This window comes from Zea mays, chromosome 1 (assembly GCF_902167145.1).
Source record: "Zea mays cultivar B73 chromosome 1, Zm-B73-REFERENCE-NAM-5.0, whole genome shotgun sequence".
Taxonomy (NCBI): Eukaryota; Viridiplantae; Streptophyta; class Magnoliopsida; order Poales; family Poaceae; genus Zea; species Zea mays.
This window is the reverse complement of record NC_050096.1, coordinates 250,733,216-250,805,130: the sequence shown is the minus strand read 5'-3', so window position 1 is coordinate 250,805,130 and position 71,915 is coordinate 250,733,216. Positions and strand designations below refer to the sequence as shown.

The 71,915-nt window shown below is 49.7% G+C and overlaps 2 protein-coding genes across 2 annotated transcripts; one reads left to right on the top strand and one right to left on the bottom strand.

Moving 5' to 3' along the window:
- The first annotated feature begins 23,451 nt into the window (after positions 1-23,451).
- Positions 23,452-28,427, top strand: LOC103643605 (protein FATTY ACID EXPORT 5). The gene is made up of 3 exons (XM_008666768.3): positions 23,452-23,917; positions 27,908-27,995; positions 28,118-28,427. Exons 1-3 carry the CDS (start codon positions 23,494-23,496, stop codon positions 28,188-28,190), a joined length of 585 nt encoding a protein of 194 aa, XP_008664990.1. The 5' UTR covers positions 23,452-23,493; the 3' UTR covers positions 28,191-28,427.
- Positions 28,428-32,401: 3,974 nt separating this feature from the next.
- On the bottom strand, positions 32,402-34,115 carry LOC103643604 (molybdate transporter 1). Its single transcript, XM_008666767.3, has one exon. The coding sequence runs from the start codon at positions 33,999-34,001 to the stop codon at positions 32,571-32,573; it is 1,431 nt and encodes a 476-aa protein (XP_008664989.1). The 5' UTR covers positions 34,002-34,115; the 3' UTR covers positions 32,402-32,570.
- Between the last annotated feature and the right edge of the window lie 37,800 nt (positions 34,116-71,915).

The window sequence follows — 71,915 nt, the reverse complement described above, 5'->3', positions numbered from 1 at the left end:
ACAGAAGCTCCAACGGTCGGAATCCAACGGCATTGGTGACGTGGCTGGCGCACCGGACTGTCCGGTGCACCATACGACAGTCAGCCTCCACCAACGGTCAAGTTTGGTGGATGGGGCTATAAATAACCCAACCAACCCCACATTCAATGCATCCAAGTTTTCCAGCTTCCAACCACTATACAAGAGCTAGCATTCATTGCAAAGCACACCAAAAGAGATCAAATCCTCTCCCAACTCCACACAAAGCATTAGTGACTAGTGAGAGTGATTTGTAGTGTTCATTTGAGCTCTTGCGCTTGGATCGCTTCTTTTCTTTGCCATTCTTTCTTGTGATCAAACACTCACTTGTAATTGAGGCAAGAGACACCAATTGTGTGGTGGTCCTTGCGGGAAGTTTGATTCCCAAGTGATTTGAGAAGAGAAGCTCACTCGGTCCGAGGGACCGTTTGAGAGAGGGAAGGGTTGAAAGAGACCCGGCCTTTGTGGCCTCCTCAACGGGGAGTAGGTTTGCAAGAACCGAACCTCGGTAAAACAAATCCACGTGTCACACTCTTCATTTGCTTGCGATTTGTTTTCCACCCTCTCTCGCGGACTCGTTTCTTTATTTCTAACGCTAACCCGGCTTGTAGTTGTGTTTATATTTGTAAATTTCAGTTTCGCCCTATTCACCCCCCCTCTAGGCGACTATCAATTGGTATCAGAGCCCGGTGCTTCATTAGAGCCTAACCGCTCGAAGTGATGTCTGGAGATCACGCCAAGAAGGAGATGGAGACCGGCGAAAAGCCCACTACAAGCCACGGGAGCGCTTCATCGGAAGAGTCCCGCACCAAGAGAAAGGAGAAGAAAGACTCCTTAAAAGGGAAGGAGAAGAAGAAGGACTCCTCCAAAGGAAAGGAGAAGAAATCTTCTTCACACAAAGAGAAGAAGGAGAAGTCTTCCTCCAACAAGCCGCAACGGAGTGGGGACAAGAAAAAGAGGATGAGGAAAGTGGTCTACTACGAGACCGATTCTTCATCGACATCCACCTCTGGCTCTGACGCGGCGTCCGTCACTTCCAAACGCCAAGAGCGTAAGAAGTATAGTAAGATTCCCCTATGCTACCCTCGCATTTCTAAACATACACCTTTACTTTCCGTCCCATTAGGCAAACCACCAACTTTTGATGGTGAAGATTATGCTAGGTGGAGTGATTTAATGCGATTTCATCTAACCTCACTCCACAAAAGTATATGGGATGTTGTTGAGTTTGGTGCACAGGTACCATCCGTAGGGGATGAAGATTATGATGAGGACGAGATTGCCCAAATCGAGCACTTCAACTCTCAAGCAACAACAATACTCCTCGCTTCTCTAAGTAGAGAGGAGTATAACAAAGTACAAGGGTTGAAGAGCGCCAAGGAGGTTTGGGATGTGCTCAAAACCGCACACGAAGGAGATGAGCTTACAAAGATAACCAAGCGGGAGACGATCGAGGGGGAGCTCGGTCGGTTCCGGCTTCGCAAAGGGGAGGAGCCACAAAATATGTACAACCGGCTCAAGACCTTGGTGAATCAAGTGCGCAACCTCGGGAGCAAGAAATGGGATGACCACGAAATGGTTAAGGTTATTTTAAGATCACTTATTTTTCTTAACCCTACTCAAGTTCAATTAATTCGTGGCAACCCTAGATATACACTAATGACTCCCGAGGAAGTAATCGGGAATTTTGTAAGTTTTGAGTGCATGATCGAAGGCTCGAGGAAGATCAACGAGCTTGATGATCCTTCCACGACCGAAGCTCAACCCGTCGCATTCAAGGCGATGGAGGAAAAGAAGGAGGAGCCTACTTCAAGTAGAACACCCATCGACGCCTCCAAGCTCGACAACGAGGAAATGGCGCTTGTCATCAAAAGCTTTCGCCAAATCGTCAAGCAACGGAAGGGGAAGGATTACAAATCTCGTTCCAAAAAGGTTTGCTACAAGTGTGGTAAGCCCAGTCACTTTATTGCTAAATGTCCATTATCAAGTGACAGTGACAGGGGTGACGACAAGAAGGGCAAGAGGAGAGAAAAGAGGAGGTACCACAAGAAGAGGGGCGGCGATGCCCACGTGTGTCGTGAGTGGGACTCCGACGAGAGCTCCACCGACTCCTCCGATGACGAGGATGCCGCCAACATCGCCGTCACCAAGGGACTCCTCTTCCCCAACGTCGGCCACAAGTGCCTCATGGCAAAGGACGACAAAAAGAAGGTTAAATCTAAATCCTCCACTAGATATGAATCCTCTAGTGATGATAATGCTAGTGATGAGGAAGATAATTTGCGTACCCTCTTTGCCAACCTTAACATGGAACAAAAAGAAAAATTAAATGAATTGATTAGTGCTATTCATGAAAAGGATGACCTTTTGGATTCCCAAGAATACTTCCTAATTAAGGAAAACAAGAAACATGTTAAGGTTAAAAATGCTTATGCTCTAGAAATTGAGAAATGTGAAAAATTGTCTAGTGAGCTAAGCACTTGCCATGAGACAATAAACAACCTTAGAAATGAAAATGCTAATTTGTTAGCTAAGGTTGATCCTCATGTTTGTAATGTCTCAACTTCCAATTCTAGAGATGATAATGTTGATTTACTTGCTAGGATTGATGAGTTGAATGTTTCTCTTGCTAGCCTTAAAATTGAAAATGAAAAATTGCTTGCTAAGGCTAAAGATTTTGATGTTTGCAATGCTACTATTTCCGACCTTAGAACTAAGAATGACATGTTACATGCTAAGGTCGTAGAATTAAAATCTTGCAAACCCTCTACATCTATCGTTGAGCATGTATCTATTTGTACTAGATGTAGAGATGTTGATATCAATGCTATTCATGATCACATGTTTTTAATTAAACAACAAAATGATCATATAGCAAAATTAGATGCTAAAATTGCCGAGCATAACTTAGAAAATGAAAATTTTAAATTTGCTAGAAGTATGCTCTATAGTGGGAGACGCCCTGGCATCAAGGATGGCATTGGCTTCCAAAGGGGAGACAATGTTAAACTTAATGCCCCTCCTAAACGATTGTCTAACTTTGTTAAGGGCAAGGCTCCCATGCCTCAGGATAACGAGGGTTACATTTTATACCCTGCCGGTTATCCTAAGGACAAAGTTAGGAGAATTCATTCTAGGAAGTCTCACTCTGGTCCTAACCATGCCTTTATGTATAAGGGTGAGACATCTAGCTCTAGGCAACCAACCCGTGCTAAGGTGCCTAAAAAGAAAACTCCTAGTGCATCAAATGAACATGATCTTTCATTTAAAACTTTTGATGCATCATATGTTTTAACTAACAAATCCGGCAAAGTAGTTGCCAAGTTTGTTGGGGGCAAACACAAGGGCTCCAAAACTTGTGTTTGGGTACCCAAAGTTCTTGTTTCTAATGCCAAAGGACCCAAAACCGTTTGGGTACCTAAAGTCAAGAACTAAAATTGTTTTGTAGGTTTATGCATCCGGGGCTCAAGTTGGATAATCGACAGCGGGTGCACAAACCACATGACAGGGGAGAAGAAGATGTTCTCCTCCTACGAGAAAAACGAAGATCCCCAACGAGCGATCACATTCGGGGATGGAAACCAAGGTTTGGTCAAAGGATTGGGTAAAATTGCTATAACTCATGACCATTCTATTTCCAATGTTTTTCTTGTAGATTCTTTAGATTACAATTTGCTTTCTGTATCTCAATTATGCAAAATGGGCTACAACTGTCTCTTTACTGATGTAGGTGTCACTGTCTTTAGAAGAAGTGATGATTCAATAGCATTTAAGGGTGTGTTAGAGGGTCAGCTATACTTAGTAGATTTTGATAGAGCTGAACTCGACACATGCTTAATTGCTAAGACTAACATAGGTTGGCTCTGGCACCGCCGACTAGCCCATGTTGGGATGAAGAATCTTCATAAGCTTCTAAAGGGAGAACACATTTTAGGACTAACAAATGTTCATTTTGAGAAAGACAGGATTTGTAGCGCATGCCAAGCAGGAAAGCAAGTTGGAGCCCATCATCCACACAAGAACATCATGACGACCGACAGGCCGCTTGAGCTACTCCACATGGATCTATTCGGCCCGATTGCTTACATAAGCATCGGCGGGAGTAAGTATTGTCTTGTAATAGTGGATGATTATTCTCGCTTCACTTGGGTGTTCTTTTTGCAAGAAAAATCTCAAACCCAAGAGACCTTAAAGGGATTCTTGAGATGAGCTCAAAATGAGTTCGGCTTAAGGATCAAGAAAATAAGAAGCGACAACGGGACGGAGTTCAAGAACTCTCAAATCGAAGGCTTCCTTGAGGAGGAGGGCATCAAGCATGAGTTCTCTTCTCCCTATACCCCTCAACAAAATGGTGTAGTGGAGAGGAAGAATCGAACTCTATTGGACATGGCTAGAACCATGCTTGATGAGTACAAGACTTCGGATCGGTTTTGGGCGGAGGCAGTCAACACCGCTTGCTACGCCATCAACCGGTTGTATCTACACCGAATCCTCAAGAAGACATCCTATGAACTCCTAACCGGTAAAAAGCCCAACATTTCATATTTTAGAGTCTTTGGTAGCAAATGTTTTATTCTTGTTAAAAGAGGTAGAAAATCTAAATTTGCTCCTAAGACTGTAGAAGGCTTTTTACTAGGATATGATTCAAACACAAGGGCATATAGAGTCTTTAACAAGTCCTCTGGACAAGTTGAAGTTTCTTGTGACGTTGTGTTTGATGAGACTAACGGCTCTCAAGTAGAGCAAGTTGATCTTGATGAGATAGGCAATGAAGAGGCTCCATGCATCGCGCTAAGGAACATGTCCATTGGGGATGTGTGTCCTAAGGAATCCGAAGAGCCTTCAAATGCACAAGGTCAACCTTCCTCCTCCACGCAAGCATCTCCACCGACTCAAAATGAGGATGAAGCTCAAGTTGATGAAGTAGAAGATCAAGCAAATGAGTCACCTCAAGATGATGGCAATGATCAAGGGGGAGATGCAAATGAGGAAGACAAGGAGGAAGAGGAACAAAGGCTGCCACACCCAAGAGTCCACCAAGCAATCCAACGAGATCACCCCGTCGACACCATCCTCGGCGACATTCATAAGGGGGTAACTACTAGATCTCGTATTGCACATTTTTGTGAGCATTACTCTTTTGTTTCCTCTATTGAGCCACACAGGGTAGAGGAAGCACTCCAAGATTCGGATTGGGTGGTGGCAATGCAAGAGGAGCTCAACAACTTCACTAGGAATGAGGTATGGCATTTAGTTCCACGTCCTAATCAAAATGTTGTAGGAACCAAATGGGTCTTCCGCAACAAGCAAGATGAGCATGGTGTGGTGACAAGGAACAAAGCTCGACTTGTGGCCAAAGGATACTCCCAAGTCGAAGGTTTGGATTTTGGTGAAACCTATGCACCCGTAGCTAGGCTTGAGTCAATTCGCATATTATTGGCCTATGCTACTTACCATGGCTTTAAGCTTTATCAAATGGACGTGAAAAGTGCCTTCCTCAATGGACCAATCAAGGAAGAGGTCTATGTTGAGCAACCTCCCGGCTTTGAAGATAGTGAGTACCCTAACCATGTTTATAAACTCTCTAAGGCGCTTTATGGGCTCAAGCAAGCCCCAAGAGCATGGTATGAATGCCTTAGGGATTTTCTTATCACTAATGGATTCAAAGTCGGAAAGGCCGATCCTACTCTATTCACTAAAACTCTTGATAATGACTTGTTTGTATGCCAAATTTATGTTGATGATATTATATTTGGGTCTACTAACAAGTCTACATGTGAAGAATTTAGTAGGATCATGACACAAAAGTTCGAGATGTCTATGATGAGGGAGTTGAAGTATTTTCTAGGATTTCAAGTGAAGCAACTCCAAGAGGGCACCTTCATTAGCCAAACGAAGTATACTCAAGACATTCTAAACAAGTTTGGGATGAAGGATGCCAAGCCCATCAAGACACCCATGGGAACTAATGGGCATCTCGACCTCGACACGGGAGGTAAGTCCGTGGATCAAAAGGTATACCGGTCGATGATAGGTTCCTTACTCTATTTATGTGCATCTCGACCGGATATTATGCTTTCCGTATGCATGTGTGCAAGATTCCAAGCCGACCCTAAGGAAGCTCACCTTACGGCCGTAAAACGAATCTTGAGATATTTGGCTTATACTCCTAAGTTTGGGCTTTGGTATCCTAGGGGATCCACATTTGATTTGATTGGTTATTCGGATGCCAATTGGGCGGGGTGTAAAATCAATAGGAAGAGCACATCGGGGACTTGCCAGTTCTTGGGAAGATCCTTGGTGTCTTGGGCTTCAAAGAAGCAAAATTCGGTCGCTCTTTCCACCGCCGAAGCCGAGTACATTGCCGCAGGTCATTGTTGCGCGCAATTGCTTTGGATGAGGCAAACCCTGCGGGACTACGGTTACAAATTAACCAAAGTCCCTTTGCTATGTGATAATGAGAGTGCAATCAAAATGGCGGATAATCCCGTCGAGCATAGCCGCACTAAACACATAGCCATTCGGTATCATTTTCTTAGGGATCACCAACAAAAGGGAGATATCGAGATTTCTTACATTAATACTAAAGATCAATTAGCCGATATCTTTACCAAGCCTCTTGATGAACAAACTTTTAACAAACTTAGGCATGAGCTAAATATTCTTGATTCGTGCAATTTCTTTTGTTGATTTGCACACATAGCTCATTTTATATACCTTTGATCATGTCTCTTTCATATGCTATGACTAATGTGTTTTTCAAGTTGATTTCAAACCAAGTCATAGGTGTCTTGAATGGGAATTGGAGTCTTCGGCAAAGACAAAGGCTTCCACTCCGTAACTCATCCTTCGCCGTCGCTCCGTGCCACTCTCCATCTTTGAGGGAGAGAGCAAAAGGACTTCATCTTTGGTATAATCTTAACTCATTTATTTATGACCAAAGGGGAAGAAAGTATGTCAAAGGGCTCTAATGATTCCGTTTTTGGCGATTCATGCCAAAGGGGGAGAGAGTATGAGCCCAAAGCAAAAGGACCGCACCACCACCAATTTCAAAAACTTAGTTTTTCAAAGAGTATTTTCTATTGGTATCTTATTATGTTCAAAAAGGGGGAGAAAATAGTATTTCAAAAAGGATATATCAAAACCCTCTTGAACACTAAGAGGTGGATCTCATTTAGGGGGAGTTTTGTTTAGTCAAAGGAAAAGCATTTGAAACAGGGGGAGAAAATTTCAAATCTTGAAAATGCTTTGCCAAATCTTATTCATTTACCTTTGACTATTTGCAAAAGAACTTTGAAAAGAATTTACAAAAGAATTTGCAAAAACAAAACATGTGGTGCAAGCGTGGTCCAAAACATTAAGAATGAAAGAAACGATCCATACATATCTTGTAAGTATTAATATTGGCTCAATTCCAAGCAACCTTTGCACTTACATTATGCAAACTAGTTCAATTATGCACTTCTATATTTGCTTTGGTTTGTGTTGGCATCAATCACCAAAAAGGGGGAGATTGAAAGGGAATTAGGCTTACACCTAGTTCCTAAATAATTTTGGTGGTTGAATTGCCCAACACAAATAATTGGAGTAACTAGTTTGCTCTAGTGTATAAGTTATACAGGTGTAAAAGGTTCACACTCAGCCAATAAAAAGATCAAATATTGGATTCAACAAAGGAGCAAAGGGACAACCGAAGGCACCTCTGGTCTGAGGCACCGGACTGTCCGGTGTACACCGGACAGTGTCCGGTGCACCAGAGGACTCCAACTCAAACTTGCCACCTTCGGGAATTTCCAGGGGCACTCGCGCTATAATTCACCGGACTGTCCGGTGTACACCGGACAGTGTCTGGTGCTCCATGAAAGAGTCGCCTCAGGAACTCGCCAGCCTCGGGAAAACGAAGCAGGTGCTCCGCTATAATTCACCGGACATGTCCGGTGTACACCGGACTGTCCGGTGCAACTTCGGAGCAACGGATACTTCGCGCCAACGGTCACCTGCAGGCGCATTCAATGTGCGCCAGAAGCGCGCAGAAGGCAGGCACACCCATACTGGCGCACCGGACATTGAACAGTACATGTCCGGTGTGCACCGGACACCCAGGCGGGCCTAGAAGACAGAAGCTCCAACGGTCGGAATCCAACGACATTGGTGACGTGGCTGGTGCACCGGACATGTCCGGTGTGCACCGGACTGTCCGGTGCACCATACGACAGTCAGCCTCCACAACGGTCAAGTTTGGTGGATGGGGCTATAAATACCCCAACCAACCCCACATTCAATGCATCCAAGTTTTCCAGCTTCCAACCACTATACAAGAGCTAGCATTCATTGCAAAGCACACCAAAAGAGATCAAATCCTCTCCCAACTCCACACAAAGCATTAGTGACTAGTGAGAGTGATTTGTAGTGTTCATTTGAGCTCTTGCGCTTGGATCGCTTCTTTTCTTTGCCATTCTTTCTTGTGATCAAACACTCACTTGTAATTGAGGCAAGAGACACCAATTGTGTGGTGGTCCTTGCGGGAAGTTTGATTCCCAAGTGATTTGAGAAGAGAAGCTCACTCGGTCCGAGGGACCGTTTGAGAGAGGGAAGGGTTGAAAGAGACCCGGCCTTTGTGGCCTCCTCAACGGGGAGTAGGTTTGCAAGAGCCAAACCTCGGTAAAACAAATCCACGTGTCACACTCTTCATTTGCTTGCGATTTGTTTTCCACCCTCTCTCGCGGACTCGTTTCTTTATTTCTAACGCTAACCCGGCTTGTAGTTGTGTTTATATTTGTAAATTTCAGTTTCGCCCTATTCACCCCCCCCCCCTCTAGGCGACTACCAAGATCCTAGGGGTTGTCTAGGCTCGGGCCGGCCGACCTAGACTCCTCTAATCGGCGTAGAGTCGAAGAGAGGCGAAGAATTTGGGGATTGAGAGGCTAAACCTAAACTAGACTAGAGCTACTCCTAGGATAAAATGCGAAATAGAAGTTGTATTGATTCGATTGATTGTTCCAAATCGGTCGTAGACCTCTCTTTTTATAGAGGAGGGGGGCTGGACCCTTTACACGACCGGATTCCGAGCTAAATCCGCGAATATAGCTAACAAACATAGCACAAAACTCGGAACCCTAATCTATTCTGCGCAGGCGCGGACCGTCCGGCCCACAGGCGCGGACTGTCCGTACCGCGGACCGTCCGGCTCCAGGGCCGGACCGTCCGCCTGGCTCTTTTTGGTGCCAAACACCATAGCTTTAAAAATATAGTTTTCAAGAATGTAACCAAGCATCTTATAGTGTAAAATACTATGGTTTTACTAAAAATCATGGTATTGCCTGACACTATAAACATACTCTACTTCCAGACATGACCTAGGGTTGTGTCGTTGTGTCCAGTGGGTACCGTAAAAGGTCCCGAACGCGTATTTTGGGTGACGCGGGCGCACTGTATATTCGACCACCAGGCATCAGTCGCGAACGTGTAAAAGGGGAGTGTGTGGTACGTAGATACGCTGCTACTCTCTCTCGTTGCGACCGCTCCCAAGCCGGCTTCTCCTCGGCTACCGTCGGCGGTGACCCTGGAGAACACCAACAGAACACGAAAGTGAGTGCCGGTAGCGAGCAAAGGTTTACGTTCGAGGCCCTAGTCGAGTTGTCATCGCCGCAAGAAGCGCAGCACGGCTTTGCCGAGGAGCAGCGGATCGACCTCTACAACCCCAACGGTTGCAAGGCACACCAACCCATTTTGACCGTAATAGGCTAGATCTCTCCATTTGCCATGTCCATCTGCCAGTTTTCGATGTATTCGAGTAGGTTTTGTAGAGATTAAAGTTCCTCTAAATCATGAAGGATACGCGAGGCTACCCACGAGTTCTCAGTTCGGTGGGCCTAGTTCATGGAAGTACGATTCGGTCCTCATGTCACGCTTTGATCTGAGGAGGTGTGATTGCCAGATCTGCCCTCCATACAGGGCCGCATGCGTGCATCTAGCTCCAAACATTTGGGTTTCATCCTACAACTTGTTCACACCCTTTGCAAGCCAACGATTCAACTCAATATCACGGTGTATTCCTATGTTTGAATGATTTGTGATGGTAGCAATGTTCAATGCACCCTAAATGAGTCTAACATCTTTGTTTCAATGCCAGATATCCTACACTCCATACGACGCCCTCAAATGGGCTGCCCGGGAGATGGAGGATCACCCATTCCAAGTTAGGAAGATCGTCGGTTGCGCAACAAGCACACCTCAAGTTACCGAGGATCTAAACCAAAGTCTCATGAACATTGCTCACCTTGCCGATTGGAAAATATAAAGAATACCTAGTTTCACACTTTGGATAAGTTGCATATACCCGTAGGAACCGGTTTTCACACCTAAGGAGGCTGGAAAGCTCAGATTTGTGAAGTCAATATTTTGGAGCTAGTTTGATCCAAATCAATATTCCAAATTGGAGAGAGCAAAAAGTTCAATAATCATGACTTAGACTAGTTGGATTATTAGCACATATGTTTGTCTAAGTCATAGGAACACCCTAAAGGATAGTCAAAAGGATTTGAAGAAGAATTGAAGAAAAGCGAGAGGGCACTGAACTATCTAACAACAACAGCAACGATCACCTACAACACAAAACGGTTAGGGCTATCGATACCCTCCCAACCAGCACATTGAGTATGCAAGACCCCTCCCAACCTTCCAAACATTAAGTGCAACACCTCCACACGTTCAAAGCCCTTCCCGGGCCACATTTGATTGATTTGTGTTTGAGAGACAGCGGCTAACACATTTGAGTGTTGCAAGGTCTTGTGATCATTTGAGCTTTAATTGTTCTCTTCTCTCTCGCTCTCATTCCCTTGATTGTAAAATGAGGCAAGAGCGATTCTTTGTGTGGAGACCCTTGCGGGACTTGGTGTTCCCGAGATAGTGAAGCAAGCTCAATCGGTCTTCATGATCGTTTGAGAGGGTAAGGGTTGAAAGAGACCCCCCCTTTATGGACTCCTCAACGGGGATGTACATCCTTCAGGGTGGAACTTCAGGAAACAAATCGTCGTGTCTTTACTTTGATCATAATCTTTGCGTTTTGCTTCTTTTGTCTCTCCTCTCTAGTTCTCTTGCTTGCGATCGTTTTGAATTGGCTCCCAAAGTAATCTGTAATTGATTAAGCAACTCTAAGCAAGAAGAACTCTCTTCTGTTGTCCGATTCTGTTTATTCTTGTTCTAATGATAACCTCGGGTGAAGTTTGTGTTCAAATTTTATAATTTTCAAGTTTCGCCTATTCACCCCCCTCTAGGCGACTTTCAATTGGTATTGGAGGACGACACTTTATTAGAGTGTAATAACTCGAAGTGATGTAGAGTGAACACGCCAAGAACGAGGTGGCCACCGAAGAATAATCCATGACCTCGGGAAAGAAGCATGAAGACAAGACTTCATCAAGGGACATCGAGATATCCAGCGACAAGCACGAGAACAAGTAAGGGTCCGTCGACTCCACCAAGTCGCACAAAAAGAAAGGCAACAAGAAGAAGAGGATGAAGAAAGTGGTCTACTACGAGACCAACTCCTCTGCGCCATCGACATCAGACGCTGAATCAACCTCCTCCAAACACAATGAGCACAAAAAGAGTAACCAAATTCCTTTACTCTTGCATTCCTAAACGTACTTCATTACTTTCTGACCCATTAGGCAAACCACTATATTTTGATGGTGAAGATTATTCTATGTGGATCGCTAAAATGAGGCACCATCTAACCTCACTCCATAAAAGTATTTGAGATATTGTTGAGTTTGTGAAAGGGAAATGTGCCCTTGGGCCATTTCTAATTGTTTTGGTGATTAAGTGCCCAACACAAATGGTTTAAGTGTTAAATTGTGCCAAAGCTCAAGAAGTGCAAATCAAGGTGCAAGGTATGTTTCTAGACTTAATACATTTTTTTGAAGACTAATGCATTGTGTCTAAGTGCTAGAAACAGGAGAGATCGATTTGGAAAAGAGTAGGCAGTGTTCAGCCAAAGACAGCTTTGGTCTGGGTGCACCGGACAGTGTCCGGTGCGCCAGGACCAGTCTCGGTGAACAGTCCGCTCTCGGGACTCGACGGCGGTGTACGGCTATAAATCACTGGACTGTCCGGTGAGCCATCCACGACGAAGTCGTCGCTCTCGGGAAGCGATCAACGGCGTACGACTATAATTCATCGGACTGTCCGGTGAGCCAGCGGTCGACTGCGCCAATGGTCGGCCGCGCAATCCGCGCGTGACGCGTGGCTGGGCCAACGGTCTGATGGGGGCACCGGAATGTCCGGTGTGCACCGGACAGTGTCCGGTGCGCCAACGGCTCCAAAACTTCAACGGTCGGCTGCGCCAGAATAGGAAAGCAATCAGCACCGGACAGTGTCCGGTGGTGCATTGGACTGTTCGGTGCACCACCCGACAGAAGGCAAGGATAGCCTTCCTGGATTGCTCTCAACGGCTCCTAGCTGCCTTGGGGCTATAAAAGGGACCCCTAGGCGCATGGAGGAGTACACCAAGCATACTTTGAACATTCTTAATCATTCACACTCCGTCTTTGCGCACTCGATTGACATTCTTAGTGATTTGAGCTCCGTTCTAGTGGTGAACTTTATGCTATTCATTTGAGCTCAATTCTTGGCTGTGTGTGTGCGTATTGCTGTGGATTTGTGTGTGTTGCTTCCCTCCCTTACTCTAGTGCTTTCACTTTGATCCTTATTGTAAGGGCGAGAGACTCCAAGTTGTGGAGATTCCTCGCAAACAGGAAAGAGTAAAGAAAGAAGCAAACTGTGGTATTCAAGTTGATCATTGGATCACTTGAGAGGAGTTGAGTGCAACTCTCGTCCGTTGGGACGCCACAACGTGGAGTAGGCATGTGTTATACTTGGCCGAACCACAGGATAAATCATCGTGTCTCTTGTGCTTGTTCTTATTGTGACTATTGTGTTTCGCAAGAGCTTGGTCTTTAGCCACTTGATATCATTGTACTAACACTTAACCAAGTTTTGTGGTTATAAGTTTTAAGTTTTTACAGGATCACCTATTCACCCCCCCTCTAGGTGCTCTCAATTGGTATCGGAGCCGTTCTCTTCAAGAAAGGGACTAATCGCCCGAAGGGATGGATCCTAAGGGAAAGGGGATGGTGGTCAACGACAATGAGAAGGAGTCCATCTTCAACGAGCCGAGGGACGACAAAGAAAATGACTCCGGCTCGAGCCAAAAGAAGAAGGATGGAAAGAAGAAGAGGCGCATCAAGAAGATTGTCTACTACGACAGCGACGAATCTTCCACTTCTCAAAAGGACGACGAATACGAGGAGAAAAAGAAAACGGTTAACTCAAACTTTTCTTTCGATTATTCTCGTATTCCGCATAATTCCAATGCTCACTTGCTTTCCATTCCACTTGGTAAACCTCCACACTTTGATGGAGAGGACTACAAATTTTGGAGTCACAAAATGCGTAGCCACTTGTTCTCTCTTCATCCAAGTATATGGGAGATAGTAGAAAATGGAATGCAATTTGATAGTTCGGATAACTCCATGTTTATCAATGAACAAATCCATAAAAATGCACAAGCTACTACTGTTCTTTTAGCATCCTTGTGCAGGGAAGAGTACAATAAGGTGAGCGGCTTGGACAACGCCAAGCAAATCTGGGACACCCTCAAGATCTCACATGAGGGGAACAACGCCACCATGCTCACCAAGATGGAGTTGGTGGAAGGCGAACTAGGAAGGTTCGCGATGATCAGGGGAGAGGAGCCAACTCAAACGTACAATCGGCTCAAGACCCTGGTCAACAAGATAAGGAGCTATGGGAGCACGAGATGGACGGACCACGACGTCGTCCGACTTATGCTAAGGTCCTTCACTGTCCTTGATCCTCATCTTGTAAACTCTATTCGTGAGAATCCTAGGTACATCAAGATGACGCCCGAGGAAATACTCGGAAAGTTCGTAAGCGGGCGAATGATGATCAAGGAGGCAAGATATGTTGATGAGGCGTTGAATGGCCCAATCCACGAGCCTCAAACCGTTGCTCTCAAAGCAACAAGTAGCAGGGAGACGCTACCTAGCAGGGTGGCGCAAGTTGAGGCGGCTGGGCTAAATGAGAATGAAATGGCCCTCATCATCAAGCGCTTCAAGACGGCGCTCAAAGGTCGCAAGGAGCATCCCAACAAGAGCAAGACAAAGGGAAAGCGCTCCTGCTTCAAGTGTGGTAAGATTGGTCACTTTATTGCTAACTGTCCCAATAATGATAGTGACCAGGAACAAGGAAAGACCGGAAAGTGGGAAAAGAAGAAGACCTACAAAAAGGCGAAGGGCGAGGCACACCTTGGAAAGGAGTGGGATTCAGATTGCTCCTCGTCCGACTCCGACAATGAAGGACTCGCCGCCTCAGCCTTCAACAAGTCGGCTCTCTTCCCCAACGAGCATCACACCTGCCTCATGGCAAAGGAGAAGAAGGTAAGTACTCGAAGTACTATTACGTATGCTTCTTCAAGTGATGATGAGTCTAGTGATGACGAAGTAGACTATGCTAGTTTATTCAAAGGTTTAGATAGAACTAAAATTGATAAGATCAATGAACTAATTGATGCCTTGAATGAGAAAAATAGATTGTTAGAGAAGCAAGAGGATCTTTTATATGAAGAGCATGATAAATTTGTTAGTGCACAAAATTCTCTTGCTCTAGAAGTTAAAAGAAATGAAATGATTTCATGTGAATTGTCTACATGCCATGAATCTATTTCTAGCCTAAAGAGTATTAATGATGACTTAAATGCTAAGTTAGAAGTAGCTAACAAATCTAGCTCATGTATTGAACATGTAGTAATTTGTAATAGGTGTAAGGACTTTAATATTGATGCCTATAGTGAACACTTAATTTCCATTGCAAAATTAGATGGTGAAGTGGCTAGTCTTAATGCCCAACTTAAGACTAGCAAGAATGATTTTAATAAACTAAAATTTGCAAGGGATGCCTACACCATTGGTAGACACCCCTCAATTAAGGATGGGCTTGGCTTCAAGAGGGAAGCCAAGAACTTAACAAGCCAAAGAGCTCCCATTTTCAACAAGGAAAAGGGGAAGGCTCCTATGGCTAATAGTAGTCAAAAGAATCATGCATTTATTTATGATAGGAAATTTTCTAGAAATGTTCATCATGATAGGAGTTGTAATGCTTATGATTTAAATGCCATGATTGCTTCAAGTTCTTCCTTTGTGCATGGTAGATATATGACTAGGAAAAATGTTATTCATCATATGCCTAAGAGAAATGTTGTTCGTGTACCTAGGAAAGCAAGTAATGAACCTTCTACAATTTACCATGCTTGCAATACTTCTTTTGCAATCTGTAGGAAGAATAAGAAAGTGATTGCTAGGAAATTAGGGGCACAATGCAAGGGAGATAAAAACTTGCATTTGGGTCCCTAAGGCTATTGTTACTAACCTTGTAGGACCCAACAAGAGTTGGGTACCTAAAACCCAAGCCTAATTTGCCTTGCAGGTTTATGCATCCGGGGGCTCAAGCTGGATTATCGACAGCGGATGCACAAACCACATGACGGGGGAGAAGAAGATGTTCACCTCCTACGTCAAGAACAAAGATTCCCAAGATTCAATCATATTCGGTGACGGGAATCAAGGCAATGTTAAAGGACTAGGAAAAATAGCTATTTCATCCGAGCATTCCATCTCTAATGTGTTTTTAGTTGAATCACTCGGGTATAACTTGTTGTCCGTTAGTCAACTTTGTAATATGGGGTATAATTGCTTATTTACAAATGTAGATGTGTCTGTCTTTAGAAGGAGTGACAGTTCATTAGCCTTTAAGGGTGTACTAGACGACAAACTCTATTTAGTTGATTTTGCAAAGGAGGAAGCCGGTCTAGATGCATGCTTAATTGCTAAGACTAGCATGGGCTGGCTGTGGCATCGCCGTTTAGCACATGTGGGGATGAAGAACCTTCACAAACTTCTAAAGGGAGAACATGTGTTAGGTCTAACAAATGTGACTTTAGAAAAAGATAGACCTTGTGCAGCTTGTCAAGCAGGTAAACAAGTAGGAAATGCTCATCACAACAAGAATGTGATGACCACATCAAGACCCTTGGAGCTGCTGCATATGGACCTCTTCGGACCCGTCGCCTACCTCAGCATCGGGGGAAGTAAGTATGGTCTTGTTATAGTTGATGACTTTTCCCGCTTCACTTGGGTATTCTTCTTGCAGGATAAAACAGAAACCCAAGGGACCCTTAAGCGCTTCCTAAGGAGGGCTCAAAACGAATTTGAGCTCAAAGTAAAAAAGATAAGGAGCGACAACGGGTCCGAGTTCAAGAACCTTTAAGTGGAGGAGTACCTTGAGGAGGAAGGAATCAAGCACGAGTTCTCCGCTCTCTACACGCCACAACAAAACGGTGTGGTAGAAAGGAAGAACAGGACACTCATAGACATGGCAAGGTCGATGCTTGGAGAGTTAAAGACGCCCGAACGGTTTTGGTCGGAAGCCGTGAACACGGCTTGCCACGCCATAAACCGAGTCTACCTTCATCGCCTCCTCAAGAAGACGTCATATGAACTTCTAACCGGTAATAAACCCAACGTTTCATATTTTCGTGTATTTGGGAGTAAATGCTACATTCTAGTGAAGAAAGGTAGGAATTCTAAATTTGCTCCCAAAGCTGTAGAAGGGTTTTTGTTAGGTTATGACTCAAATACAAAGGCGTATAGAGTCTTCAACAAATCATCGGGTTTGGTTGAAGTCTCTAGCGATGTTGTATTTGATGAGACTAATGGCTCTCCAAGAGAGCAAGTTGATCTTGATGATGTAGATGAAGAAGATGTTCCAACGGCCGCCATACGCACCATGGCGATTGGAGATGTGCGACCACTGGAACAAAAGGAGCAAGATTAACCTTCTTCCTCAACAATGGTGCACCCCCAACTCAAACTGATGAACAGGTTCATCAAGAGGCGTGCGATCAAGGGGGAGCACAAGATGATCATGCTATGGAGGAAGAAGCACCTCAAGCCCCTCCAACTCAAGTTCGAACGACGATTCAAAGGAATCATCCCGTCGACCAGATTTTGGGTGATATAAGCAAGGGAGTAACTACTCGCTCTAGATTAGTTAATTTTTGTGAGCATTACTCTTTTGTCTCTTCTATTGAGCCTTTCAGGGTAGAAGAAGCCTTGCTAGATCCGGACTGGGTGTTGGCCATGCAGGAAGAGCTCAATAACTTCAAGCAAAATGAAGTTTGGACCCTGGTGCCACGTCCAAAGCAAAACGTTGTGGGAACCAAGTGGGTGTTCCGCAACAAACAAGACGAGCACAGAGTGGTGACAAGGAACAAGGCTAGACTTGTGGCAAAAGGTTATGCCCAAGTCGCAGGTTTGGACTTTGAGGAGACTTTTGCTCCTGTGGCTAGGCTAGAGTCTATTCGCATTTTGTTAGCCTATGCCGCTCACCATTCTTTCAGGTTGTTCCAAATGGATGTTAAGAGCACTTTCCTCAACGGGCCAATCAAGGAGGAGGTGTACGTAGAGCAACCCCCTGGCTTTGAGGATGAACGGTACCCCAACCACGTGTGTAAGCTCTCTAAGGCGCTTTATGGACTTAAACAAGCCCCAAGAGCATGGTATGAATGCCTTAGAGACTTTTTAATTGCTAATGCTTTCAAGGTTGGGAAAGCCGATCCAACTTTATTTACTAAGACTTGTGATGGTGACTTATTTGTGTGCCAAATTTATGTCGATGACATAATATTTGGTTCTACTAACCAAAAGTCTTGTGAAGAGTTTAGCAGGGTGATGACTCAAAAATTTGAGATGTCAATGATGGGCGAGTTGAACTACTTCCTTGGGTTCCAAGTGAAGCAACTCAAGGACGGCACTTTCATCTCCCAAACGAAGTACACGCAAGATTTGATCAAGAGGTTTGGGATGAAGGACGCCAAGCCCGCAAAGACTCCAATGGGAACCGACGGACATGTCGACCTCAACAAAGGAGGTAAGTCCGTTGATCAAAAGGCATACCGGTCTATGATAGGGTCTTTACTTTATTTATGTGCTAGTAGACCGGATATTATGCTAAGCGTATGCATGTGTGCTAGATTTCAATCCGATCCAAGGGAGTGTCACCTTGTGGCCGTTAAGCGAATTCTTAGATATTTAGTTGCTACGCCTTGCTTCGGGATCTGGTATCCAAAGGGGTCAACCTTTGACTTGATTGGATACTCAGACTCCGATTATGCTGGATGCAAGGTTGATAGGAAGAGTACATCAGGGATGTGCCAATTCTTAGGAAGGTCCCTGGTGTCTTGGAGTTCTAAGAAATAAACTTCCGTTGCCCTATCCACCGCTGAGGCCGAGTATGTTGCCGCAGGACAGTGTTGCGCGCAACTACTTTGGATGAGGCAAACCCTCAGGGACTTTGGCTACATTCTGAGCAAAGTCCCACTCCTATGTGATAATGAGAGTGCTATCCGCATGGCGGATAATCCTGTTGAACACAACCGTACTAAGCACATAGACATCCAGCATCACTTTTTGAGAGACCACCAGCAAAAGGGAGATATCGAAGTGTTTTACGTTAGCACCGAGAACCAGCTAGCCGATATCTTTACCAAGCCTTTAGATGAGAAGACCTTTTGCAGGCTGCGTAGTGAGCTAAATGTCTTAGATTCGCGTAACTTGGATTGATCTATAGTATACATGTGTTTATGCCTTTGATCATGTTCTTTATGCATATTGTTGCCTAATTATGGTGCTCAAGTTGTACACATGATCCCCGGACCTCACAAGTCCATTTGCAAGTGATGCATTTATTTAGGGGGAGGCATGCTACAACTTGACACTTTAAGACTAACCTTGTGTTTGAGTTTACTTGTTTAGTCTCAAAAGTAGATTGAAAGGGAAAGGTGGACTTGGACCATGAAAGACTTCCATTGCACTCCGATGAGAGGGTAACTTACTCCAAGTTCATCTCCATGCTCTTTTTGCCTTCTTACTCTTAATTGAAGATTTTGGTGAGGCAATGGGGTTAAAGGGCCAAAAATGATCTCGTTTTGGTGCTTGATGCCAAAGAGGGAGAAATTAAGGCTAAAGCAAATGGACCAGCTACCACTTGAGAATTTTGAAAATAGTAGAGTTAGAACTTTTATCTTGACAAAATACTCTAAGTGTCTCTTTTTGTCAAAAGTTGGTCTCTTGTGGGGAGAATATTTGATTATGGGAAAAAGTGAGAGTGTTTGAATCTTTGATCAATTTCTCTTGGAATACCTCTCTTTATGCCTCAACAAGTGTGTTTGACTTAGAGATAGGAAATTGAAGTTGATTTGCAAAAACAAAACCAAGTGGTGGCAAAGGATGATCCAAATATGCCAAATTTGAATAAAAACAATTCTTGTTCTCATTTGCATTGATGTTGCACTTCTATGTGTTGCTTTTTGTTGTGTTGGCATAAATCACCAAAAAGGGGGAGATTGAAAGGGAAATGTGCCCTTGGGCCATTTCTAAGTGTTTTGGTGATTAAGTGCCCAACACAAATGGTTTAAGTGTTAAATTGTGCCAAAGGCTCAAGAAGTGCAAATCAAGGTGCAAGGTATGTTTCTAGACTTAGTACATTGTTTTGAAGACTAATGCATTGTGTCTAAGTGCTAGAAATAGGAGAAATTGATTTGGAAAAGAGTAGGCAGTGTTCAGCCAAAGACAGCTTCGGTCTGGGTGCAACGGACAGTGTCCGGTGCGCCAGGACCAGTCTCGGTGAACAGTCCGCTCTCGGGACTCGACGACGGTGTACGACTATAAATCACCGGACTGTCCGATGAGCCATCCACGGTGAAGTCGTCGCTCTCGGGAAGCGATCAACGGCGTACGACTATAATTCACCGGACTGTCCGGTGGTGCACCGGACTGTCCGGTGAGCCAACGGTCGACTGCGCCAACGGCCGGCCGCGCAATCCACGCGTGACGCGTGGCCGGGCCAACGATCTGATGGGGGCACCGGACTGTCCGGTGTGCACCGGACAGTGTCCGGTGCGCCAACGGCTCCAAAACTTTAACGGTCGGCTGCGCCAGAATAGGAAAGCAATCAGCACCGGACAATGTCCGGTGGTGCACCGGACTGTCTGGTGCACCACCCGACAGAAGGCAAGGATAGCCTTCCTGGATTGCTCTCAACGGCTCCTAGCTGCCTTGGGGCTATAAAAGGGACCCCTAGGCGCATGGAGGAGTACACCAAGCATACTTTGAGCATTCTTAATCATTCACACTCCGTCTTTGCGCACTCGATTGACATTCTTAGTGATTTGAGCTCCGTTCTAGTGGTGAACTTTGTGCTATTCATTTGAGCTCAAGTCTTGGCTGTGTGTGTGCGTATTGCTGTGGTTTTGTGTGTGTTGCTTCCCTCCCTTACTCTAGTGCTTTCACTTTGATCCTTATTGTAAGGGCGAGAGACTCCAAGTTGTGGAGATTCCTCGCAAACGGGAAAAAGTAAAGAAAGAAGCAAACCATGGTATTCAAGTTGATCATTGGATCACTTGAGAGGAGTTGAGTGCAACTCTCGTCCGTTGGGACGCCACAACGTGGAGTAGGCAAGTGTTATACTTGGCCGAACCACGGGATAAATCATCGTGTCTCTTGTGCTTGTTCTTACTGTGACTATTGTGTTTCGCAAGAGCTTGGTCTTTAGCCACTTGATTTCATTGTACTAACACTTAACCAAATTTTGTGGTTATAAGTTTTAAGTTTTTACAGGATCACCTATTCACCCCCTCCTCTAGGTGCTCTCAGTTTGGAGCACAGGCGCCATAGGTGGGCGATGAAGACTACGACTCCGACGGAGCCACCCAAGTAAGGCACTTCAACTCCCAAGCCACCATCATATTCGTCGCTTCCTTATGTAGGGAGGAGTATAACAAGGTGCAAGGATTGAAGAATGCGAAAGAAATTTGGGACGTCCTCAAGACGGCGTATGAAGGTGACAAAGTCACCAAGATTACCAAGCGGGAAACGATTGAGGGAGAGCTTGGTTGATTTGTCCTCAACAAAAGAGAAGAGCCACAAGCCATGTTTGCATGCTACAAAGTTTTGTAGAAAATGTCTATGGACCATCATGCTTAAGAAGAGAGGCAGGACCAGGCTGAGAAAGCTTAGAGTGAAAGACAACTTGAAATTCTAGAGATGAAAGAGGCAATAGAGGTAGCCAAGAGTGAAAGGCAACTGCAACTGCTTGAGACACAGACTGAGCTACAAAAGAGAGAGATTCAACTCCAAGAAATGATGATGAGTAATTAACTGGAAGACAGAGATGAAAGGTTCATGAGTGCGGACGTTGACAAGATGCTTCCGTGGGCGAGGGACTATTACATTAGGAAGTAGAAGCAGATTAGTGCACAATCTGCAGAGGCTTCATCTACAAAGGAAAACTGAGTCATTCTTTGCAGGTGTCAGTGGTGATGGTGTCAATGTAATTGTTCGCTTAGCGAACTGAGTTATGAACTAGTTCGTTTGTTGCATTGTTTGTTGACGTACTTGTCAGTTAAGTTTCTGAAAATTTTGTATCCTTTCAATCGAACCATTCAATAAGAGTGCTTGTGTTGAACCGTCACTGGTTGTTTTTGTTGTATACAATTTCATCTGGCAAGATTTGATTAGTACCCCTTATCATCGATGCTTTGAATTACAGTACTTGTAGACAACAAAATGATATCGCAACATGGTCGTTCAATAATTTGCAGTAGCATTTTACAACCTGCGTCGTGCTGCTGACAGAGTTGAAGTTGTCACCCTCATATCACAAAGCTAGTTCACTAATTTATTTACATAGTAGCACTACACATCATTCAATTCGTGGAATCATTCAATATCACATTTCATGGTATCATTCATGTAGTAGAGGTGGTACTTCAGACAAAAGTGTCCTTCAACATGGACATCAAAATAACACAAAGTAGATTGTTTTTACCTGAAAATGAAACCAACCGTTCAGTGCAGTTATCATGATAGAAAATAGCACATGATACAATGTACACTTACTCTGTGCCATGCAATTGCCACACATGTTCGGTGCGGTCCAACTTAAGTTGTTGATGGCTTTGTCTACTTTGTATGTAGCTGTGATGTTCGATTAATTCATGTACTTCAGGGACATTCTATTGTCGTCCGTTGTTGGATATGATGCTCTGTCATACTCATCAAGCTGGATGTGATCCATCCTGGTTTCATAATGGATTCCCATGTTATGTAAGATGATCACACAATCCACTATATGTTTCAAATATATAGGATTCCAATGTCTTGCAAGATTCTTAATGATTGGTACTTTACTTGCAGGACTCCAAATTCCCTTTTGACATCCTTTCGGTAATCTTGTTGCTTTGGTGTGAAGTATGGTGCTCTCGCCCTCGTCAAAATAGTCTTGCATTAAACAATGATAGCCTTGGACTCTATCTCGTCGTATTGTCTGTCGACCAACAACGGATCCACGATGATGAGATGCTCCACCCTCAACGCCGTTCATTTGGACAAGTGCATTGTCAATATCAAATTGGTGATTGAAGAAATGCCGACATCTGCTCATACTACAACGATTGGACGACTCAATGAACTCCTCCATATAAGTTGAAAGGGTTTGCAAACAAAACTGAGAACAATGACATTCCAAACAGAAGCACATATGATTGAAGTTGTTTCTGTCATGGTTGTTCCTCGTACAAGCACATTTCAAAATGTAAGCACGTCTTTGGTACAAGCACATTTCAAAATATTAGCACATATGAGGCAATCTGATGAAACCATTTCCGATATGTGAAGTTGGTCAGTACGATGTCGAACCAAAGATTGCCTATTGGCGATGAACCAAAGAAAGATTTTGATGCTAAACCGTACGCGAAACAGACGGGTTGGGAGGTGACCCCTAAACGTGTCGGCGCCTAGATGTACGCGGAATTAGCTCATTTTTTCACTCAATCACCGGGAATTTCAGAGGAGAGTTAAGTTTCCAAACTAGCCATAAATATTTAGAAGAATTATAAAGTTTCAAAACGGAGGCTTTTATGTCGATCTCAGTTTCAACTTTCAAGGTATGCATATGCTAGCGCATAACAATGAACGGAAGTAAGCTGGGCGTGCCTGTTTAGTCAAAATCCAATTGAGATTTAGAACTTAAAAATTCAGTGGCGCTTTTTTATCGAGTTATTCAGTGGAACTTAAAAATTCAGTGGCACTGTTTTATTCAGTGAAACTTTTTTATTCAGTTGCACTTAATAATAATGTTTTTCTTATGAAATTCCCACGACAGTCGTGTGGAATTGCATTTTTTTTACAGGGAATTGCCTGTTCGGAGTTCCGAACAGAGAAGTCCGAGCTACCTTGTGAACGTAACTAACACTTTAAAAAAAAAAAATCGGTGCGGGTGTGCTGGTGTAGCGAGCGAGTGGTGGGCACGCTTTTCTGGTCACCTACCCTCAGGAAAATGACGAGACTGCCCCTCCTCCGTCTCTGCGCCACCCGCTCCCTGGGCGGAAGCCCTCAGGAAGCCACGCGCACACCGCAACTGGTCGACGACGACTTCCTCGTCTCTCTCCTCCGGCCTCGAGTCGCCTCCGATCCGTCCGAGAAAACAAAACAAACCGAAAGAAGAAAGGCGACGAGGAAGAGAAGGCTCTCCGCGAGATCTGGGGGAGCTCCCATTCTCAAGATGCACGACTTCTGCTTCACCATCCCCTACGGGTTCGCCGTGCTGGCCGGCGGCGTGCTGGGCTACCTCCGCCGCGGCAGCACCGCCTCCCTGGCGGGGGGCGCCGGCGCCGGCGCGCTGCTCCTCCTCGCGGGCTTCGTCAGCCTGAAGGCCTTCGAGAAGAGACGCAACTCCTACGTCGCCCTCGCGCTCGAGACGCGTACGCGCCCCCCTACTCATTCTTTTGTGCCTTTTCATTTCAAGTAGGATTTAGAGCATCTCCAACAAGGTGACCCAATGAAAACGAGATGTTTTGAGTCACAAAAAAACAATTTAAGTCCAACAATAAAGCCTCAAATCAGGTTAGTTATCCAAAATCTGGTTTACTCCAAATTCCCGCCAACCCTCCCGTGCGCAGCCAGGTTTTCAATTTCTCTCCCGTCGAACCTCCGTACTACTCATCGTCGCCTCTTGCTCCTGCCTGGCGCCGTTGACCTACACCCAAATGCCAACCCAGGATCGAGACCAGGAATAGCCACTCCCCTACTGCCGCCCGTTGTTCCTCCACCCAGGCGTGCTGCGCTTTCTTCCTCCTCCTGTTGTGCTAATCGGACATCTGCCTCCTACACCTAGTACAGGGCCTTGGAATGGCAACGCAGCGACGAAAGTAATAGTTGTGGACCGTTGTCTCATGGTCATCGCCTTAGTCTTCGACGAAGGCGCAGGGCGCTTCCCGGTAGGTTGAACTCCTTGAGGCATCACACGCGGAAGAAGGGCTGTTGTGCTTCTAGCGAGGATCGGAGAGGAAACAAGTAGTGCGCAGCGGAGGGTCACGAGAGCCGGCAGCGGGTCGTGACTCGCAAGAACTAGCGGCGCGAGGTCTGTATGAGAAGAAACCCGTGAACGTTCAGTTCATTAAGATGAGGAGATAGGTCAGCCCAATTGGGTGCAATATATTTGTGGCACTTCTAGAGGTGCCCTTTATTTTTTTGATGAAATTTGGTAAAATAGGGCACTATTGGAGTTCTTTTTTCTGTGCTAAGCCCTATATTTTGATTTAGAGCACTTATTTAGGGCACTCTTGGAGATGCTCTTAGGAACAGATAAAAATAAAACTACTTGGTTTGTAGCCGGGCCGGTTGGTTGGTCGCCGCCTGGATTTTCATAGGAAATGGGCTGCAATTGTGGGATCTATGAGATACCAATTGCAATGCAACGTAGTCTATCTATGTCATAAAATCGGCGTCCGGATGTCCTGCCCTGTGAGGGCATTGCGTAGTAATTTGATTTGGTTTGAGTTCAGGATTCTCCGCGTTTCTAACGAACTTGCTGTGTTTTGGAATATCAAATAAGGCACCATTTTATGTCCCGATTTGCCCAAGTTCAAAGTTCTAACATTTAGAAATGACGCAATGTGTTGAACCTATGGAACGTGCACTAGTTCCAGTGCCATAACCTCTTCGTCAGTGTGGCTTGTATTGCTCACCGCCGGAGCTTCTTGCATGTTGCTTTGTGCGGGACATGAGTACAATGCATGAGGAGGACACTAGTTTACTATCATATCAGTAGGTTATGCCATATCAATTCCAGCTTAATGGTCATTGGATTCCTCAATCCTTTTGTGGGTAAATGTTTTTTTTTTGAAAAAGTCTACTTAACCCCTTAATTATTGGTGGTTGTCTAATTCACCTCCTCATCTATAAAGCTATGTACCCTTGAAACTATTAATCGTCTAAATAACCCCCGAGACGGTTTTAAAGATGGTTTTGTTGACGTGTCATTTTTTAAAGTTTATATAACCTATAACATATCAAGGGGTTGACTGCACGACCCCTTCAGCTATAAAATATGATATGAGCCCTTAAAACATCTAATAATATTTAAATGACCTATTGGATGATTATGTTGGGACGTTTGCACACTATATCCCACCACACTTGCATAAGCATACATGCTTGCACATAAGTCCATCGTCTACCCCTTATCCTTACTGTTTCTCGACTGACCCACTGTCCAACGAGTAGCATGTGACATCTTATCACCTGTTGTACCTTTCATCACTTGTCGATGGTATTAAAGTCAAACACCAAGCCTACATTGTCATCATTCAGACCCTCTCACAGCCTCCATCCAGTCGTACTTTAGTTTTTTAGGTAGACATAAGAGAAGAAAGCGAGAGGGGGCAAGGATGTGGGAGGGGCCACATGACAAGGCACAATTGTAGTGCATGTGTTCAATATCATCGAGGAGTGCATGAGGTGGAGTAGAAATCAAGGTGGTGCTCATCGAGCGGTAGCACAAGCCTAGAAAGAGTAGGGATAGGGGGATAGGCGATGGACTTATGTGCAAGCATGTGTGCTTTATGACAGTGTGGTGCGGTACAGTGTCGAAATGATCTAACATGACCATCTAGAAGGCTATTTGTACATTATTAGATATTTTAAGGGCTACAACATCATATTGTATAGTTGATGGGGACATCAATCAACTATTGATATGCTAGAGGGTTAAATAGACTTTTAAAAACAACACATCAACAAAACCACCTTCAAAACCGTCTCAGGGGGCTAATTACACGGTTTTCGATAGTTTGAAGGGTAGAATACATGGTTTTATATGTGTGTGTGGGGAGGGTGAAGTAGACAACCACCAATAATTGAGGGGGTTAAGTAGACCTGTCCTCATACCTCTATTAATATATCCAATCAAGTTCTTAATTTCTGAACCTGATTGATTCTCTGATATGGGATAAAATATTAATCTTTACCTAAAACTGGTAAAGTTAAAAATATCAGATTATTCATGGAAAACCATCCAAGTTTTGTGTTGACCATTCAAAGTTTGTAATGGGTGGTTACTGGTTAATGACTAGTTTTGTGACCATCTGAAACATCAAGACAAATGGTCTTGCTAGTTGTGGGGTGAATAAGCATAGATCCGTACTCTGGCATGTACTCTTGTAGTTGTAGACACCATAGTTCCTAAGGTGTTGTCTAGCCTTTACCTAGGCGATGAGGTGCTTGTGGGGGCAATTCATGATCGACACCTAGCCAAAATAGGGGAGGATAGAGAGGCATGAGAATACCCAGTACATGTAAGTTTGTAGCATTGTGTGAATAGGCATAGGTCTGTACATGTACCCTTGTAGTACTAGACACAATACAGTACCAGGCAATACCATCTTTTCTGTATATCCAGGAATTAGGGCTTTTGGAATGTAGCCATCCCACAGGATTTTTTCAGGAACATGCAGGAACCAATACATATACTGAAGGCATTTGGGGGGGGGGGGGGGTCCAAACTGGGGAAAAATGTTGGTTGTTGGATTTGTTTAGATGCCTTAACTCAATATGCAGTTAGTACCATTTCATTTTCAGTTCTAAGACTGCACGAGCTAATGTGGAGTGGAAACTGTCCCTTCTATGATGGGCTCTCCATTCCATTTCTTTTGGCACATAACAGCTTTTCAGCACTTCACAACTTCTATACACTAAATTTGCATGACCACCAACGAATTTATGCTCACAGCCCTATTAATTTGTGCTTGTTTTTGTCAAGATATTTTGTGTGAGCATTTTGACCTTGAGTTCCTAACTGTTTGTCTAGGAAATTCTGGTGGAGAACTTAGTTCTTTCATCTTTTTGCAATTTAGCGAAGGAATGGCTTCTTGCATTCTTTCATCTTTTCATAGTCCTTTAGTGAACGATTCCAAGAAATGCAGTGTTTAGAGAAGTTTGAAGAATCATTTGTGAAGTTTAATTTTTGAGTTTCCAAAAATCCTTTTCTAGAGGGTGGTATCACAATGAATATGGAATCCTGGATAAGATCTTTCCATATCTCGAATCTCAACTAAAGCTGACTACGGAATGAGGCTGGCTCACGAGAGGAGAGAGCCACACCATTACCATTAGATTATGTCCCTGTCAACATATTTTATGAGGATTTAAACCATTAGCAACAGCATCACTACCTTACTACTAGAGCTGTTATGGTATATATCTTATTAGTGTTAAAATATTTTGGGCTTGACATGGTAGCACTTTCAATAGTTTTGTTGCTTCCCGTAGGCGTAGAGGCGGCAAAAGCATTGTATTCTTTACACTAAACATGAATTGCTGGGGCAAAAAAATAAATTTCTGAGATATCTTTCTCCGGTCTGCAATTTCTTCGTTGCTTTTTTGGTACTGACTATGCAAATTTTGTTAAACAGTTTGTGCATTAGCCTTAACTTTCGTTATGGGGCAAAGATTCCTCGAGACTTCGAAGATTATGCCAGCTGGTGTCGTTGCTGGCCTCAGGTACCGTCAGCTTCAGACACTTCGGAAGCATCACTGGATTATCATGCACTGCCCACATGTTTTCCTCTTGTGTGCAAATAGAAAACAGCTTCACGGAACTGATTTGTTAATTTTCCTTGCAGTGCTGTGATGTCCGCGTTTTATCTGTTCAAAATTGCAAGCGGCGGCAACCACATCCCACCAAAGAAAGAGTAAACTGGACTCTAACTTGTAAAGTATGTTCGATTGAACTCGGAAGACTACGAGCCACTGCGTTATCTAGTTGCATGGTAACTTCAGGTACTAGCATCTTGTTCTCCATTTGTGGTGTGGCTAGAGTGTACCATGGTTTGTGAACATTGTAAAAGAAATAAGTATGCGGTTCACGGAAATGAATATGAACTTCCCTGTGGCGGCAGGCGCGAAAGAATTAAGAGGTCTAAACGTGGAATATGTCTAAAAGTGTGTGAATTATGTTAAAATAAAATTTCTTGCGGTAGATAAATTATATCGGATAACCTACTCTATCTATTGTGTCTAAAAAAGTTTTGCGCTTTAGGTTTTAATCATATTCTAGCACGTCAATTTTAGTAACTTAAAGATAAATTAAATTGCTTAAATGTAAACGTTGAAAGTAAAGAGGGTTAGAGGCACGGTGATGTTTGTTTTGCACTTCAGGATTTAGGGTGTGTTTGGTTTGGTTTTGGCTTTTGCCCCCCTAAAAGCCAAAAGCCAACCAAAGGGCTGGATAAAGAAAGCAGTTTTTTCTAAAAGCCGACTTTTTCGTAGTGCAAATCTGAAAGCATCCCTGGACCTGCTTTTAGTGGCTTTTCGGATGGAACTATGAAAACATGTATCGAAGAATTTTTAACGATTTTTAGTGGTTTCCACCAAACGATTTTTAGTTTTTTAACAGCTTGCAGCCTACAACAGCTTTTTCCACAGCTCACAGCCCACAGCAACTTTTTTCACAGCCACAACCCAACCAAACAGACCCTTAATTCTATTTTATTATGTCAATTCTAATAATATAAAGACAATAAGGGCTTGTTTGCTTCACTTCATTTTGAGGAATTGAAATATAACTAATGTAGTAGGCTGAGCTCGTTTGATTCACTTTATTTTGAGGAATTGAAATATAACTAATGTAGTAGGCCTACTATTTTTTAGAATGTGATATTCCATAACTTTCCAAAGTATATATATAAGCCTATCTCAAATTAATGGAGTAAGAGAGGGAAATTGATTCTATAGATTTATATGCTACTTTTCTAATGTACAATTTATAACGCACTCTTCTATCTGCTTCTCTATAACATAAACAGTGTATAACTATCTCTCATATGATTTAAGATAATATACAAATATATTACATAGACAAATATATTAACTTAATTAATTTTATCGAAATTCAATTCCAACGAAACAAACGGGGCCTAATTGAATTCCTCAATTGTAAATCTTTAAAGTAAAGATGAGTTAGAAACATGATGTTTTCTTGACATGAGAGACTCACACTTCTCACTAGTGCTAATTGCACCCTAGTAGTTCTAGTTGGAGCACTCCCATAGTGGTGTTGCTCCCATTTGATCCAATCCAATGCTCCTCTCTTGTACAGTGAATCATCCACAACCATTTATATCTTGAGTTGGGCCATCCATAATCTCTATCGTGTGATTATCAAACTCTCGATCGCCACCAAACCATCTAGCTAATACTGATCACATAAACACAAACTCTCACTTGATTGGACCAAGGTTAATAAAAATGGTGGATGCACATTTGTTGCTCCCAATAAGATAATGATGCCACTAATATCGTGATTATCAAATATCAATAGCTTCAGTAGGTAAAGGCTTTCCATTTCACTTCAATAGGTTTCTTTAACTAAACAAATAGGCAAGAGAGCTCAAATAAACGAGATGGGGGTATATATAGACCCAAGACAAAAAAACTAATGTTGCTCCTCTATTCATCTTACATTGTGTACCAGACATATCTGATGCACACTACCTCATGCATCAGACATGTCAGGTACATGCTCCAACGGGTAGCTCAGAAACTAGCCATTTACTGTACCGGTATCCGGTGTTATGATCGGCGTCTCATCGGACACATCTGGTGAACCGCTCGAGGTGCATAGTTACAGACCTCTTTGAGTGCCTTGTGCAGTGTCGTATCTGGTGCCTCATTGAACACGTTCCATGAGTAATCCGTCTCTCACTTCATATGCAACCCCTTTTGGTGCCCTATTCAGTGCCTCACTGAACATGTCTAGTAAGTGTATAACCTCTCACACTCGTTTGCGACGCTCTCTGGTTGCCATGTCTGTGCACACCAGACACATCGATGTTCTCTCTGTCCCAAAACCAGGCATGTTCATGTCTAGTGCACATATCCTGTCCAGTGCACATCGAACATGTTTGGTGCAACTGGATCATCGCTAACTTGACTGTTTCAAATAGTCTTTGAGTTGGCTTGATCTCAAACTTCACTTGGACTTCCATAGGGCTAACCTAGTACTAGATTTCACAAGTTTGCACCACCATCCATCACTAGGCTTACCTAGCTCAAGCTACATATTCATGCCCCCTTTATAGTATGACCAAAGGAAAAATAAAGGTCCTATCCTTAATCTATATGCCCATCAACTTTATTGATGCTTAGAGCTAGTCAATCTTTAACCTTCGCGCTTATCCTTTGAAAGTTGTAATCGAATACCATTAATAGGGGCATACAAATGCCCAATCAATAACCATTAAGGTGACCTAAATTTGCCTCCACAAAACACATATTAGTCTCAATAATTTAGTGTTGCCATTAATAAATGAATCCTAACTAGGAGCCTACATGCTTTTAACCTCCCACTTTTGGTGATTGATGATAACACAACCTCAAGTTAGTGTCTCTCCCCCCTACCTCACATACTCCTCTCTCCCTATTTAGCTTGAAGCACCCATAACTAAAAAAATATGAGGGTATTGAGGAGGGGTCGATGCAGTCGTGTCAGACGCTAAGGCTATGCGCAGCGAGAAGCTCTATCACGTACGCTACAGGGTTAGAGTCCAATATGCAGCAACAAAAATGATGCAGCCATGAACGCTTCCAACAACTTCAAAATAAGGGAAGGTATCAGCATACATATCGTATTACTGGAAACAAGGAGAGCCACAACTAGGGCTGGATATCGAGCCAGCTCGGCTCGGCTCGTTCGAGCTCGAGCTGGCTCGTTAAGCTAACGAGCTGGCTCGGCTCGGCTCGTTAAGGTAGCGAGCCACAGAGTCAGCTCGGCTCGGCTCGTTTACGAGCTCGAGCTGGCTCGTTTAGCTCGCGAGCCAGAGCAGGAAAAATAATATGTGTATAATAATCAATTTCTAGTTAATTTCAAACTAATTTAACAACAGAAAATAGTAATTATACTCATAGTTTCATAGACCACATCAATATAACACCAAATTAACACAACTCATCACTCATCAATTCACTATTCATACACATGTTCAGCAGTTTAACCCACACTTATATTCGCATAGACCAATTTCATACATAGACATAATTCATCAATCATTAGTTTAACTTATAGGTTATAGACACCACACATACATATAACATATTCATCAATTGTTACATATATGATATGTATATAGATTTGTTTTGCTGAAATGTGATAGCTCGTTTAGCTCGCGAGCTGGCTCATTAACAAACCGAGCTGGCTCGTTAACGAATCGAGCTAGGATGCCAGCTCAGCTCGTGAAAAAATTCAAACGAGCCGATCCGAGCCGAGCCGAGCTGGCCACGAACCGAGCGAGCCGACGAGCCGCGAGTATTTTGTCCAGCCCTAGCCACAACTAACATGTGCCAAAGGTAGTTTAGTGAACAAAAATAAAAAATTTGAAAAACTGTAATATATGATAGTTGATATAGGGTTGAGATTATAGTAAATATGAGTGCGGAGAATTGTGGTATAGAGTAAAGAATCATGTTGACAAGGACCGAATATACTTTTTAGGGTAGAAATTTAGAATAGTATGAGTGCGGATAGTCTAAGTTGCGTGGAGAAAGCTCAAACTGTGCGAGAAGGGCATCCTCTCTTTTATCATAAGAAGCCTTGGTTTATGCATCAAACTCGATGCAGTAGCATGGGGCTTTGATTTTGACCCATGGACATCATCACATCGATTGGGATTAGCGGCGCTAAACCCAACGCCGGGATAGCGCACGTAGCTGCCTGCAATAGCGTCAGAACCAAAAGCAGTGATATCCTAGCGGCAGTTCATCACTCTAGCCGCTGTAGCCTATAGAGGCTGCGACGGTACCCTGCTATCTATAAACTGGGCGCGTAGTCTCGTTCAGTTTAACCATGGCGCTGGCCTGCTGCAATGGCGATCAAAGCTGGCCTGCTGGCATGTACGTAGAGGACAATGCAGTGGAAGAAGGTTGTCCGACGAGTTGTTTTGCTAACATTATTTACTCAAGCTGAAATTTGGCCCGGTCAACTAGTGGGGGACTGGGGAATGTATGCCGTTGCACACGCACGCACGCAGACAATCACAAGTCACAATTTACAAACGGACGTCCTGGTGATCAAGATCCTAGCTAGGTGAGCCTGACCCCCATGGCCCACGCCCTGAGCATGAGCAGGCCGTGGGCGACCATGCCGCAGAGGAATCCCAGCGCGGCGCTGGAGCCCACGAGCGACACGGCGGTGCAGAGCAGCATGACGAGCGCCTCCGCCTTGGAGGCCATGTCCCTAGCCGCGGCGCCCAGCTCCACGCCCGCGAAGAGCAGCAGCACGCCGAGCAGGCCCACGGGGAACTCCACCAGCACCCGCAGCATGGAGCCGCCGAGGACCAGGCCCAGCGCGAGCTTCAGCGCGCCCAGCGCCGCCACGCACCCGCCGCTGCGCCCGCCGAACCTGTACTGCCCCGCCAGCCCGCCGGCCCCGTGGCAGCACGGCATGGCGCCGAACCAGCACCCCACCAGGTTCATGCCGCCCATCGTCACCGACACCGACGTCGCCGACGCCTCCTTCTCCGGGAACAGGTCGCGCGTCAGCTTGCACACGGCCACCACGGAGTTGAGCACGGACAGCGGGACCTGCGGCACCGCGCCCTTGAGGAAGCCCTGCTTCCACGCCTCCCGCGAGATGCGCACCACGCGCACCCGCGACGGCCCCGCGCGCAGCTCCCGCACCGCCGCCGGGTGCCGCGCCACCGCCAACGCCACGCCTAGCACGAACACGATCACGGCCGACGGCACCACCGCCGCCGCGCGCCTAACCGTAGACCTCCACCCACCACCACCTTGCCTCTCTTCCTCCTCCTCCTCCTCTTCTTCTTGGCGTTCGGGATGTGCGCCTTGCTCTCGGATAGCCATAGCCCTCCTCCTCTTTCTCCCCCTCCTGCTTCCGCTCTCTGACCCCGCGCCGTTGACGAGGAGGATGAAGCAGATGCACGCGATGGCCAGTACGAGCCCGTCGAGGCCGGTCCAGGGGCGGCGGCCCAAGGACTTGCCCCTGCCGAGGTCCTGCTCGTAGCGGATGTACTTGACCGCCGCCATGGCGAAGTTGAGCCCCTGCGCGAGCTGGATGCCGCGCACCACGGGGAGCGGCACGATCCAGTACACGAGCTGCATGAGCCGCGTCACGCCGAGGAGGAGGACGAAGGCGGCGGTCAGGATGCCGGCGGCCATGATCTCGGGGACGCCGAACGACGAGTCGGACAGCGCCGTGGCGGCGATCGCCTTCATCGGCTGCACGGGCATCGGCACGCCGTAGATGAGCCCCGTGACGGCGTTGTAGATGCCGGTGAACACGAGGGTGGTGCCCAGGTCCAGGTGGCGCGCCAGCGCCAGCGACAGCACGATGGGGATGTAGGTGCCCAGGTCGCCCATGGCGCCGTTCAGCTCCGCCCACACCGACTGGAACGCCAGGTTGGCGCGCGCGCGCGCAAGCAGCGACCTTGGCGCCCTCGGCTCCTTCACGCCGGCGAGCGCCGCCTCAGGGTCAGGGCTCACGGTGGTGGCCATGGCTGGCACTATTTGCTGGGGCTGGCCTCACTCTCGCGTGTGGGAATCGATCAATCGAATGTGGTGTACTTGACTACTTTAATTTGTGACAACAAACTACAGGCGCCGCCGCAGGATCTATAGGCGGCGTTTTGGTTGAGGTCGTCTCGATAGATTTTCTCTCTCTCTTGCTATATATAATGGACTAGGTGAGTGCCTGTGCTTTGTAACGGGAACCTACAATACCACGATAATTATGTATAAATAGGTTTATGCTCGTGCGATGCTACGAGGAAACACGTGGAATCGTTATCTATGTGATAACGCAAATCAAACAAAGCATAAATTTTATACACATGACACGACTCTGTAAATCAAACAACATATCATAACACGAGACTTCTCGACCTAAATTAGATATATAAATTTTACATGATCTTAAACAACACAGTGTTTCAATCCACTCATATCATAACCACTACAAAAATTAAAAATAACCACAACAACTTTCATCAAAAAATAGATACAAGTAGACTTGCCGGTGGGTACCCAACTACATCTGAGTAGAATATGGAATACAAAAGATTACACATTCATATTTAAAATAGACGTAAATATGGGATACAAATATATGATAATACATCCATTCAATTAATTTTTATGCACCCCGATGTATATTTTCTATTGATGTGGCCATTTACTTGACCAATGTCGTATTGACAGGCCACATATGCCTGTTTGCTTTACCACCGTAATTGGCAATAGTCATCTAAACACGTCACGTAAAAATAACAAGCTCTAGCTAGATAGTATAAATTTGGTAAGAAAAGGACGTAAATGAAGCTCAAATCGAACATCATGATAGCATGCACCAGGATTTTTTCTCAGAGAGAAGAATCCTTGCTAAAAAAAGAGAGAACAGAACACACATGGAGACATATGCATCATCACCAAATTAGTGCGTCAGAAAATAAAATTATTAGTATGGAGCCAATGTGATTTTTCATACTGATAAATGATTGCTCTTAATTGGTACCTCTCAGTCCAGAAATGGCAGATGGTAAAAAACACACTATGAAAGAACCCAATATTTGTGGTAGATGAGCAGTTGTTTTATGTTTCTCGATCAGAAGGATTTACAATTTTCTAGTGCTTGAGATGGTAGCATCCACTAATAATGCATCATCTTACAATGTAATTGGACAACAACAAAATAATTCATAACTACCAATGTTTGACACACCTTGTAAGCACGGCAGTTGGGTTGCATTGCTCAATAAAAAATAAATGATCACCTATCACCGTTCTATTTTCAACTTATACAATAGGTCTACATCATTGGAAAAAAAATAAAGACGCAATGCTTTTACATATCTGGAAAACAGATGGTTGATAATTGATACTAATCCTCCAAGCCAATCAATGCCCCATACCCTTATCATGGTCAGTCTCATCTTTAGTGACTCCCGTGGTAAGGGGTCGAGGGAAGTGGTGTGGTGGGCCCCCTCATTGCCTTCGTTTTTCCTATGCCAACACCATGAACCCAAGCTGGAACACATGAAGGTGAGTTGGGAGCCACAATGTTGCCTTACCCGCCTTGGCCTGCCGCTCTCCCCTTTGTGCCCTTACCACCGAGCCGCTACTGATCCTAGTTAATACAATGTATAAAAATCAAATGGAGGTTAGAGCATATATCTTGAAATTAATACGATTTGTAAAACAATAACCATAGTTGGATAATTCATAACATGGGAAAAAGTGTTTAGTATAAAACATAGATGTAGAAAGCATAGATGTAGAACGACAAACATCACTATGATATGCAAAATTTGTGTGGCAAAACAACATCGTAACACTAATTTTATACCACCATAGTGAAGATACAACATTTGCTAGTTATGGTTGAAAACTATTTCGTACACTATTGTTGGTGATGACAATGATTGTGCGCCCTATAATGATCACGACTATGTTGAGGCATATCAAATTCTTCGTTTGCCATAGTAATTAGGCCACAAGCAATATGAAATGCATGAAAACTGTAGTTGGAAGTGCATATATACAGAAACACTAAAGCAACAGTATATCTCTTCGTTTACATAGGAACATTACATCAGTTTAGCCATCCATATGTTACATCAAAAGCAAGATATATAACACATCAATTTAGGTTCTTGGTACTATCAGTGAAGACACAAAGTATACGAGCATAATCACGATGGTCTAGTTTCATAAAATAAGCATAATCATATAGGCTAAGCTAGAAGAAGCTCAACATATATCCCTTGCAATGTCACTATGAATACAGAAGCACGAAGATCCTTCATGCGGGACAGCTTAGGAGCAGACAAATAAGCATCCACTGCATGGACAGACAAAAGCAGAGCATCCTCTGTTTCCTAACTAAAAATCATCTTCGCTAGACCTGTGAAGGAAAAAAGATCATTATGTAAGATACAGAAAAAATGCCCAACAATTTTTTTACAAATGGCAATAGCTTTGACATCTGTTGTGTGCTTGTATACTTCAGTACTGGCTGTACTGAATGTGGATTCCAATCAAAAAGCTAGACAAGTGGAACCATTAGTATGGGAAAACAACAACGTAGAGTCCTAATAATAGTGCATTCCAAACTAACAGAAACATATCAACAGACATCTTACTCCTTTCTCATTGCCTCTGGATGCAAGCTGGCAATTGTCATAAGACAACTTGAGTCCACAAACCTGGAAGATGTGTGAGATTACGCGACACACATGTGGAAACTTGGACAACCACTAACATTTAGAATCTGTTAAGAAAAAATAGAATAAGATATATGTAATATACTGCAGACAAGCGCATGTAATCAACACATACCACATGCAATAGATTAGTCGATACAGGAAAAAACATCAAAGTTGCAGGCATCATCTTGGAAGGAGCTCACTAATCTGCTAAGTAAGAAATTCTGAAACTTGTATAGTATCATTTCATTGAAAACTTATAAAGGTACAACTGTACATGCATGCTTTCTAGGCCTCGGACACAATCTTACGTACTGAAATCTATCAAACAACACAAAATACTCACCATAGTGCCTTCCAAATACGATTGTTAAAGTGGCTTCTTGAATTAGATCAATAGTGACGCTAAAGTTCTCCATATGTATATCCTTAACAGCTGGCCCACCATCATTACGGTGATTTACATAAACAGGAGGCATTGCAACGCTAACTGCCTCCATCTCCGCGACATGCAATTGATATTGAACCTATACCACCAATACATAATAAAAGAATAGCATATCAGGAAAGAAGACTTGCGCCTGCAGGTAAAAACATGTGTATACAACCGATAATTGCATCATGTGGATATCTAAGTGGAGCCATCTGTATAATAGCTTACTTCAGCCTATGAACCTACTACCAAAAGAGTAGTCTGTCATTCAACCAAAATTAACACAATTATAGTATATTAAGATAAGACTAATTAGGTCATTCTAGCTAGCCAACAATAGTGCCATTTCTCTTCGTAGACCATATTTAGGAGCCCTTTGGTTCAACTTTTTAAGCTAGCTTCATTGTTAAAAATTTGAAATCTCAACTAAAGAGGTATCCACAACAGTAAATTTAGTCATACATGATAAATTTACTGGAAAACATAAGGTTCTTTTGAAAAAAGGCTCATAAAGGGCAAGAGTGCAGCACAGTTAAAAAAGGCTCTACTAAATGCCTTTACATATTGTAAAGGATAAATCTGAATATACCTTATCATCCCGCTTAAGTGATGCTTCATGCTTGAGCCTGCACCAAACCATCATTTAGTGCTTTGTCCTAGTCAAATGCAAATTAAACCAATTGGAATTTGTAAAGAGCGAGGCACTGCAAATGACATCTCTATTAGCTAATTCTTGTATCAAACGTTAAATGTGCTTACAAAAGGAAGAACAGTAGTGAAATCAAGTAGAAAAATAATAAACCTTGCTCATATCCAGGGCAAAGGAGGATATTACTAATAAAGAAGTGTTATGAATTTTTGGTGCTATGAGCTTACATGGAGGCCGCCTGGTTCTGAATTTCCTGTTGCTGCCTTGCCACATCTTCACATGCCCACTGTATGTTAGCTTGGGACTGTCGTAGCCACCATATACGGTGCCTGTTGTTGAAGAACTCTACAGAAATGTTCCATCAGTAAACCACGAGATGCAAATTTTTTTATGGGTAGCAGTGAGGTTTAGACATACAGTACCATAGGACTGGTCATTGACGATGAAAGTAGCCTAGAGGGGGGGGGGGTGAATAGGCTAATCTGAAAATTTTCACAACAAACTTCGAAAGATTGTTAAATACACAGTTCGACTGGTGCAGGCCGATTCAATAGCTACGTGCGCAAGTTGAACCACTCTGAACCAATCCAACTGTTTTATAAACTTTAGACTAAAATCTACTCGAAAAAGTATTTCGCGAGTTCTTGTGAGAAGTAAGATATAGCTAAGTTAGGATGAAAAGATGAATATGTAAAGGCTATTTCACTTCTAGATAAACTCTACGAAAAAATCTTTATGTCAATCTTGCAAGTAAAAATATCTCAAGTTAAAACAAGCAAGAACACAAGACACAAGATTTAATCCGAGGTTCGGCCACACCACAAAGGTGTCCTACTCCCCGTTGAGGAGCCCACAAAGGGCCGAGTCTTTTTCAACCCTAATCCTCCAAAAGCCGACCACAAAGGTCAAGGCAATCTCTTCTTATCTTAGCTCAAAGAGCGGGTGATACAAACTTCTTGGGGTCGTCCACAAATTTGGAGACTCCCAAGCAACCTCAAAAGATCTTGAAACCTAGGGTTTCAAGAACACCAAGAAAGCACAAGAGGGGTTTGCACAAGCTCAAGTCTTTGTAAAAGAGATGGGAGAGGAAAACCAAATCGTGAGCACAAGCACAAACCTCACACCCAAGAGCTCCTCCAACAAGGTTGAATCTTGAGGAAGATTTAAGTGTGAGAGAGATGGAGAGATGAGTGCTTTGTCTCAAGTTAGGTGAGCAATAAATGAGTAAGTGTCCAGCCGTATTGAAGAAGAGAGAGAGAGGGTTCTATTTATAGTCACGGCTCAAAAACTAGCCGTTTGACCAGAAACCACGCAGAAAACCGGTTGAACTGCCCCCTGACAGGTCAGCAGACTGTCTGCCAGTCTGACTGCCAGACTGACTGGCAGATTGACCTGCAGGCGGATCAGACAGGTTAGGACCGGTTGAACCGCCCCCTGACACCCCTGGCGACCTGACTGCCAGTCTGACTGGCAGACTGCAGATAAGAAGTCAGAGGGTCAGAGACCAGTTGAGCTGCCCCCCCCCCCAGGACCAGTTCAGCTGGTCTAGACCAGAGAGTTTTGGAGAGAAAACCCCAGCTCAGCTGCCCGGGGGCAAGTTCAGCTGGGTATGGTCAAAGAGGTCCACAGCTGAAGTTGAAGTTCAGCTGGAGTTGAAAGTTCAACTCAGCTGAAGTCCAGCTCAGCTGAAAAGCTCAGCTGCAGCTGAAGAAGCTCATCACAGCTGAAGTTAAGTTCAGCTGGAAAGCTCAGCTGCAGTTGAAGAAGTCCAGCTGCTTTTCAGCAAGAACACTCTAGGTTTCTCAACCCTAACCATGGTCAACCAAATAATGTTAAAGTGATTTTTGGTTTTCAAAAATAGCTTTTGAATTTGGGGACTTGAGCTATAGCAAACACCTTTACCTGTGCGGAAAAAAATAAGGAAGAATTACATCATGCAACACAAGATTTTACATAAATTTTATACGTCCATTGCATGAAGTCCTTGGTGGTTCCTTAAGTTCCTGTTTCTTTCTAATCATACACTGAGAACAAAAACTGTTAGTACCCTTATTTGTTTTGTCATTAAATCACCAAAACCCTCACTTGGGGTTGATTGCACTTACAATCTCCCCCTTTTTGGTGATTGATGCCAAAACAATTAAGGTCAAAAAGATATACATTTGCAATAGAAAATTTCTTTTGAATGATTGTATGTAGATGGCTCCCCCTAAATGTGTGCACGATTGTGAATCCAATGTTTTGACATAATATGTCATGTGAGCAACACATTTAGAGATAGTGACAAAAACCATACTGAATACAACCATCTGGGGGTGCAAGAGTGTCATAACAGGAGTTGTGATGCACATGACTATCTCTAAATACACATCATTTTTACTTCATAGCAAAGTAATCATTTCAAACTGATAGGACAAAAGATGATGTCCAGAAGACCATCATATCACTTTGAATAATAACCCAGCAGTTTTATTTCATACAATGATAAGAGGATACAAGCCACAACAGTGGCCAAAACAAAAATAATCCAAAAGAAAACCGAAAGAACCACAAACTAGAGGTTGGATTTTCTCCCCCTTTTTGGCAACAAGTACCAAAAACAAAGAGAGAGACATGGATACATGAATCAATATCCTCCAGGAGGAGGATAGGACGGAGGATATGATGGAGGGTATGAAGTGTAGTCAGGGAAGAGGGTCCTCATCACGTCCTCCTCGAATGTGGAGTCCCTAGGTGGCTCATCAGCCACAGAAAAAACAGAGGCCGAAGATGTACGATGATCAGGAGGAGGTGGAGGGTGGTGATGGTAACCAGAGCCGGATGGCCTAGGGTCACCAGGAATGGGTCCCGGACCCGGGTAGGGAGGCAGAGGGTGAGAGGATGATTGACCCGGATCCCCATGGTAGGGAGGCGGGGCAAACTGCTCGTGATCATCAACATAGGCTTCTTCTTCTTCTTCGTCGTTTGCTGACATAAATGGCACCCCGTAGGCCTGCTGGTGCCACTCATTGATCTCCGGGGGAGGAGGATGGAGAGGCACGTCAGGCGAGCGAGGGGCAAATGGCATACCCATGGTGGAAGCTTGACGACGAAGATTGTCGTCAGTCTCCCGCTGATGCCTTGCCACCTCATGTACATCAGCAGAAATGTTGCGGCACATAGAGAAAAACGCCGCAAACCCGTGGACCAAGCGAGCACCCATCCCTCGGCCACGACCTCGACCACGACCACGAGCACGTGGCATGGGAGATCCGCGGCCAGGAGAGGGACGCGAGGCAGCGACAGGGCGAGAGGAAGATGGATGATGGGGAGGCTGGGGAGGTGGCTCAGTGGAGGAGGCAGGGTCTCCAGACCCTGAGGGAGCCCGCTTCGTACGAGCAGCTGGGTTGGAGGAATCAACCCAGTAGGGTACGTAGCGGGAGTGTTTGACTGGTTTTTCGAAGTGGGTCTGGGTGACCACTTCGATCATCTTCATGATAAAGGGTGCATGAAGACACCCTCTGAGAGGAGACCAGGAAGCACGAACGATCTCTTCCCAGATCATGTCAAACACATTGATGCGGGCGAGACTGTTGGGAGCAAGGAGGAGAAGGAAGACTCGACTCTCCCTAAGGACGTTCATTTGATTTCCGCCCTTCGGGAGAACGGTCATCCTGGACAAAGAATTAAGGTACCTGTAGTACCTATGCATGTTAGCGGTCGTCCAGAACTCCCGCTCATTAGAGACATGAATAAATTCCGTGTCTTCCCGCATGGGCAGCCTAATGTTATGCACTCGCATGTTGCTGCCCTGAATATCTGCATCAGAGAAGCCCAGAATATAGGCAAAACGACGATAACTGACTTTGTGCCAGTTACCCTAGATGAAGAAATACATGATTGGGTAATCATACCCATCGTCTTCGTCATCTACTTTCTTTATCCAGAGGGTGGCATAGAACCGAGCTACCACCTCGTCGTTCCAGGGGTATTCCGTGGTCATAATGTTTCTTAACCCCTTTCTCTCTAAGTTTTGGAGGGCTGACGTCATGTCAGCATCTCCCATGTTCTCACATCCCTCCCAGTATATAAACCTATGCCTGACGACTGGGTGTTTCTTGGATAAAATGACAGAATTGTAGAAGTCAGCCTGGAAAAGATTCTAGAACCGAGGGTCCTGGACACCAGGATGACGAGGAGTGAGAGTAGGATTGGTGAACCTCAGGCGCTGAAGGGTGTCTACTCCCTTCAGAGAGAAGTCGACAGGAGGTTCATGTGGACCGTGGGTGACGTTCGCCGGATGCATGTGCAGACCGGTGACGTAGAGTGCATCTGGCGCCGGAAGGTCGATGAAGTCGTCAAAAGCCCCATCCTTCTCCTGGCAGGGAGCATACCCAGAGGAGGACGTGCTACGACGAGGACGAGTGGCGCCAACCTTATGGCGTCTCCCGCGAGTCGGCTGCGAGGGCATGGAAGAACCCTCTTCATCCATCCTACCGGAGCCACGTCCTCTCTTAGAGAGGGAGCGACGAGGCGGAGGAGAGGGGACGGGAGATTCCTCCTGAATCTCGTCCGAGTCGTTGCTAAACTCAATCACGGAAGGGTTGCGACGACGCACCATGATTGGAGAGGTTTTGGAACTGGAAACCGTTTGAGGTGAGTGAGAGATGAGGCTCTAAATGCTGCGAAGAGACTAAGGCGAGAAGGGGTGGAGTGAGGGAAGAGAAGGGGAGCGACAAATATATATAGGCAGTTGAGCTGGTCCTCAGGACCGGTTCAACCGCCCCCCATGGGCCGGTTCAACTACTTCTGACCAGTGCGGTCAGAGAGCCAGAAATGGCAGAGGGAAAACGCCAAAAAAATTCAAATTTCTGACGCGACTGCGCAGTAAAAAACAGATTCTTCAAACAGTAAAAGCTGAAAAAGTACTGCGCAGGATTCTGAAAAGGTGTACTGCAGAGATTCCATGCGCCACAAAAAGTCAAAAGGTTCTGCGCAGATGAGACCGGACGGCAAAAGAAAAAACTGCGCGGCCAAAAAAAATTTCTGCGCGAGCAGGCTGCTGCGCGGATGCGACCGGACAGCAAAAAAAAATTTGCTGCACTGCAAGGATGCGACCGGACAGCCTGAAAAGATTTCTGCACGCCCTGACATTTTTGCGCGGAGGCGACTGGACAGCAAAAGAAAATGTTGCTGCGCGGGCTGACACAGCTGCTCAGCTGTGACCGGACAACCCATAAAAAAATCTGCGCGCCCTGCAGCTGAGTGGATGCGACCAGTCATCCCAAAAATCTGCGCGCCCTGACACTTCAGCGCGGCTGTGACCGGACGGCCCAAAAAAAAGACTCTGCATGGCTTGCTGCGCGGCAAAAAAAATACTGCGCGACTGAAAAAGGTGCAGCTGACAGACCTGCGCGGACAGGCCTGCGCGGACAGACCTGCGTGGACAGACCTGTGCTGACCGGTCAGAGACCGGTTCAACCGGTCTTCAACACCGGTTCAACCGGTTTTGGCCAGGATGGTCCTGGTAAAATCTGGTTAAAAGGAGCTGAGCTGAACTTCAGCTGGCCTTCTCCAGCTGAACTAGAAAGTTCAGCTGGCCAAGCCAGTTGAGCTACAAGTGAAAATTTTAAAAAATCTTAGCACTAAAATTCATTCGAATTTTAACATTTCCACCAAGTTTTGAAAGATCATCACAAAGCTTTAAAACTATCAATCAAAAATAGTGAATCAAACAATCTGTGTGTCCGCTTTCAAGTTAAGTTACGAGAATCCAAGATATTTAATTCACTCCTAAGAAAGCCAAATCTAGTCTCATCGAGGGGTTTTGTGAAGATATCGGCTAGTTGATTTTCTGTGTTTACATGACATAATTCGATATCTCCTTTTGCTTCGTGGTCCCTCAGAAAATGGTGTCTTATATCTATGTGTTTGGTTCTAGAATGTTGCACATGATTGTTGGCTAGTTTAATGGCGCTCTCATTGTCACAAAGTAGTGGGATTCTTTTAAACTCACAGCCAAAATCTCTCAAAGTTTGCTTCATCCATAGCAACTGAGCACAACAAGCACAAGCAGCTATGTATTCGGCCTCGGCAGTGGAATGTGCAACACAGTTTTGCTTCTTAGAGCTCCAAGACACCAGGGACCGCCCAAGGAATTGGCAAGTCCCCGAGGTGCTTTTTCGATCTACTTTACAGCCGGCATAGTCTGAATCAGAGTAGCCAAATAAATCGAAAAAGGAGCCCTTAGGATACCAGAGACCTAGATTTTGGGTGTGAACTAGATATCTCAAAATTCTCTTAACGACCACTAAGTGACACTCTTTTGGGTTAGCTTGAAAACGGGCACACATGCACACACTAAGCATGATATCCGGCCTAGATGCACACAAATATAGTAGAGATCCTATCATTGATCTATAAAGCTTTTGATCTACAGATTTACCTTCTTCATTTAAGTCGAGATGACCGCTTGAAGCCATTGGTGTCTTGGCGTGCTTTGCCTTTTCCATGCCAAACTTTTTGAGCATGTCTTGTGTGTACTTGGTTTGGCACAGAAAGGTTCCTTCATTGAGTTGTTTAACTTGAAAACCCAGGAAGTACTTGAGCTCACCCATCATGGACATCTCAAACCTATTTGTCATAACCCTACTAAATTCCTCACAAAAAGTTTCATCAGTACTGCCAAATATAATGTCGTCGACATATATTTGACAAACAAATAATTGATTATCAACTTTGCGAGTGAATAAAGTAGAGTCTACTTTTCCTATTTCAAAACCATTTTTAAGCAAGAAATCCTTAAGGCAATCATACCAAGCTCTAGGGGCTTGTTTAAGCCCGTAGAGTGCCTTGTGAAGTAGGTAAACATGATTTGGCTTCTTTGGATCTTCAAAGCCCGGTGGTTGCTCCACATAGACCCTCTCTTGTAGTGGTCCATTTAGAAATGCGCTCTTGACATCCATTTGATATAGCTTGAAATCATGGTTAGTAGCATAGGCAATTAATATTCTAATTGACTCTAACCTTGCTACCGGCGCATATGTTTCACCAAAATCAAGTCCTTCCACTTGAGTGTAGCCTTGGGCAACCAACCGTGCTTTGTTTCTTGTAACCACGCCATGTTCATCTTGTTTGTTCCTAAAGACCCATTTTGTCCCAATCACATTTTGTTTGGGTCTTTGGACTAAGGACCAAACTTCATTCCGGGAGAAGTTGTTCAACTCCTCTTGCATGGCGATTATCCAATCCGGATCACCCAATGCTTCTTCAACCTTAAGTGGCTCAAGAGAGGAAACAAACGAGTAAAATTCACAAAAATTAGCTAAACGAGATCGAGTTGTTACCCCTCTCCTGATGCTACCCAGGATGTTGTCCACCGGATGGTCCCTTTGAATGGTATGATGGACTCTAGGATGAGGCACTGATGGTTGTCTTTGTACTTGCTCCTCCTCATTACTCACTTAATCAAGAGGTACTTCGCCATTAACACTTTCGTGTTCATCTTCTACCACAGTTGACATCCTTTGGAATTGATGATTTTCTTCAAGACTTGGATGACTTGAGGTTGATGGGTTTGCTTGGGTGGAGGATTTGTCACCCACCACCTTTGCACCCACATCAACAACCTCATTGGTCATTCACAAAGTTCCTTCCTCATCATCCTTTTCTTGAGGTCTCACTTCACCTATTGCAAGTTTCTTTATGGCCTCACAAGGTAGTTCTTCATTTCCTGCAGTGCCATTAGAAACATGCCCTTGCGAGCCATTAGACTCATCAAATGTCACGTCTATCGCTATTTCAACAAGACCGGTGGTATTGTTGAAAACGCGATATCCATGCGCATTTGATGCATAACCAAGCAAGAAACCCTCGTCCACTCTAGGAGCAAACTTTGAGCTCTTGACTTTCTTGTTAAGAATAAAACACTTACAACCAAATACTCTAAAATAATCAACTTTAGGTTTGTTACCAGTGAGAAGCTCATAAGCAGTCTTTTTGTAGATCTTGTGAAGATAGAGACGGTTGATTGCATGACAGGCGGTGTTGACCGCCTCTGCCCAAAAATTGTTAGGTGTCTTGTACTCATCCAACATGGTTCTAGCTGCTTCAATTAAAGTTCGGTTCTTTCTTTCCACAACACCATTTTGTTGTGGAGTGTAAGGAACCGAGAACTCATGCTTGATTCCTTCTTCGCCTAAAAATTCTTCGACACCTGTGTTCTTGAATTCCGTCCCATTATCACTTCTCACTTTCTTGATCTTGAGCTCAAACTCATTTTGAGCTCTTCTCATGAATTTCTTTAATATTTCTTGAGTTTCACCTTTATCACTCAAAAAGAAAACCCAGGTGAATCGAGAAAAATCATCAACAATGACTAAACCATACTTACTACCACCAATGCTAATGTAAGCCACAGGTCCGAAGAGGTCCATGTGAAGAAGCTCCAATGGCCTCTTTGTTGTGACCACATTCTTTGATTGATGTGGGACTCCATGTTGCTTTCCTGCTTGGCATGTGCCACAGACCCTATCTTTCTCAAATACAACATTTGTTAGTCCAATGATGTGATTATCCTTTTGAAGTTTGGCCAAATTCCTCATACCGACATGGGCTAGCCGGCGATGCCATAGCCAACCCTTGTCGGACTTTGCCACTAAACAAGTCTCAGGCGTCACTTTACTTGTTGTGAAATCAACAAGATAAAGCTTGCCCTTCAAGCGACCCGTAAAGGCAACTGAGGAGTCCTCCGTTCTAAGGATCTTCACATCCACATCAGAAAATAAACAATTATAACCCATTCCACAAAGTTGTGAAACGGACAATAAATTGTAGCTTAAAGAATCTACCAATAAAACATTTGAAAGTGATTGTTGGTCAGAGATAGGAATTTTACCAATACCAATCACCTTACTCTTGCCACTATCTCCAAACACAATTTCTTGTACTTCTTGAGTTAGTTGCAATGAATGAAACATGTCTTTCTCCCCGGTCATGTGATTTGTACATCCACTGTCAAGCACCCAACTTGACCCACCAGAGGAGTAAACCTGCAAAACAAATTTAGGCTATACTTTTAGGTACCCAAATTGAATTGGGTCCTACAGTGTTAGTTATAGCCTTGGGTACCCACACACTTCTTTTCATGACTTTTCTTTTAGTGTAGGCACCCACATATTTGACAACCAATTTCCCTAAATCCCAAGTCAACATATAATCACAAAGATAAGAGTGAGAAATGGGAGCATTAAATTTTTGTCCACTTGAGGATCCCACTTCCTTCATCTTACTCTTTGTGGAACTCAAGTTTACCTTTACTTGAGGTGACTTGTCATTTGAGGAGTGAATCCTCCCCAAGGCATCATATAGGGTGGTTCCCTCTATGAACTTGGGGGATCTCCACCCCTTATGCACTGTGCTAGGGTTTTCCTTGGATGAGTTGAACCCAAGCCCCCTTCTTCCATTGTTGGGCTTTAGGGACTTGTACTTGGGTTCAACTTTCTTTAACCCATCATTGCTAGAGCATCTTTTCAAAATTCCTTTGACTTTCACCTGTGGGCTATTCTTCTTTGCATGGTTAGTTAGACAACAAGAAGCATGATATTTGGCACAATGTTTGCAAAAATTATCATTTAAGGAGCTAGACTTAGATTCAATCACTAAAGATGAGGCATTGATGTTCTTGCAATTTTCAAGTTGCACTTGAAGTTCTTGATTTTGAACATTCAAGCTTAACATGCTTGTTTCAAGTGCATTCTTTTCATTTGCAAGATTAGCTATAGAAGTTTTCATATTAATTACTTCTTTATCTTTATTCTCTATAGTTATCTTGACTAAAGATACTTCCTTAGTCAAGACATCTAGCATTTCATCTTTATTGTGAAGCAATTTTTGAAGCTCTAGGTTTCTTTCCTTTTCAAGGATAAGCAAGTCTTCTTGAGCATCAAGAGTTGCTTTTCTTTTATCTAGCTTCTCCATTAATTTGGTGATAACATTGTATCCATTCAAGCCAAATTCTTTAATCATTTTATTTTTCATGGCAATTTGATCATCATCATGATCATTTGGAAAATCATTACTAAATAAGGTTACCTTATCTCCTTTTGCCATGAGGCAAGTTGGAGTGTAGGAGTCGTCTTGTAGGTTGGTGAAGAGTTGCGATCTTGATGTAGATTGGATGGCCACGTTTGCCACCACTTCCTCTTCCTCGGAGCTAGAACTCTCTTCATCGGAGTTCCATTCTTCACCAATATGAGCTTGACCATATTTCTTCTTCTTGAAGTATCCCTTGGTCTTGCCTCCCTTTTTGAGCTTGTCCTTCTTGTATTCGTTCTTGGCTTCTTGTTCCTTCTTGTTAGGACAATCCGCTATGAAATGACCGGTTTGGCCACATTCATAGCATGCCCTCTTCTTTCCTTTCCTTTGGAACTTGTCATTTTTTCTTACAAATTTCTTGAATGTTTTGATGAACATAGCTGTGTCTTCATCACTTGAGCTATCTTCATCACTTGAGGTCTCGACCACTTTCTTTGCTTTGTGATCTTTGTTCTTCTGGGGGTTGTCTTGTTCATTAGTGATCAAGGCATGAGAGTATCTTGTCTTGATAGGGGCTTCTTCGGACTCGTGTTGTTGAATCTTTGCAAATAATTGATGAGGCGTCATATCCTCATAGTCATCACGATCCCTTATCATCCTTGCAAGACTCTTATCCTTTTCTTTATATGCTCTCATGAATAATCTTGTGACCTTGGAGTCACTCCAATCTTCACTCCCAAGCACTCTTATTTTGTTTACTAACACCATCAACCGATCAAAGAGTGATTGAAGCGACTCACCCTTTGTCCAATCATATCTTGCAAGCTCACTCTCCAAAGCTTCAACTCTATGTCTCTTAGCTTTGGGATCTCCTTCATGTGACATTTTAAGAATATTCCAAATGTCACAGGCATCTTCTCTTCCTTGAACTTTCCGGTATTCTTCCGGACAAAGTTTTCCTTTAATAATGCTCACTGCTTGAGCATTGCGATGAACCTCTTGCATCATTTCCGGAGTCATCTCTTCTCCTTGGTCGGGCTTATACATACCTACATTAACAATCTCCCAAAGACTAGTGTCGGCGTTTCGACCCCGGGGGGTCCCTGGACCGACGAGTAAACTGTCGCCGCGTGCCCCAGCCCAGATGGGTCGGCGCGAGACGGAGCACGAAGGGGGGAAGCTAGAGGGAGACAGGTGTAAAAGGGGAAACCCACGGCCTTCGTGTTGTCCCGCGCCCAGGTCGGGTGCGCTTGCAGTAGGGGGTTACAAGCGTCCGCGTGGAGGGAGTGAGAGGCGTGCACGCGCCGTCCCGTCCTCTTCCGCGCGGCCAACCCCCCCGTAAGGGAGCCCTGGACCTTCCTTTTATAGGCGTAAGGAGAGGGTCCAAGTGTACAATGGGGAGTGTAGCAATGTGCTAACGTGTCTAGCAGAGAGGAGCTAGCGCCCTAAGTACATGCCGTCGTGGCAGCTAGAGAGGTTTTGGCACCCTGTTCATGTGATGTCGTGGCCATCGGAGGAGCGTTGGAGCCTTGCGGAAAGACACCTGTTGGGGCTGTCGAGTCCTTGCTGACGTCTCCTTGCTTCCGTAAGGGGCTGAGAGCCGCCGTCGTCATGGAGCACGCAGGGCGCCATCGTTATTTGTTTACTGCGGTGAGCCAGATGGGACGCCGGTCTTGTTCCCCGTAGCCTGAGCTAGCTAGGGGTAGGGTAATGATGGCCCCCCTGTGACGTGGTCGGTCCGAGCCCTGGGTCGGGCGAGGCGGAGGCTCCTCCGAGGTCGAGCTCGAGTCTGTCTTCCGAGGTCGATGTCGAGTCCGAGCCCCGGGTCGGGCGAGGCGGAGACCGTCGGCTGAGGCTAGGGCTGAGTCCGAGCCCTGGGGTCGGGCGAGGCAGAGTTCATCGTCTTCCGGAGCTGAGGCCGAGTCCGAGCCCTGGGGTCGGGCGAGGCGGAGTTCGTCGTCTTCCGGGGCCGAGGCCGAGTCCGAGCCCTGGGGTCAGGCGAGGCGGAGTTCGTCGTCTTCCGGGGCCGAGGCCGAGTCCGAGCCCTGGGGTCGGGCGAGGCGGAGTTCGTCGTCTTCCGGGGCCGAGGCCGGGTCCGAGCCCTGGGGTCGGGCGAGGCGGAGCTTCCTATGGCGCCCGAGGCCGGACTTGGCTGTTGTCCGCCTCACTCTGTCGAGCGGCACAGCAGTCGGAGCGACGCAGGCGGCGCTGTCCTCTTGTCAGGCCGGTTAGTGGAGCGGCGAAGTGACTGCGGTCACTTCGGCTCTGTCGACTGAGGGGCGCGCGTCAGGATAAGGTGTCAGGCCACCTTTGAATTAAATGCTTCTGCGATACGGTCGGTTGGCGTGGCGATCTGGCCAAAGTTGCTTCTTGGCGAAGACTGGGCCTCGGGCGAGCCGAAGGTGTGTCTGTCGCTTGAGGGGGTCTTCGGGTGAGACGTGAATCCTCCGGGGTCGGCTGCCCTTGCCCGAGACTGGGCTCGGGCGAGGCGAGGTCGTGTCCCTTGAGTGGACCGAGCCTTGACTTAATCGCACCCATCAGGCCTTTGCAGCTTTGTGCTGATGGGGGTTACCAACTGAGATTAGGAGTGTTGGGGGTACCCCTAATTATGGTCCCCGACAGTAGCCCCCGAGCCTCGAAGGGAGTGTTAATACTTGCTTGGAGGCTTTTGTCGCACTTTTTTGCAAGGGGACTGGCCTTTCTCGGTTGCGTTTTGTTCCGGTGGGTGCGCGCGAGCGCACCCGCCGGGTGTAGCCCCAGAGGCCTCGGAGGAGTGGTGTGACTCCTTCGAGGTCTTAATGCGTTTCGTGATGCTTCGGCCGGTCTGGTTGTTCCCTCATGCGAACTGGCCGTAGCCCGGGTGCACAGTCGAGTCCCAAGTTCTCGGGCTGGTATTGTCGGGGACCATAATTAGGGGTACCCTCAAGGCTCCTAAATCTCAGCTGGTAACCCCCATCAGCACAAAGCTGCAAAGGCCTGATGGGTGCGATTAAGTCAAGGATCGGTCCATTCAAGGGACGCGATCATGCCTCGCCCGAGCCTAGCCTCGGGCAAGGGCAGCCGACCCCGGAGGATCTACGTCTCGCCCGAGGACCCCCTCCAGCAACGGACACACCTTCGGCTCGCCCGAGGCCCAGTCTTCACCAAGAAGCAACCTTGGCCAAATCGCCACGCCAACCGACCAAATCGCAGGGGCATTTAATGCAAAGGTGGCCTGACACCTTTATCCTGACGCACGCCCTCCAGTCGACAGAGCTGAAATGACCGTAGTCACTTCGCCGCTCCACTGACCGGTCTGACAAGAGGACAGCGCCGCCTGCGCCGCTCCGACTGCTGTGCCACTCGACAGAGTGAGGCTGACAGCAGCTAAGTCCGGCCTCAGGCGCCATAGGAAACTCCGCTTCGTCCGACCCCAGGGCTCGGACTCGGGCTCAGCCCCGGAAGATGACGAACTCCGCTTCGCCCAACCCCAGGGCTCGGACTAGGGCTCAGCCCCGGAAGACGACGAACTCCGCTTCGCCCGACCCCAGGGCTCGGACTCGGGCTCAGCCCCAGAATACGACGAACTCCGCTTCGCCCGACCCCAGGGCTCGGACTCGGGCTCAGCCCCGGAAGACGACGAACTCCGCTTCGCCCGACCCCAGGGCTCGGACTCGGGCTCAACCCCGGAAGACGACGAACTCCGCTTCGCCCGACCCCAGGGCTCGGACTCGGGCTCAGCCCCGGAAGACGACGAACTCCGCTTCGCCCGACCCTAGGGCTCCGACTCGGGCTCAGCCCCGGAAGACGACGAACTCCGCTTCGCCCAACCCCAGGGCTCGGACTCGGGCTCAGCCCCGGAAGACGACGAACTCTGCTTCGCCCCACCCCAGGGCTCGGACTCAGCCCTGGCCTCAGCCGACGGTCTCCGCCTCGCCCGACCCAGGGGCTCGGACTCGACCTCGGCCTCGGAAGACAGACTCGATCTCGACCTTGGAGGAGCCTCCACCTCGCCCAACCAAGGGCTCGGACCGACCACGTCAACAGGAGGCGCCATCATTACCCTGCCCCAAGCTGACTCAGGCTACGGGGAACAAGACCGGCGTCCCATCTGGCTCGCTCCGCCAGACAAGTAATGATGGTGCCCCGCACGCTCTATGACGACGGCGGCTCTCAGCCCCCTTACGGAAGCAAGAGGACGTCAGCAAGGACTCGACAGCCCCGACCGTTGTCCTTCCGCCAGGCTCCAGCGCTCCTCCGACGGCCACGACACCACACGAACCGGGTGCCAAAACCTCTCTGGCTGCCACGATGGCATGTACTTAGGGCGCTAGCTCTCCTCCGCTAGACACGTTAGCACACTGCTACACCCCCATTGTACACCTGGATCCTCTCCTTGCGCCTATAAAAGGAAGGACCAGGGCCCTCTTACAGAGGGTTGGCCGCGCGGGGAAGGACGGGATGGCGCTCGCGTGAGGCCGCTCGCTCCCTCCCGCGTGGACGCTTGTAACCCCCTACTACAAGCGCACCCGACCTGGGCGCGGGACAAACACGAAGGCCGCGGGATTCCACCTCTCACGCCCGTCTTCCTCCGGCTTCCTCCCCCCTTCGCGCTCCGTCTCGCGCCGACCCATCTGGGCTGGGGCACGCGGTGATAATTTACTCGTCGGTCCAGGGACCCCCCCGGGTTTTCGAAACGCCGACAATTGGTGCGCCAGGTAGGGGCCTGCTGCGTGTTGACGAACAGCTTCCCGTCAAGCTCCAGATGGGCAGTCTTCAGCAACCTTTCCCACCCGGGACGCTACTCCGTTTCGGGAGTCTTGAGTTCATGTCCCTTGACGACAGCTACGACATGATACTCCTTCCCCCGCCGCGCGACAGCGACAATGGCGGCCGACAACCCGCCCGCCGATGGCGGAATCGACGATGTCTTCCCCACGTGGTGGAAGAACGACATTCGAGCTCACCCCGTCCCCTCCCCCGCCGACGGAGGAAGAGGCGGGGCAACCGAGGCCAAGCAGGAGGCGGCACCTCGTCGGCTGTCGAGCGAGTCGACGGCGCCGGCGCCCCAACGGGGGGCACGTCGGGCATCGACCTCGCGTCTGAGACGAAGACGAGCGCCGTCTCCCTGCAACACGCCAATCCCAAGCAAATGGATGATGCCAGCACGCTCGCGAAGGACTTGCTGGGCGTCACCCTCGTACCTGAGACGACGGCGCAGTCAGCCCCTGACGTGATTTCGTCACCGCCCGTCGACCAAGAGGTACCCACCGATTCCCATCTCACGCCTTTTGGATCCAGCCTCAACCCACCAAGCGACTTCGCTTTGGTGGACGCTCTCATAGAGGCGAGTCCAAACCCTCTGGGGTATCGTATGCGGTCACCCTGGGACCGGCTGACAGACGTCTCGACCTACGGGCCTTCGGGGTCCGAGGAAGATGACGAGCCTGACTTATGTTGGGATTTCTCCAAACTTGGTAACCCCAGTGCCATGCGGATCTTTATGAACGCGTGCGACTACTGCCTTTTCGACTGTTCTGACGGTAGCCGCAGCTTCGGCGACGAGGACTACGACCCAAGTCGTGAATGTTTCCACGTCGATCTAGGGGGTCCCAACGAAGGCAACCATCTTGGTATGCCGGAGAACAGTGATCTCCCTAGGCCTGTGCCTCGCGTTGACATCCTACGGGAGCTACCTGTGGTCCCCGTCCCGGCGGGGGGTCATGACCCACAGCTCGAGCAAATCCGTGAGATGCAGGCCAGGCTCGACGAGGGGGCAGGAACACTTGAGCCAATCCGCCGGGACATCGGGCAGGAATGGGCGGGCCAACCTCCGGCCGGAGAAGTGCGTCATCTACCCCAGGGTATCTCGCACCGCATCGCCGACGATGTCAGGGCAAGGCCGCCACCGACTTCCAGTGGAGTCGGTCAGAACCTGGCTGCAGCGGCAATGCTTCTCCGCGCGATGCCGGAGCCATCAACCACCGAGGGGCGGCGTATCCAGGGAGAGCTCAAGAATCTCCTGGAGGACGCCGCGGTCCGACGAGCCGAAAGCTCCACCTCCCGAAGGCAGGGGCACCCCTCGGAACATCGCGCCGCGACTTCCCGATTCATGCGCGAAGCCTCGGTCCACACCGGGCGCACGCGCAACACAGCGCCTGCGGCCCTGGGTCGCCTCGGCAACAAGCACCATCACCGCAACCGTCGGGCCCACCTCGACGAGAGGGTGCGCCGAGGCTACCACCCCAGGCGTGGGGGACGCTACGACAGCGGGGAGGATCGGAGTCCCTCGCTTGAACCACCCGGTCCGCAGGCTTTCAGCCGCGCCATACGACGGGCGCCGTTCCCGACCCGGTTCCGAACCCTGACTACTATCACAAAGTACTCGGGGGAGACGAGACCGGAACTGTGGCTCACGGACTACCGGTTGGCCTGCCAACTGGGTGGAACGGACGATGACAACCTCATCATCCACAACCTCCCCCTGTTCCTATCCGACACCGCTCGTGCCTGGCTGGAACACCTGCCTCCGGGGCAGATCTCCAACTGGGACGACCTGGTCCAAGCCTTCGCCGGCAATTTCCAGGGCACATACGTGCGCCCTGGAAACTCCTGGGATCTCTGAAGCTGCCGACAGCAGCCGGGAGAGTCTCTCCGGGACTACATCCGACGATTCTCGAAGCAGCGCACCGAGCTGCCCAACATCACCGATTCAGATGTCATCGGCGCGTTCCTCGCCGGCACCACCTGCCGCGACCTGGTGAGCAAGCTGGGCTGCAAGACCCCCATCAGGGCGAGCGAGCTGATGGACATCGCCACCAAGTTCGCCTCCGGCCAGGAGGCGGTTGAGGCCATCTTCCGGAAGGACAAGCAGCCCCAGAGCCGCCCATCGGAAGATGTCCCCGAGGCGTCAACTCAGGACGGCGCCAAGAAGAAAGGCAAGAAGAAGTCGCAAGCGAAACACGACGCCGCCGACATGGACCTTGTCACCGCCGCCGAGTACAAGAACCCTCGGAAACCTCCTGGAGGTGCCAACCTGTAACGCCCTGAATTTGGGGGTAGAATTTTTTCTTCTTTTCTCTCACCAAATTCGGGCGTTACTCTCTTTTCTCTTTCCCCCGTTTGCTCCTTCTTCCCAATTTCAAACCAGTATAGCGGCAGGTATTCGTGTCATGTATAAACCAAAACCTAAGTGTCATGGGTGTTGCATCATGCCGAAGCACATTTCTTTGTCTGATGTTGAGTGTTCGTCTCGTTCCGTTCCGGATTTCGGTTCGCGATTTAATTCCGTTTAGTGGTCGTGCACGTCGTGGGTTTTCGATCCGCGAAGTGGCCCGGCCCAACCTAGCCCAGCCCAGCCCGGCCCGGCCCGCCCCGGCCTGCGCGCCCCTAGCGCCCAAACCCCCCATGCGGCCCCTCCCCTCTCTCTCTCTCATTTGGATCTCCCGCGCAACAACCTCTCCTCTCCCTCCTCCACCTCTCTCTCCCCGTGGTGCCCTAGGATTTGGAGACGGCGATCACCGGATTTTGGACCCCGAGGTGAGCTCCCCTCCCCTCCCCTTCTCCTCTCTCTCCCTCTCCCTCCTCTTCTTCCCCCCGCGCGCGCCCTCCCTCTCCCCCTGCCCGCGCGCGACCCCGCCCGTCCCCGCCCCTGCCCGGCGCGGCGGCGCCCGACCCCGTCCCCGCCCCCATCGGCGGCGCTCGCCCGCCCGCCCCTGGCCGTCCCGCGGCGGCGCCCGCCCGCCCCTGCCCGGCCCCGCGCGGCGCTCTCCCGCCCTCCCCCCAACCCGCGGCGGCGCTCCCCGCCCCTGCCCGCCCGCGGCGGCGCCCCCCCGGCCCGCGGTGGCGATCCCGCCCGCCCCTGCTCGCCGGTGCGCGGCCCCCGGCGCGGCCCCGGCCGACTCGGCCGCCCCTGGCCGGTTCAACTGCCCCCTGGCCGGTTCAACCGCCCCGGCCCCGGCCCGGTCGCCCTGCCCCCGTCCCGGCCTCGCCCGACCTTGTCCCCGCTCGCCCACGCTCGCGGTGATTATTTGTTAATTAGCGTGTTGCGTCGCGCGCTTCGCCGCGCGACGGATTTGTCTAATTTCAGATTCTATCTTGTGTTGCGTCGTGCGCTTCGTCGCGCGACGATCCATTTTTGTTTCAGGTTGTTTAAGGTGTAACGCCGCGTGTGCATTCACACGACGTTCCACTTTGGACTCAGTTTAGTCGACGTATGCCGTCGTGCGCTTCGTCGCGCGACGCTTAACGTCTCCTCATAACTAAGGCGAAGTGTCTCGCTGCGTGCTCGATCGCGCGACGAGTCGTTAACTTCTTAATTTGTTTTAGAGAGCTTTGTCGCGCGTCTCGCCGCGCGACCATCCTTTTATTTATCTCCACCTGCTTATAATGATTAGACATGAAACATGACTTTACTTTACGCTAAACATAGTGTCTACATTAAATTTCCTTCCATTAGGCGAGTGGTTAATTTATAATCATGTAACGTGATCGTTTCTCGACTGTCTTTTCCTCTTTCTCTCTTAACCGTACTCGCGAGCCCGCGTGGAACGTCTGTTTACTTATTGCATTCTATTGTATGGTGTACTGTTCTTTTGTATTAAATATGTGGATGTATGTATGTTTGCGCTCGCATAGAGAACGATCCGGTCGGAGAACCCGAGGAACTCGCAGGAGAAGCCCCTGAGCAGCAGTCGGTTGGTGGAGGCAAGTGTCCCTTGACCTATCTCTGTCCTATTCATTATTTAATTCACCTCCCGCTTTACACATTTATGCCTAAGGATTGACTAGCTTTTGTTATCCATGTCCTTGTTTACCTATTTGGGTTGGATTATTATTGTTTAGCTTTATGCTATTGCTCAACTCTAATCAATGAACATGATGAGATTATCTATGATACGCTGTTTTCCCTTCTCTTATTATGATGTTGTACTTGTGGCTTTAAGGGGGCTCGAGCGGTTTCTCGAGTGCCTCTCCGTAAGGACCTGTTCTATGGATGACCGCCCGGGAAAACAGTGCAACCATGAGGGTGGAATGGGATGCCCTTAGCTGAATAATTGGAGGATCCGGGGTGTAGTTCACTTAGCCGTCGTGCCGTCAATGGGGCTAGGTGTATGCGGCTCGCTCTGCCAAGTTTGGGTTCGCCCCTTGGGGAGGAGTGCGGTGCATTTAGGAAACCTAACGGGTGGCTACAGCCCCGGGGAATCTTTGTAAAGGCTACGTAGTGATGCCCTGCTAGGCCACCTAGGTAGTGGTCAATGGGGAGTAGCTCTCTCCGGGCAGAATGGGAATCACGGCTTGTGGGTAAAGTGCACAACCTCTGCAGAGTGTTTGAAAACTAATATATCAGCCGTGCTCGCGGTTATGAGCGGCCAAGGGAGCTCCAGTGATTAGTGGTACTTGATCAGAGATACTTTGGTACAGGTGGCTATGAGATTGATGGTTTTGGTTATGACTATGGTGCTGGTAAGTGGTATTCTTTCCGTTTGGAAAGGGTACATCGGGTTAATAACTTGGGTTAAAGCTAAAACCTGGCTTTCTATTAGTAAATAATAATCTGACCAACTAAAAGCAACTGCTTGACTTATCCCCACATAAAGCTAGTCCACTACAGCCAAACAGGATACTTGCTGAGTATGTTGATGTGTACTCACCCTTGCTCTACACACCAAACCCCCCCCATCCCCAGGTTGTCAGCATTGCAACCACTGCTCAGGCGAAGATGAAGCTGTGGAAGGAGACTTCCAGGAGTTCCAAGACTACGACGAGTTCTAGGCGTGGGTTAGCGGCAACCCCCAGTCGGCTGCCTGTGAAGGCCGCGATTATCTATGTTTCTTTTCCGCACTTTGATTTATTGTAAGGACTATATGGACGTCTCAGATGTATGATGTAATCGACTATTATTTTCCTTCTTAATACTATTTTGAGCACTGTGTGATGATGTCCATGTTATGTAACTGCTGTGTACGTGAATAACTGATCCTGGCACGTACATGGTTCGCATTCGGTTTGCCTTCTAAAACCGGGTGTGACACAACCTCTTCGACAAGATGCTCAAGGAGTCGTGCCCCTATCATCAGCAGCCCGTCAAGCACACCCTTGAGGAGTGCGCCATACTTCGGCGCCACTTTCACAAGGCCGGGCCACCCGCGGAGGGTGGCAGGGCTCGCGGCGACGATAAGAAGGAAGATCACTAGGCAGGAGAGTTCCCCGAGGTTCGCGACTGCTTCATGATCTACGGTGGGCAAGTGGCGAATGCCTCGGCTCGGCACCGCAAGCAAGAGCGTCGGGAGGTCTGTTCGGTAAAGGTGGCAGCGCCAGTCGACCTAGACTGGTCCGATAAGCCAATCACCTTCGACCGAGACGACCACCCCGACCGCGTGCCGAGCCCGGGGAAATACCCGCTCGTTGTCAACCCCGTCATCGGCGACGTCAGGCTCACCAAGGTCCTCATGGACGGGGGCAACAGCCTCAACATCATCTACGCCGAGACCCTCGGGCTCCTGCGGGTCGATTTGTCCTCAGTCCGGGCAGGCGCTGCGCCTTTCCACGGGATAATCCCCGGGAAACGCGTCCAGCCCCTCGGACAAGTCGAACTACCCGTCTGCTTTGGGACGCCCTCCAACTTCCGAAGGGAGACCCTCACGTTCGAGGTGGTCGGGTTCTGAGGAACCTACCACGCAGTGCTGGGGAGACCATGCTACGCCAAGTTCATGGCCGTCCCCAACTACACCTACCTCAAGCTCAAGATGCCGGGCCCCAACGGGGTCATCACCGTCGGCCCCACGTACCGACCCACGTACGAATGCGACGTGGAGTGCGTGGAGTACGCCGAGGCCCTCGCCGAATCCGAGGCCCTCATCACCGACCTAGAGAGTCTCTCTAAGGAGGTGCCAGACGTGAAGCGCCACGCTGGCAACTTCGAGCCAGCGGAGACGGTTAAATCCGTCCCCCTCAACCCTAGCAGCGACGCCTCCAAGCAGATCTGGATCGGCTCCGAGCTCGATCCCAAATAGGAAGCAGTGCTCGTCGACTTTCTCCGCGCAAACGCCAACGTTTTCGCGTGGAGTCCCTCGGACATGCCCGGCATACCGAGGGATGTCGCCGAGCACTCGCTGGATATCCGAGCTGGAGCCCGACCCATGAAGCAGCCTCTGCGCCGATTTGACGAAGAAAAGCGCAGGGCCATAGGCGAGGAGATCCACAAGCTAATGGCGGCCGGGTTCATCAAAGAGGTATTCCATCCCGAATGGCTTACCAACCCTGTGCTTGTGAGAAAGAAAGGAGGGAAATGGCGGATGTGTGTAGACTACACTGGTCTAAACAAAGCATGTCCGAAAATTCCCTACCCTCTGCCTCGCATCGATCAAATCGTGGATTCCACTACTGGGTGCGAAACCCTGTCTTTCCTCGATGCCTACTCCGGGTATCACCAGATCAGGATGAAAGAGTCCGACCAACTCGCGACCTCTTTCATCACACCCTTCGGCATGTACTGCTATGTTACCATGCCGTTCGGTTTGAGGAATGCGGGTGCAACGTACCAACGGTGCATGAACCATGTGTTCGGCGAACACATTGGCCGAACGGTCGAGGCCTACGTCGATGACATCGTAGTCAAGACGAGGAAAGCCTCCGACCTCCTTTCCGACCTTGAAGTGACATTCCGATGTCTCAAGGCGAAAGGCGTGAAGCTCAATCCCGAGAAGTGTGTCTTCGGGGTTCCCCGAGGCATGCTCTTGGGGTTCATCGTCTCCGAGCGGGGCATCGAGGCCAACCCAGAGAAGATCGCAGCCATCACCAGCATGGGGCCCATCAAGGACTTGAAAGGCGTACAGAGAGTCATGGGATGCCTTGCGGCTCTGAGCCGCTTCATCTCGCGCCTCGGCGAAAGAGGCCTGCCTCTGTACCGCCTCTTAAGGAAGGTCGAGTGCTTCACTTGGACCCCTGAGGCCGAGGAAGCCCTCGGGAACCTGAAGGCGCTCCTTACAAACGCGCCCATCTTGGTGGCCCCCGCTGCCGGAGAAGCCCTCTTGATCTACGTCGCCGCGACCACTCAGGTGGTTAGCGCCGCGATTGTGGTTGAGAGACGAGAAGAGGGGTATGCATTGCCCGTCCAGAGGCCAGTCTACTTCATCAGCGAGGTACTGTCCGAGACCAAGATCCGCTACCCACAAATTCAGAAGCTGCTATACGCGGTGATCCTGACGCGGCGGAAGTTGCGACACTACTTCGAGTCTCATCCGGTAACTGTGGTGTCATCCTCCCCCCTGGGGGAGATCATCCAGTGCCGAGAGGCCTCGGGTAGAATTGCAAAGTGGGCGGTGGAAATCATGGGCGAGGCGATCTCGTTCGCCCCTCGGAAGGCCATCAAGTCCCAGGTCTTGGCGGACTTCGTGGCTGAATGGGTCGACACCCAGCTCCCCACAGCTCCGATCCAACCGGAACTCTAGACCATGTTCTTCGACGGGTCGCTGATGAAGACAGGTGCAGGCGCATGCCTGCTCTTCATCTCGCCCCTCGGGAAGCACCTACGCTATATGCTACGCCTCCACTTCCCGGTGTCCAACAATGTGGCTGAGTATGAGGCTCTGGTCAACGGTTTGCGCATCGCCATCGAGCTAGGGGTCCGACGCCTCGACGCTCGTGGTGACTCACAGCTCGTCATCAACCAAGTCATGAAGAACTCCCACTGCCACGACCCGAAGATGGAAGCATACTGCGATGAGGTTCGGTGCCTGGAAGACAAGTTCTATGAGCTCGAGCTCAACCACATCGCCCGACGCTACAACGAGACTGCGGACGAGCTGGCTAAGATAGCCTCGGGGCGAACAACGGTTCCCACGAACGTCTTCTCCCGTGACCTACATCAACCCTCCGTCAAGACCGACGACACGCTCGAGCCCGAGAAGGCCTCGGCCTAGCCCGAGGCACCCTCGGCTCAGTCCGAGGTACCCTTGGCACAGTCCGAGGCACCCTCGGCTCGGCCCGAGGCACCCTCGGCTCAACCTGAGGCACCCTCGGCTCGGCCCGAGGTACCCTCGGCCCCCGAGGGTGAGGCACTGCGCATCGAGGAGGAGCGGAGCGGGGTCACGCCTAATCGAAACTGGCAGACCCCGTACCTGCAATATCTCCACCGAGGAGAGCTACCCCTCGACCAAGCCGAAGCTCGGCGGTTGGCGCGGCGTGCCAAGTCGTTCGTCTTGCTGGGAGATGGGAAGGAGCTCTACCACCGCAGCCCCTCGGGCATCCTCCAGCGATGCATTTCCATGCCGAAGGTCAGGAGCTCCTACAAGAGATACACTCGGGGGCTTGCGGCCATCACGCAGCACCTCAAACCCTTGTTGGAAACGCCTTCCGACAAGGTTTCTACTGGCCGACGGCGGTGGCCGACACCACTAGAATTGTCCGCACCTGCGAAGGGTGTCAGTTCTACGCAAGGCAGACCCACCTGCCTGCTCAGGCCCTGCAGACCATACCCATCACCTGGCCGTTTGCTGTGTGGGGTCTGGACCTAGTCGGCCCCTTGCAGAAGGCACCCGGGGGCTACACGCACCTGTTGGTCGCCATCGACAAATTCTCCAAGTGGATCGAGGTCCGACCCCTAAACAGCATCAGGTCCGAACAGGCGGTGGCGTTCTTCACCAACATCATCCATCGCTTTGGGGTCCTGAACTCCATCATCACCGACAACGGCACCCAGTTCACCGGCAGAAAGTTCCTGGACTTCTGCGAGGATCACCACATCCGGGTAGACTGGGCCGCCGTGGCTCACCCCATGACGAATGGGCAAGTAGAGCGTGCCAACGGCATGATTCTACAAGGACTCAAGCCTCGGATCTACAACGACCTCAACAAGTTCGGCAAGCGGTGGATGAAGGAACTCCCCTCGGTGGTCTGGAGTCTGAGGACGACGCCGAGCCGAGCCACGGGCTTCACGCCGTTCTTTCTAGTCTATGGGGCCGAGGCCATCTTTCCCACAGACTTAGAATACGGTTCCCCGAGGGCGAGGGCCTACGCTGACCAAAGCAATCAGACCAACCGAGAAGACTCACTGGACCAGCTGGAAGAGGCTCGGGACATGGCCTTACTACACTCGGCGCGGTACCAGCAGTCCCTGCGACGCTACCACGCCCGAGGGGTTCGGTCCTGAGACCTCCAGGTGGGCGACCTGGTGCTTCGGCTGCGACAAGACGCCCGAGGGCGGCACAAGCTCACGCCTCCCTGGGAAGGGCCGTTCGTCGCTGCCAAGGTTCTGAAGCCCGGGACGTACAAGCTAGCCAATAGTCAAGGCAAGGTCTACAACAACGCTTGGAACATCCAACAGCTACGTCGCTTCTACCCTTAAAGATGCTTTCAAGTCGTTCGTATGCCTCGTTCCCACGCAAAGTTTAGTCGTCAAGGAAGGGTCAGCCTTGCCTCGGCAAAGCCCGACCCTCCCTCGGGGGCTAAAAGGGGGGAACCCCCTCTGCGCCAAAATTTTCCTCGGAAAAAGATCTTTTCTGCCAGAATGTCTTTCGTGTTTTTCGACTACTTCGAAAGTGGATCCTGAAAACGACGGAGTACACGTAAGCAGCCAAGGCTGACCGAGCCGAGGGACTCCTACGCCTCCGGGATACGGATACCTCACTCATCACCTTCTGCGATAAGTAACTCGTGCTCGGTAAGTGATTCCGCGGACCGAACAAGTCTTCATGCTCGAAAGCTCCTCTGCCGAAATGATTTTTTGGGCCTTCTCGACTGCGTCGGTGACAGAACCCTATGGACAAGTAAGAGCGCGCATAAGCGGCAAGGCCGACCGAGCCGAGGGATTCCTACACCTCCGGGATACGGATACCTCACTCATCACCTTCCGTGAAAAGCAACTCTCGCCCGCACAAACAATTCTGTTACCGACAAATAAGTCTGGATACTCGAAACAAGAGGAAAAGAAACACAGCTTTACAACACGACGATGGTATGTTTGGGCCTCGGCGGTCGCAGAAAACATACACACACTACAAGATAATCCGATCCTGCAGGCTCGGATCTTGACAGTTGAAGGGAGCAGCAGCACCCTCGGCGTCAACTAGACCTTCGGCGAGGTCCGACCTAGCCTCGGACGGCGACGCGGTCGGAGGATCTCCACTCTGAAGGACGACATCAGCACCACACCTGGGCCATCGCCGCCAGGGTCTTCTCCAGGAATCCGGCTCGAGCAGACGGCTCGGCCGGCCACCCCGAGGCCTCGGTCGGCTGTCCCCCGAAGACATGAGCCCGACCCGTGGCCTCGGCAACTCAACTCCGACGTCGGTCCCGCCAGCGGACGACCCGGCCAGGCTCCGGCCGACCAAGTCTTCTTTTCGAAGCCAACTCTGCCTCTGTTCGAGCTGACCCCGCTACCCCCGGCTTCGGCTCATCGAAGAGCGGCCGAGGGGTTCCTTTAACTAAGCAAGAGAAGCCTCGGACAGCAAGGCCGACCGAGCCGAGGGACTCCTACGCCTCCGGGATACGGATACCTCACTCGTCACCTTCACACGAAGCGACTCACGCTTGGTGAAGCGGTCTAGATAACCAACGGGCGAGTCTTAGTGCTCGAAAATGAGGAAAAAACACGGCTCCGCGCCGAAAATACATACATGTTCAGGCCTCGACAGCCACAATGAACAAAAGACCGGCATTCAAGGTGCCATTACAAATGGAACCCCGGTACGAACAACCCCACACAATTGGGGGGCCTGCGGAGCAACAAAAGACCGACGAACGGCTCGCCGTCGCCCGCTCCAGCATCAGCGACGACGACGACTTCTGCTCCGGGGGGCCGAACAGCAGCAGCGATGACCTCAGGGCGGATGCTGCTGCCATGAGGCCCTCGCCCATGCCCTCACTCGAGAAGCAAGGATGGGCAGAAGGCCGTAGAGTTGGGAGTCAGTCCGTGGGCGGCACCGGCTATCTCGTCGGCGGAGAAACCTCTTCCGGCTGCCGTGGCGGAAGGCGGCGCCGGGAGCGGCTCCGAAGCCACTCGGGCCAGAAAGCCGGGCACGCGACAGCTGCCAGCGCCACGAACGGCGAACGCCCTTCCCCCCGATCACTTAGGGAAGGAGCGGGCCGCCGCCCGCGCAGGGACCGACCCCAACTCGGCGCACTCCCCTCCCCAGCACTGATGATGAAAATCCTTGAAGCTGAGGGAGGGGCAGAGGCCGCAGCCCGGCTCGCTTTTCCCCGCCATCGAACTGGAGGTCACCGTCTTGGGTGACCGCCGGCGAGGGGATGCGGCCGGGCTGCATGATGAAAATCCTTGAAGCCGAACGGTGGCTGAAAGGTACCAACTTCCACAAAGTTGCATTCCTCCAACGACAAGGCGGAAGGATTGCTGGTGTTCCCCATCCGGGGGCTCGAAAGGTGGAAAGACGCGATGCATAAGGGAGCGCGAAGACATGGTCGCCTTTCAAGGGGATCACCCTCCTTTTAAAGGCGACTCTCCCTACTTGCGTCCCCAGCCGTCGTGGGCTGAGTCTTCTCCAACACGCTCCAAGGTCCTCCCCCTACGACGCGGGGGCTGGGTCCCACGCTTCATGCAAACTGGCCCAGGGCAGAAGAAGCCAAAACACCGCGCGCGGTGCATGCAACCGCCCAGCGGTTACAAGCATTCCTCCACTTTCGCCCAGACCAGTGGGTGAAAGGGCGAACAACCATGCAGGCGGCAGGCAACCGCGCCAAGTGGGCGCGCCCCTCCGACTTCCAACGCACCCAGCATGGAGGCCCAGGCCCATACGTCATGCAACCGGCGCGCCGGTTGCTACGTGCGAGCAACTACACCGCCACTCGCACCACTACCGTGCCTCCTCGACTGCGGAACCAGTACCACGTCTCGAGGCAACCCTGCGTATGCCCCAACAGTGCCAGCCAGGCGCATCGATCACGGGCCGGTCAGCCGTGGGAGAAGGCGCGACGATCGATGCGGCCAAAAATGGGCCGGCAGTGATGGCGGTGGCAGGCGGGCAGAAGCAGCGGTCACGTCGTCAGCCAAGCTCACGTCACCTCATGGGACAGCGAGAGAACCCTCTCTCACGGCGTGAAGACGATGCACCCGTGTTCCGTTCCTCGAACGGCCCGCGCACGCGCAACGGCTGCCCCGCGAACCACTCGCCCCGTCGCATTAACTCCGCGGCGAGATAGGCGGCGCCTCTGGCAGGAGAAGCGAGCGACGCTTCGCCTTCGCCATAATGACCGCATCAAAAAAGGTACGCCACGTCATTCGATTTCGTATCCTTTTCCTTTTCCTCTTTCTCTCTCTTACAATAGGGACCGGGAAAGGGGGATACCCCGAAAAGGATCCTTCTCCGTGAAGGAAACAGGCCCCGAGCCTCCCTACTGATCAGAGGTTCAAAGGCTGGCCCCTCGGAGGGGTTCAACAGCCGCCTCAGAGCGCCTAGATAGGTTCCGCGCCCACTACTGGTCAAAGGTTCAAAGGCCGGCCCCTCAGAAGGGTTCAACAGCCGCCTCAGGCCACTCGGGCTCCGCGCCCACTACTGATCAGGGGTTCGTAGGCTGGCCCTCGAAGGGTTCACAGCCACCTCAGACACAGAGCAAGGGATGACCCTGGGTACGTTCGATACATAACCAAGGCTCGGGCTACGCTCCCGAGGTACCCTAGGACATTTCCGAGACCAGCGGGAACGATCTTGTAACGGAATCCCATCAGAGGGAAGCATCGAGCCCTCAGACCCCGTCGAAAGGGGACCGGGTCCGGCAGATCACCCGCAGGTACTTTTGGAGCGCGCCTCCGGGCCTCTAGCCGACCCCTAACAAATGGGGCACGGGCGTCCACTCGGATTACCCGTCAGCAGCTCGCTGGAAACACCATGTTCGACGCCCTCCAAGGGCAACATGGCGCTTTCCCCCCTCCTCCTTGCGGAAAGGCGACGCAGGGGCGTATGTAAAAAAGTCGAGTCTGTCCCTGACCGTCCTCTCGCCCTGTGCAGAGGCTCGAGGGCTGCTCTCGCAAACCCGGCTCCGGCCCAACCGTTGACAGCGTCAACATACCAGCCCGAGAACTTGGGACCCAACCGTGCACCCGGGCTACGGCCAGCTCGCATGAGGGAACAACCAGACCAGCCGAAGTGTTGCGAAATGCATTAAGACCTCGAAGGAGTCAAACCACTCCTCCGAGGCCTCGGGGGCTACACCCGGCGGGTGCGCTCGCGCGCACCCACCGGAACAAAATGCAACCGAGAAAGGCTGGTCCCCTTGCAAAAAAGTGCGACAAAAGCCTCCAAGCGAGTATTAACACTCCCTTCGAGGCTCGGGGGCTACTGTCGGGGACCATAATTAGGGGTACCCTCAAGGCTCCTAAATCTCAGCTGGTAACCCCCATCAGCACAAAGCTGCAAAGGCCTGATGGGTGCGATTAAGTCAAGGATCGGTTCATTCAAGGGACGCGATCACGCCTCGCCCGAGCCCAGCATCGGGCAAGGGCAGCCGACCCCGAAGGATCTACGTCTCGCCCGAGGACCCCCTCCAGCAACGAACACACCTTCGGCTCGCCCGAGGCCCAGTCTTCACCAAGAAGCAACCTTGGCCAAATCGCCACGCCAACTGACCAAATCGCAGGGGCATTTAATGCAAAGGTGGCCTGACACCTTTATCCTGACGCACGCCCTCCAGTCGACAGAGCCGAAGTGACCGTAGTCACTTCGCCGCTCCACTGACCGGTCTGACAAGAGGACAGCGCCGCCTGCGCCGCTCCGACTGCTGTGCCACTCGACAGAGTGAGGCTGACAGCAGCCAAGTCCGGCCTCAGGCGCCATAGGAAACTCCGCTTCGCCCGACCCCAGGGCTCGGACTCGAGCTCAGCCCCGGAAGACGACGAACTCCGCTTCGCCCGACCCCAGGGCTCGGACTCGGGTTCAGCCCCAGAAGACGACGAACTCCGCTTCGCCCGACCCCAGGGCTCGGACTCAGGCTTAACCCCGGAAGACGACGAACTCCGCTTCGCCCGACCCCAGGGCTCGGACTCGGGCTCAGCCCCGGAAGACGACGAACTCCGCTTCGCCCGACCCCAGGGCTCGGACTCGGGCTCAGCCCCGGAAGACGACGAACTCCGCTTCGCCCGACCCCAGGGCTCGGACTCGGGCTCAGCCCCAGAAGACGACGAACTCCGCTTCGCCCGACCCCAGGGCTCGGACTCAGCCCTGGCCTCAGCCGACGGTCTCCGCCTCGCCTGACCTAGGGGCTCGGACTCGACCTCGGCCTCAGAAGATAGACTCGACCTCGACCTCGGAGGAGCCTCCACCTCGCCCAACCAAGGGCTCGGACCAACCACGTCAACAGGAGGCGCCATCATTACCCTGCCCCAAGCTGACTCAGGCTACGAGGAACAAGACCAACGTCCCATCTGGCTCGCTCCGCCAGACAAGTAATGATGGCGCCCCGCTCGCTCTATGACGACGACGGCTCTCAGCCCCCTTACGGAAGCAAGAGGACGTCAACAAGGACTCGACAGCCCCGACCGCTGTCCTTCCGCCAGGCTCCAGCGCTCCTCTAACGGCCATGACACCACACGAACCGGGTGCCAAAACCTCTCCGGCTGCCACGATGGCATGTACTTAGGGCGCTAGCTCTCCTCCGCTAGACACGTTAGCACACTGCTACACCCCCCATTGTACACCTGGATCCTCTCCTTGCGCCTATACAAGGAAGGACCAGGGCCCTCTTACAGAGGGTTGGCCGCGCGGGGAAGGACGGGACAGCGCTCGCGTGAGGCCACTCGCTCCCTCCCGCGTGGACGCTTGTAACCCCCTACTGCAAGCGCACCCGACCTGGGCGCGGGACAAACACGAAGGCCGCGGGATTCCACCTCTCACGCCCATCTCCCTCTGGCTTCCACCCCCCTTCGCGCTCCGTCTCGCGCCGACCCATCTGGGCTGGGGCACGTGGCGATAATTTACTTGTCGGTCCAGGGACCCCCCGGGTTTCGAAACGCCGACAGGTATGTTGACGCTGTCAACGGTTTGGCCGGAGCCGGGTTTGCGAGAGCAGCCCCCGAGCCTCCGCACAGAGCGAGAGGACGGTCAAGGACAGACTCGACTTTTTTACATACGCCCCTGCGTCGCCTTTCCGCAAGGAGGAGGGGGGAAAAGCGCCATGTTGCCCTTGGAGGGCGCCGAACATGGTGTCTCCAGTGAGCTGCTAACGGGTAATCCGAGTGGACGCCCGTGCCCCATTCGTTAGGGGTCGGCTAGTGGCCCGGAGGCGCGCTCCAAAAGTACCTGCGGGTGATTTGCCAGACCCGGTCCCCTTTTGACGGGGTCCGAGGGCTCAATGCCTCCCTCTGGTGGGATTCCGTTACAAGATCGTTCCCGTTGGTCTCGGAAATGTCCTAGGGTACCTCGGGAGCGTAGCCCGAGCCTTGGTTATGTATCGAACGTACCCAGGGTCATCCCTCGCTCTGCGTCTGAGGCGGCTGTCGAACCCTTCGGGGGCCAGCCTACGAACCCCTGATCAGTAGTGGGCACGGAGCCCGAGTGGCCTGAGGCGGCCGTTGAACCCTTTCGATGGGCCGGCCTTCGAACCTCTGACGAGTAGTGGGCGCGGAGCCCGAGTGCTTTGAGGCGGCTGTTGAACCCTTCCGAGGGGCCAGCCTTCGAACCTCTGATCAGTAGGGGGCTCGGGGCCCGCTTCCTTCGCGGAGAAGGATCCCTTTCGGGGTATCCCCTTTCTCGGTCCCTGTGGCAAGAGAGAGAAAGAGGAAGTGGAAAGGGATACGAAATCGAATGACGTGGCGTACCTTTTTTGACGCGGTCATTATGGCGGAGGTGAAGCGTCGCCTGCTTCACCCGCCAAAGGTGCCGCCCGTCCTGCCGCAGAGTTAATGCGACGGGACGAGTGGTTCACGGGGCGGCCGTTGCGCATGCGCGAGCCGTTCGAGGAACAGGCGTCTCGCTTTGAGTTTTGAATCTTGCGGCGGGTTCGGGCGAAGTGTTGAATGCGTCTCGCTTGGGCCTTTATATATTCGGGAGAGGGGCTAGTGACGCTTCTTTACTCAGCTGCTCGCCTCCCACTTAGGTTTTCGCAACCCGAGGGAATAGCCACAAAAAGGAAACCGTGCACCCAGTTCCTCCCGCCGCCACCTCTTCTGCTTGGTGATGGCCGACCGGGTGACCATTGTTCCTCCGCACGATCCGTGGCCTTTCTCCACAGTTACGGCGGATGACCTGGAGGCCCTTGTTGCTGATGGTTTGCTTCGCCCTCTCTCCGGTGACTCGCAGCCGGAGTGGATGGCCCCTTCGAGAGGAGCCGCCCCGTCCCCGCCGCCGGGGTATGTCGTGAGCTTCATCTCCTTTCACGAGCGGGGGTTCGGAGTGCCGGCAAGCCGTTTTATGCGGGCAATTCTGCACGTCTACGGGGTGGAGCTGCACAACCTCAGTCCCAACTCCATCTTGCAAGCCGCCATCTTTGCGGCGATTTGTGAAGGATACTTGGGGATTGACCCTCACTAGGACCTGTGGACCCATCTCTTCTCCGCGGAGCTTTTTGCCTCGTCGACGAGGGAAAGAAGGGTCCGCATGGCGGTGCGGGCCGGTGGCTGCATCCTCCAGCTGAGGCAGGCACGGGCGCTGCAGTACATCCCCGCCGTCCTCGCGTCTTCGAACAAAGGGTGGCAGCGCCGGTGGTTCTATCTCCGAAATGACGACGGGAGGCTCCCGTCGTTTTCTCAGCGAGTGGTGACCGCCGCCGCCGATAACTGGCGCTACAGGACCCCGCGCGACAGACAGAAGAATCTCCAGCCCCTTCTGAAGGCCCTGGAGGAGCTGCAGAAAGGAGGGCTCACCATCGCGGGGGTGGTTGCCGCCATTCATCGCCGGAGGGTGCTCCCTTTGACGGAGCGGCGGCTGCCGCTTTGGGAGATGACGCCGGGGGTCGACTTGGAGGATTTGCGGATGTCCTCAGATCCCCTTCCCGTCTACGACCTCCACAGGCGGGTAGCCAGCACGTTGGGGAAGCCGGACGCCGGCGCCCTCTCCCAGCTCTTGATGCGTCCTGATCACGGGTGTGTGTCCCTGGTGAGTGCCCACTCCTTCTTCTTCTTGTGTCGGATTGCCTTTGGTCCTCATAGTCGAGACTCTTCGTCCGTCTCCAGGAGGTAGGGGCTCACAAGCCTTTCCCGCCACCGGTCCCGGAGGACGCGGTGGACCGAGCTGCGCGGAGGGTCGCCGCGGAGAAGAGGAAGGAGAAGAAGGACACGAAGAAGGCTAGGGCCCGCGAGCGGACGCGTGCACGAGACGCCTTGGAAAGGCTCCGTCGTCGGCAGGAGAGGGATGGACTCCCGAGGGAGCCATCGCCGGAGATGCCTGACGACGACGACGACGATGAAGACGATGATGAAGACGACGACATGGCTGCCCGCCTCGGCCTCAGCCCGGATCTCAAGTTGGGCCAGGGATCATCAAGCCAGCCCCCGAGCGGGCTGGTGCCGTCGGTATCTGGGGCCGGGACGTCGGGGTCCCGGTCCGAAGAGCGGGGGCAGACCAAGGGGGTACTTGACCCCTCGGACGAGGTGGTTGAGGTGACCCCGGGGAGTCAGGCCGAGCTGCCTGTTCCCCGAGAACCGTTGCCCGTGCCGACTGCGCAGGAGGGCGGTCCTCAGGTCGTCGTGGCTGCGTCTGGGCAGTCCGCCCCTCGGGTGCCTAGGGCGCCCAAGGCGAGGATGGCACCAAAGCCGGCAGCGGGGCAGACCTCGGTGGTACCTTCTTGGATCGAGGTTCGAGAGACCTCCCCACAGGCATGATTGATCATTGCCCAGAGTGGGTAAGTATCTTAGGATATCTTCGTCCTGGCTCCTTCTTCGTATGTCCCGGCCCTGATTTTCCTTTTCTCCCTAGCAAGCGGAGGCACGGTTCGACTGGTCTGGCTCCCCGGAAGGTCCTCAAGACAGCGTCGGCTTCCGCAGCTAATGCCGCGCCGGGCCTCGCCGGCCAGCTGACCTCCTTGCAAGACGCCCCACAGCGGGGGGCTCAGGCGGCACCAGTTGCCGTGGGGCGAGCTCCCGAGGCTGACTCCTCTGTCGAGGCGGCCGTCGCGCTGGGGGAGGCTGCTGGCGTGGCCGTGGCCTCGGGCTCACCAGACATGCTGCCGGCGCTGGCGCCGGCTGCTGCCGAGGCCGTTGCCGTTCTGGCCGTGGAGCCACCCGTCGCCGCCGATGCTGAGATGGCTGAGGCGTCGCTACTTGGTGCCTCGGAGGAGGGGGCGCGGAACCGCGACCCGTCCCGTCGAGCGGCAGCCTTATCCCCGCGCGGCGCAGTTCCGAGGGGCGGCGCCAGTTGCTTCGGTTCCGGACCCGTGGGGCCTCGGATCCCCTCTTCGTTCTTGACGATGAGCGGGAGGAGCAGTCTTGGGACGAGCTTCGTGAGTGTGCCGAGGCAACGGTGGGGTCGCTCCGGTCGACCTTGGAGGTCCTTTGCAGGGACGTTCCCAAGATCCTCCAGGTAATGATTTCAGGCATACCTTTCTCGTGATTAAGGCATTCTTTGTGACGCCCCGCTTCCTTCCCTCAGGATCTGACGGATCTGAGCGCCGCCAAGTCGTCGTTCATCCACCGCGAGGTCGATGTCTGGGGTTCGCTGCGGTCCCTGAGGACCTCGCTTGCCAGGGCTACCGCGCGCCTTTCCCAACAGAGCGCCGAGGTGGCGGACCTTCAGTTGCTCTGTGTTGATCTGGGAGCAGAGGCGGCAGCGGCACGCGCAGAGGCGCAGCGGCGGCAGTCGGAGCTTGACCAGGTCACCGACGAGCGGTACCAATCTCGGGGCCAGGCCGACGAGGCCGAAAGCCGGGCTGAGGCTCTTGGAGTCCAGTTAGCCGAGGTGTCTGCTCGGGCTGGAGCCCTTGCAGCAGACCTAGCCGTGGCCCAAGCCGCATCCTCGGAGCAGCGTGCCCGAGCCGAAGGTATGTCTTGGCTGTTTTAAGATTTTGTTTTAGCTTGGTTCCTCAACTCGTGTTTGAGGTCTTCCGCTTTGGCTGTTCGCAGAGCTCGAGTCTGCCCTTGATAAGTCCACCAAGGCGCTTGCTCAGGCGGCCGAGCAGAGGGAGGCCGACCACGCGGCCATGTCCGAGGCCATCTCGGCCTTCTGCCGGGTCTTTGGCTTCGACGACGTCCC

Coding starts and splice junctions, on each gene's coding strand:
- LOC103643605 (XM_008666768.3), top strand. CDS start 23,494: ATGACGAGACTGCCCCTCCTCCGTCTCTGCGCCACCCGCTCCCTGGGC. Junction 23,918..27,907: donor CGCCCTCGCGCTCGAGACGC/GTACGCGCCCCC, acceptor TTTGTTAAACAG/TTTGTGCATTAGCCTTAACT. Junction 27,996..28,117: donor GGTGTCGTTGCTGGCCTCAG/GTACCGTCAGCT, acceptor TTTTCCTTGCAG/TGCTGTGATGTCCGCGTTTT.
- LOC103643604 (XM_008666767.3), bottom strand. CDS start 34,001: ATGGCCACCACCGTGAGCCCTGACCCTGAGGCGGCGCTCGCCGGCGTG.